The sequence below is a fragment of the Macaca nemestrina genome, chromosome 6 (genome assembly GCF_043159975.1).
Source record: "Macaca nemestrina isolate mMacNem1 chromosome 6, mMacNem.hap1, whole genome shotgun sequence".
Taxonomy (NCBI): domain Eukaryota; kingdom Metazoa; phylum Chordata; class Mammalia; order Primates; family Cercopithecidae; genus Macaca; species Macaca nemestrina.
Genome location: NC_092130.1, coordinates 160,239,066 through 160,294,697, shown reverse-complemented (window position 1 = coordinate 160,294,697; position 55,632 = coordinate 160,239,066). Strand labels below are relative to the sequence as shown.

At 36.3% G+C, this 55,632-nt stretch overlaps 1 long non-coding RNA gene across 1 annotated transcript; it reads right to left on the bottom strand.

Annotated features, from left to right (window-relative positions):
- Positions 1-33,076: 33,076 nt before the first annotated feature.
- LOC112425088 (uncharacterized) lies at positions 33,077-35,894 on the bottom strand. Its single transcript, XR_003016089.2, has 3 exons — positions 35,878-35,894; positions 35,337-35,416; positions 33,077-33,675 (listed from the first exon to the last, which is right to left on the bottom strand). It is a non-coding gene; the product is annotated as an uncharacterized lncRNA (long non-coding RNA).
- Positions 35,895-55,632: the final 19,738 nt, after the last annotated feature.

The window sequence follows — 55,632 nt, the reverse complement described above, 5'->3', positions numbered from 1 at the left end:
TACAAGTAGGATTTTTTTTCTGTGTTCAAGTTGTCAAATCGAGTACAAAAATTATATATTTTTAATTATGTATAATGTACACAAATATAATTATTAATATGAGTAAGTTCTGCAATAAGCTTAGAGCACTAAGAATCATGGAAATGGAAAAGTCAGAAACATATTGAAAGATGAGCATACTGGTGTGATGAACATACTGAAAATTTGTGTATAAGAAGATTTCACAATAGAGGAAAAAATAAAATAAAGTAAAATAAAATAAAAAGGAAGAGAGTATTTGAGTTTAGCTTTGGGTTCACAGGCTATTTAAGATAGAACATAGGGCACTGAAGTAGGCCTAGTAGGTGATTTTGCATTCCACATTAAGAAGAGATCAGAACATGAGGAAACAATGAAATCAGGGCCTGTGTTTGTTTCTAATATCATACATTTTCCCTAAAATTTTGTGGAAAAAAATCAAAGAAATAAAACCATGATAATGATATAATTATACTTTAGAAAGAATATTTGTGGACAGAATAATGCTTTAGAAATAATATTATGCAGCCATACTAAAGGATGAGTTCATGTTCTTTGCAGGGCCATGGATGAAGCTGGAAACCATCATTCTCAGCAAACTAACACAGAGACAGAAATCCAAACACCACATGTTCTTACTCATAAGTGCGAATTGAACAATGAGAACACATGGATACAGGGAGGAGATATCACACACCAGGGCCTGTTGGGGGCTGGGTGGGCAAGGGAAAGGAGAGCATTAGGACAAATACCTATTGCACGCGGGGCTTAAAACCTAGATGATGGGTTGATGGGTGCAGCAAACCACCATGGCACATGTATACCTATGTAACAAACCTGCACGTTCTGCACATGTATCCCAGAACTCAAAGTAAAATTTAAAAAATAAATGAAAAAGAAAAAAGAAATAATATCATTGAGAATAATAATAATAGTAATGCTTTAGAAAGAATAATCTTTGGCAACAGGAGATAGTGGGAGATTTTTACAAAGGCATTAGCTGTGGGAATGGAGATGAGAAAAAATGAGCAGTTTTTAGATAAAATGTACAAGATTTGACAAATGATTGAATGTTGAGTAAATGTGAAGACAGAGAATAATTATAAGTTTATCTTGATGCTGAGTAATGATGGAGACAAAAAAGTATATTATGGTTTGGGAAATGATGTTGGATTTCTGATGGACATACAGATGTAGATTCTCATAATTGTTCACTAAGTGGTTTTCTGGTACTTATGACAGTTGTTTATACTGAAGATATGAATTTAGGAAATAATTTATGATAGTCAAAAGAATCCAAAAAGAACAAGAATAATAAAAAAAAGGACCAAAAGCAGAAACATAGAAGACACTGACATTTTAAAGCTGATCCACAAAGGTAAGATAATGAATGAGACTAACAGAATGAGAAATCCAGAAGATAGAAGCCTACAAAGCTATAGTGGAAAATGTATCAGGCATTCGCTGGTGCTTTAAAGGGAGAAGTTTTATGTTTTCTATTGCGGCCCTTCAGGATCAATTATAGTGGTAGTGACAATCAGTGAATAAAAAGACACAAATGAATCAACTACATGCTCTTCTCCCTTTCTCAACAACTGGTTATTTTCTCCCATGCATTTATTACTCTCAGACACTTTTGAGTAACTCTATATGCAAATCTCGATAAAAATACAATGGAGAAAAAAGGTGAACTGAACAATATCCTAAAGTTGAAAGAGCAAACACTACAATGTGAAAATCAGATAAGCATTTCGTATATGAGACAGAATTCTGTATAAATTCATAAACTAAGCAATTACAATGTTAAAAGGATTCACAGTCTGTATTAATTATTGAATCCAGTAACTTTTTAATAATTAATATACAAGTAAAGAGAAATATGAATTAAAACCCTTGAATTTTAGTTGTTGACACTTCATGTTAATAGCCTTCATCATCAGAATACTGACTAGACTTTGTCTTATTAAATAATATGCAAATTAAAGATACATTTAAGTGGAATTTATTCCAGGAGTTTATAATGCATTTAAATACTAAACATCAAAACATAATCAGATACAACTATTTTATTTTTGAAAATATTATCTCTCACTTTTGAAATTAACCAGGGAATATTATGATTTGTGCATATCAAGCCTTAATTTTATGAAGAAAGATTTGCTTCACTTGATGCTTTATTGGAGCATGTCTATAGGATGGAAGAGCAAGTTAATAAATATATATATTCCTCTGGTAATGATCAATCATCATGTTCACCTTCATATTTATATCTACATTTTATTAAACTCTAGTAGTACATAGTATCTGTGCTACTCTTATTATGTTGCATGTTACCTATTATTATACATTTATTTGTTCTCACGTGTATTTTAGTTATTTGGAGAGACTATTAAAAATTTTTGAGCACCAATTATATTTTACACTTTTTAAAATCTTCTATAATGAGCATTGTTATTACATTATTTATTAATTAATTTATTTATTTTTGAGACAGAGTCTTGCTGTGTTGCCTAGGCTGGAATGCAATGGCTCAATCTCCGCTCACTGACACCTCTGCCTCCCAGGTTCAAGCGATTCTCCCTGCCTCAGCCTCCCGAGTAGCTGGGATTACAGGTACCTGCTTCCACACTTGGCTAATTTTTGTATTTTTAATAGAGATGAGGTTTCACCAATTTGGTTAGGCTGGTCTCGAACTCCTGACCTCAGGTGATCCACCCACCTGGGCCTCCCAAAGTGCTGGGATTACAGCCATAAGCCCACGCCCCCAGCCTACATAATTTATTTTTTAATTATCGTTATCAAATCATTTTTACTTATGAGGCTTTATGTCTTTATTGGGGAGATATCAATACTTTAAGAGATGGATACAGAATTATTTCCAAGAGGGCTGTCCAGTTTGAGAATATATTTTGTTTTAAATGGGAGGTTTCTGAGTATACCTTGAATGAGCTAGGGTTATCTGAAGAGGTAGATAAACACCGATAAATAAGAAATGAGTGGGAATTCGTGGGTGTGTCGGTGGAGAAACATGTCTTCGGAGACCAGCTGGGTTGAAGGAACTGGTGACAGCAGTAGTAGCTGAAGCAAAACATAATTTAATTACATAACTCCTCTCAAATATACCAAAATACTAGAAGAATATTTAAAATACATAAATGCAGGCATGATAGTGGTTGAGACTTTGATTCAATTCTGGATCAACTCAGAGATGCTGAATTCTCAGGATATAGGTTGAAATGAAGACCAGTTGCTTAATGGAAACAGTATATCATCAAACTAATGGGTGTCCAAGAGAATTTAAACCCCTAGGAATTCACAAAATGTGGAGAAGCCATTGAACTTCTGTAAGTTAGAGTGTATGAGATTCAAGCCAAATGTACTCAAAATTCCAAGTACAGTGACAACAACTGACATAGAGATTAATGTGGAAGTCATAATCATCACTGTTTTCAAACTACTTCTACATGTCTTTCTATATTACAGAATCTTGAAACCTAAACTGTGCATTTCTCAGGCTCGCTTTCAGCTAAATTGTTTTGTGTTTTTGCATCTGCCAATCAAATGCGTCTTTATGACACTCAGAAGTGGAAATGAGACAGTTATTGACACAGGAGACCGTTTCTGCTAGCAAGTCTGAGAGTGAACATATCTGGTTTGAGGGGAAAGCAGAAGCAGGGTTCTTGGGTTTATTCCCTATTACTTTAGGTGACAGTGGGAATAGAGAAGTCTTTCCACTAGAATAGTGTCTGCATATAATTGTTCATAAATGTTTCTGATTTCTTTTGTTTGTGTGTAGTTCCTGAATATGTAGAATCTCTGCCTAGTTCTCTCCTCTACTGCTGAGTGTGTAACAAAATTAATATCTTTAGTAAATCCCCAGCTTCTAGAAATGAGTGGGTTCAACTATCTACAGGCAATAATCCTGGAGGAATAAATATTAATGAAAATGTATAATGATAAACCATTGTATAATTGGCTTGTGGGATATTTTGAGATAACAAACAAATATTGTGCTCGGAATGCCAAGAATCCTGGTATAATTTTAAAATGTCACTTAATAAATAAACTACATACTCCCTGAGTTACTTCCCCCACTAAACAGAGGCAAAGTCAAAGGTCGCCTGACATAAGTTAATAAGAAAAACATCTAAAGCCTCTGTAATAGGCTACAGCATTTATAGCACAGTTTCTGAGACTTTTTACTACATCAAAATTAAAATGAAAAACAAAAGTGATTTTCTGGTTCCCAAGGCTTTCTTTCTATAGAAAGCAGTTGAAAAAGTAAAATAAATAACATGAATACAAAAAGATTTGTTAAATGTTTAAGTCTATGGAAACCAATGACAATTTTCCCAAAATATAATTTTTAAGATTTGGTTATAGGAACAAGAAAAGTTGGCCATACAGCCCCTTTTGCTAGGCCCATGTGAGCTCCTGACTATTCTAGGTGTAAATGGAGACCTGAAATTGACCATGGAATCAGACAGTGAGTCCTCTACTTTGCAGAAGAATATGAGCCAAGTGTTCCTTCCAGGCAATGGCCTGGTCTCTGCTTAGACCTTCTCTCTTCATAGCTAGAGTCCAGTTATCAGATGGATGTGAATGAAAACTAATAGAAAAAGTACAAACAATTGAGAATTCTTATGGTGCTAAGAAACGTAGTGCAGTTAGACCAGATTACTCCAGAGAGGAGCATTATATAAATGCTGCAGCTAGAATGAGCTCTCAGTGCAGTGAACATCTGTTGTTGTTTTGCATATGTTTTGTTGTAAGGTCTGTGACCTGCTCTTGTTCAAATGCATTTCTTCTTCTGCAGTCTGTATTTTCCTTGAATTACTTCAACACGTACTTACCTTCCTGCTCTGATCTTTTTCTTTCCTGGAAAAAAAAAAAAATCTTGAAGTTGAAAAGAATTGATTTCTAAGCATTCTACACAAGTAGTAGAAACATCACAGGCTTCAGTGAGACTGTTAACTATCCATGGGATGCTTATTGACTATGTCACTTTATGAAAAGGAGAGTTCATGTTTTCTTACAGAAAAGTGGGTAATCTTTCCTCCAAAAGATGTGTTTTACTCAGATGTTTTACTTTAGTTTGCTTTCTGGAGAAGATTACGGTAATTTGGCAGTGAGAAGGTTTTTCTACCACAGGAAATGTCCTGCATTGGATTAAATGATGATTACTTGCTATCATATCTAATCAACAGTTATGATGTTTTATACAACTTAGAGCTGATACCACCTTTACTATCACATTGATTTTATTAAGAATCTTTTTGGATACATTTTGAGAGTTCACTCTATAATGACATTTTCTCTTGAATTGTATGTCTGGAAGGGAAAAACCACAAGTGCTCAAGATTATAAAAAATAAAAAAGAAAAAGTAAGACTCTAACTTAAAGCGGTATTTGGGAGCTGGGATTGAAAAGAAAGAAGAAAAAAGAAAATTCAATAGTATCACAGGAAAGTATCAATTATATAAAAACATTGTCTATCAAACTAGAAAGAGAATAAGAAACGAATGTGGATTTAGGGAATAAATATTTTCAAAATGGCAGGGAAAGGACCCAAGGAGAAAGATGTGCTTAGAAAATATCGAGGCAAGCCAGTCTTCCGTAGCCTCATACCGAGAAAACAGATAAACAAAATCACATAAAATGTGGAATTGCTATGATTTATTCTATTATACATACATACATATGTGTGTATATAGATGTGCATGTGTATATATACATACATGCGTATATAGATTTTCATATATACATATATACATATATGTATACACACATGTATGAATGCACCTAGGTTTGTGTATATATACACACACACACACACACACACACGTGTGAACACACAGACACAAAATAGTGTGAATCAAGATGTTGTTAGTACTTTATTCAAAGGGGGAAAATGAGAATACAATTAAAAATAGAAATTATCACTGTTAACAGTTTTAAAACTACAGAAGCTGCTGTTAAAACCTATGAATGGTAGAAGGAGAGAATGGTGGATTATACGCCAGCATGAAACCAACACTTATATCATGAAGATAACTTTATGGAGAAAAAGTGACTAGTTTGTGAATTGATTTATAGAAAAGGTAAAAACTTACTGTCACTTTACTTTGGATTTAAAGATCACAAGCTAAAAATTTTGAATGATGATGGATGCTTTTTCTATCAGAGACTCTGGATAACTGTTAAGCAGTTACAACAACTTTAAAATTAAGGAAATAGAGAAATAAAATTGAGCTGAGTCTGAGGAATGAAATCAGCCAGCCAACAAACCAACCAACAAATAGACAAAACAAACTACATCAATACGTGGAGATGTGTTTACCGGTTGGACGATGGTACCCGGAAAGTTTTGTCTGCTTGAAGATTAGGAATACTTACGGTTAAGAGTTATTTTTTAAATAAGAGGAGTTATAGAAATTGTGCATATGTGAAATTGCCCGCTAAAAACTAAAGTCACATTTGTCAAAAAAGTGTTGCTTTTATAATTCTGATTAGAAGAGAAAGTGAAGACTTACGGTTCATGAAAAATACAGTAAATTAAAGATACTTTCACATCGCTCTCTCTATTCTTCAATTATTTTACTTCTAAGAAGTTGGAATAATTAATAACAACAGGTACAAGGAGATATTTATATTGAGTTTGGAATATAGTAAGATTTTTACACTCAATTTAGTTAAGACATTTATTAAGTGATTAAAATATTAATACCAAAATATTTATTGAAAATAAACATGATTTTAGATCATATAAAAACAGTCCAGGATTGTGTCCAGAAACAGTTTCAGTCACCAGAACTCCAAAATCTGGGCCTCTGGTAAGGTAGGGATCCTGGGTTACTTACATCTATTTCCAGTGTTCTCTCTGGCACATTGTAACAATTTAGTCATCTTTGTAACTATGTAAGTTATTCTCATATGACAACTTTTCTACTTCAATTAAAACAGCCTCAGTCCATAGAGTGCCCTTTCTATGATTACCTATCTACCAGCCGAAAGTTAGTTTCTGATTCCATCCTTAGGCATTCTATATTGTGAGGATAATCTTGAATTTTATGTAAAATTACTTTCAGGACGAGCTAAGAAAACTCCTGTGACCCAGTTCTATGCTCTTTCTATAAATGAGAAATTTTCTTAATTCACGAGTCTTTGTCCTGTCTTTCCTTGATAAAAAGTGTTACAGAAAAGAGCAGGAGTCATCTGGATCCACTTACCACACACCCACGGGGAGGAGCTCACACTGAGAACTCCAGGGCAAATCGAGGAGATTGAGCTGGCTCTGAGAGAGAGAGAGAGGCTTTTAAAATTATAAAAGAGAAATAGACATATATAAGGAGACTTGCATTATAAGAAATTCAAAGCGAAGTGAAAAGATTTGTCATAGTTGTTCATTTATTACACAATAATAAATTAACTTTCAGAAATTAGGGAGAATAAAAATGAGCCTGTGCTCAAAAGCAGTGGGAAACATCACCAGATAACAGAATAGGAAACATCTGTACCAGTTAGGGCTCTCCAGAGAAACATTTTATATATATATGTGTATTTATACACACTCACAACATACACACACACAGTATATATACACTCAATTTTGTGTATATTTCTCAATTTCCATCATTGTTCTTTTTTACATATAATATGCATTATATATATTATATATTACACACACAGTATATATACACTCAATTTTGTATATATTTCTCAATTTCTGTCATTGGTCTTATTTTGTATATAATATGCATTATATATATTATATATTACACACACAGGGTGTATACACTCAATTTTGTATATATTTCTCAATTTCTGTCATTGCTCTTATTTTGTATATAATATGCATTATATGTATTACATATTACACACACTATACACTCAATTTTGTATATATTTCTCAATTTCTGTCATTGTTTTTATTTTATATATAATATGTATTATATATATTATATATTACACACACAGTATATATACACTCAATTTTGTATCTATTTCTCAATTTCTGTCATTGCTCTTATTTTGTGTATATAATATGCATTATATATTATATATTACACACACAGTATGTACACACTCAATTTTGTATATATTTCTCAATTTCTGTCATTGTTCTTATTTTATATATAATATGCATTATATGTATTATATATTACACACACAATATATATACACTCAATTTTGTATATATTTCTCAATTTCCGTCATTGGTCTTATTTTACATATAATATGCATTATATATATTATATATTACCCACACAGTATATATACACTCAATTTTGTACATATTTCTCAGTTTCTGACATTCTTCTTATTTTGTATATAATATGCATTATATATATTATATATTACACACACACACACACACACACACACACTAAGGAATTGGCTCACATGATTATGGTAGACTGCAAACCCAAAATGCATAAGGCAGGCCAATAGGCTGGAAACTTAGGAAGGACCTGATAATGCTACAGTTTTGAGGCAGGGATTTTTCTCCCCAGGAAATCACATTTTCTGAGTGTGTGTGGGTGTGTGTGTGTGGTTTTGGGGATTTTTTTTTGAATTTTATTTTACTCTTAAGGCTTTTTAACTGATTTGATGAGGCCCAGCTGCATTACTGAGTGCAGTTTCTTTAATTAAAGTCAACTGATCAGTAACATGTGGATTAGTGTTTCCTTAACTATCTGAGTACTAAGGCCTAGTCACATGGACACCTACCGCTAAGAATTATAATAATCAAGCAGCCTCATGTTTAAAGAGCCCACCAGTACAGAATCTGTTAATGAATCCTCTAATATTTAATGGCACAATTCTGTGTCCCAATTATTACATATTCCCATACATATGTGCTGTATTAGAAATTCTATTGATGGAGGAAAATATGTTGAAATTTAAATTGTAGTCCAAGATCAAGGTGCATACGGTCCTTGCTCGTTTTTAGATGCCAGGAAAGAATCCATTCCAGGCCTGTCTTCTAGCTTCTCATAGTTCCTTGGCTTGTGGCAGCATAACCCAGTCTTTACATGCTATTATCCCTATCTGTCTGTGTCCAAATTTCTTCCTTTTATAAGGACATCAGTCATAATGAATTTTGGGGCCACTCTACACCTATATGACCTTATCTTAACTAATTATGTTTGCAATGACTCCATTATTTAAAAAGGTCATATTCTGAGGTACCAGGGCATATAAAGTTTTGAGAGACATTTCAACCGGTTACACACGATTTGGATTCAACAGATAAAAATAAATAAATAAACAAACAAATAGCATTTTCTTTTCTTTTTTAAATTTAATTTTATTTTAAGTTCCAGGATACATGTGCGGAATGTGCAGGTTTGTTACTTAGGTAAACGTGTGTGTGGTGGTTTGCTGCGTCCATGTGTTCTCATTGTTCAGTTCCCACTTTAAATGAGAATATGTGGTGTTTGCTTTTCTGTTCTTGTAAAAAACAGTATTTTCTATCTCTTTACGAGCACTGTGCTGTAAGTTTTCTACTTACTTCAATAGATGCAAGTTTTGTTCTTTGCTCTGCTCTCTGACTAGGACACTCATTAGGCTCCCATGCAATCTGGAATCCAGTAGGTTTTGATGAATGGGGAAACTTGCAAAGAAATTGGGAGTGGGTGAAAAGTAAGGGGAGAATGGAAATTGAGGCATGGGTATATCTACCCCTGGCTGCCTTTTTGAGTTGTCACCTTGAGCTAGTTGTAACTATCAATTATGTCACTTCTGCTCTTTGAAAATCTTATGGTGACTTTGGGTTCTCAGTAACCAATTACTCATCTCTTCCAGCAAAGTGCAGTAACATCATCCATATTTAGGTACCTGCTCTATCTCTTTTTGTTTTGTTGTTTTGTTGTTGGATGTAGGCAGAAATATTATAGGGTAAATATTAAGGGCAATAGAGGCTTCCTTAGTTAAGTCTGTTTACCTTACCTCCATTAACTAACCTTTAAGTCATATAGCTCTCTCATTAACTAAACTTTAAGTCATATAGCCCTCTCGGGGGAAGGTCGACCAGGGATATTGTCCCCTAATGATATTTACTTTAGACCTTGGTACCTGAGCTTTATTCATTCCTAGAACTACTCTCTTAACCATGTTAATTAGCCACAAATGTGTTGACTCAAAGCTTCTGTTGTTAAGTGTATACCAAATAAGTGCCTGGAGTGTGAGCTGCTCAGGGCCAGCTCCAGCGACAAACCTCTCTTGGTGTGCAGGCGGTTGGACACTCAGCTGGACTGGCAAAGCAGAATATATCTGTGTCAGTGCACGTTTTATTCATCCATCATTTAGGTAGGGGTCTGCAGGCAGCCCCCACAGCTAGTGCTCTCAAGTGTGAAGAGCAAAATGCTATGTAAGAAATGCTATTTCTTACATAGCATTTAACCTTTGTAGTCAGTACTTTTTGAAAACAAATATTTCTAATGTAACCATGCTTTCTGTTTACTGTTGGTACCATGACTGACACAAATGCTTTCCAAACATAAGACATACTATCTGTAGTGCATAAATACCTAAAAACTACAACCAGGTAATGCACTATCAGATTTTGTGAATATTCTGTTAATGAAAATTTATGTGAATTCTCTTTCCAAGCCACTCTTCATTTGGGGACATTTTTGAAGCTCTGTTGTTTGCTATCCTCTTGCTGGACCAAAATTCATTTCTCTTGATGAATTGGTCTACTTATCATTATGGAATGTGTTCCTTGTCCTATACTGTGTTTAATATAAATTGAAACATTCCAGCTGCCCTTTGACTAGCATTTGCACAGTGTATCTAATTTCATCTTTTAACTTGTGTCTTTAATATTTAAAATGTGTTTCCTGTAGAAAATCTACGGATGGATCTTTCATTTTTTATCCAATCTGACAATGTCTCCCTTGAAATGTAATATTATGGTTGAGTTTATACCTGCCGTCTCATATTTTTTACTATTTGTGGACTCTGTAATTTGGTCCTTTTACTTTTCTCCTATCTTCTTTTGGTTAATTGAATATATTTTTATAGATACATTTTTCTGCATTATTGGCTTATTACTTATGTTTTCTGTTTTATACTTCTGAAGGTACACATGTTGATAGAGTGGCATTGGTTCAAAGGAAGACCTACAACAGAATGGAGAGTCCATTCTGAAAAGGAAGAATAGTCTTTATCATAAATATTACTAGGCCAGCCGGGCGTGGTGGCTACACCTGTAATCCTAGCACTTTGGGAGGCCAAGGCAGGCAGATCACAAGGTCAGGAGATTGAGACCATCCTGGCTAACACAGTGAAACCCCATCTGTACTAAAAATGCAAAAAATTAACCAGGTATGGTAGCACACACCTGTAGTCCCAGCTATTCAGGAGGCTGAGGCAGGAGAATTGCTTGAACCTGGGAGATGGAGGTTGCAGTGAGCCGAGATCATGCCATTGCACTGCAGCCTGGGTGATGGAGTGAGACTCCATTTCAAAAAAAGGAAAAAAAAAAATATATATATATATATATATTTATAAAACTAGGCCATAAAAATCATTCAACTTGATACCTATATTGCACAGTACAGAGTAATTGTATTATAATAAATCATAAATATAAAGATAAAGATAAAATGATAATGCTTCTATATCAAAACATATGTGAATATCTTCATGATTTGGGGATAAAGAATTACATAATCCTGCAACAAAAACATTACTGTTTTTAAAGTGATAAATTAGACTTCCTTAAATTTAAGAACTTCTGTTCATCGAGTGATAATATTAAGAGAATGAAAATGTCAGCCAAGGCTGGTAAACAGTATTTCAAAATAAGTAAAAAACAGATACTAGTACATTCCACCAGAATGGCAGCAATTAATAAAAATATGACAATACCAAATGTTCATTGAAATATTGAATAAACAGAACTTCTCAAAATCTCTTGAAAGTGTGACTTGGCACTGGCATTTTGGAAACCGTTTTGGCAATATCTTCTAAAGTTAAGTACGCTTATGCCCTACGAAACAGGCAAAATAGATGAGTAAGTTTATGTCTACCAAAAGACATATTGAGAAAATATTGATAGCCGCATTATGTTTAAGAGCCCAAACTGGCAACAAATCAGATTATTCATCAACAGGTCAGTATGTTCTGATAAGTTCATACAGTGGAATACAAGATAGCAATGAAAATGACAAACCAAAACTACTCACCACAACGTGAATAATTCAAACAGACATAATGTTGAAGAGATAACCAATAAACAAAAGATTACAGGTATTACTAATCTATACTGTTAGCAATTAGAGTGATTATATTTGGAGTGGTAGATATCTGAGAAGGTCATGAGGAAGCTGAGGTCCTTGAACTGATTTTTATCTCCTCTTGAGGGATGAATATACATGTGTACACACAGGTAAAATTCCATCAAGGTGTAGACCCAAGGTTTGTGCCCTTTACTTTTTGTAACATGTCTTAATTAAAAATTTAACAAATTAAAAAAAAAAAAACACACACACACATATCATTTTGTAGAAGTTTCCTTAGAAGTGAAGTTAGTAAATAAATTGAAGAATGATTGTCCTCTGGTTTGTTCGAAGCTTTGCCAAGTATTATATACCAAAGTACTGCCAAAATATCAGAGCTTCCAATACAAAACAGTTGGACCAATGTTTGGCTATTGCAGTCTTGATTTTTTCATTAAGTGCAGGAATCCAGCTCTTTCATTATATATTATACCATACTATATGATATTGCATTATTTTATATGTTTATTGTAAGTCTACTGTGAAGTGGAATGTATTTACATATTAAAATATGTGCCTTTGTAATAATACATTCCTTTTATTTTTCTTTCATAATTTGAGCATCCTGTTGACTTTCTGAAATTGAGCATAGACATATATTTTATAGTACGATGGTTAGGGGCTCTTATGATTTGAATCTGTGTCTTCACCAAATTACATGTCAAATTGTAATTCCCAATGTTGGAGGTGGGCGTAATGGGAAGTAATTGAATTGCAAGGGCAGATTTCTCATGAATGGTTTAACATGATCCACTTGGTGCTATCATAGCGATAGTGAATGAGTTCTCATGATATCTGCTTGTTTAGAAGTGTGTAACCACTCCCTGCTCCTCTCTCTCTTGCTCTTGCTCCAGCCATGTGAGTACCTTGCTCCCCATTTGCCTTTTGCCATAATTGGAAGCTTCCTGAGGCCTCCCCAGAAGCAGAAGCTGCTATGCTTTCTGTACAGACTGCAGAACCCCGTAAGCCAATTCAACCTCTTTTCTTTTTCTTTTCTTTTTTTTTTTTTTTTTTTTTGTTTGAGAGGGAGTCTCACTCTGTCGCCCAGGCTGTAGGGCAGTGGTGCCATCTGGGCTCACTGCAAGCTCCGCCTCCCGGGTTCACACCTTTCTCTTGCGTCAGCTTCCCCAGTAGCGGGGACAACAGGCACCCGCCACCACGCCTGGCTAATTTTTTGTATTTTTAGTAAAGACGGGGTTTCACCGTGTTAGCCAAGATGGTCTGGATCTCCTGACCTCGTGATCCACCTGCCTCCACCTCCCAAAGTGTTGGGATTACAGACCTGAGCCACCGCGCCCGGCCCTCTTTTCTTTTTAAGAAACTGAGCAAACTGCCCTCTCAGGATGACTCTTGTGTCTGTCACCATGGCTTCCCAATCACTTGCTCTTCCAATCATCTGCCCACATCCGGAGAGCTGCTTCCTCTTTACCCCCAGCTGACCCTAAACATCAATCCTCCTAGGAGGTGATCTTTGTTCCCATAAGGAATGTCTTCCACGTTTGGGTACCCTTATTGGCCCCTTCTGCCATTTCCTTAAAGACCCTGCAAAGAATTAATTCCCATCTGATTGTGAGCTATCATGTTAGGAAAATCAGTGTTTTGAAAAAAAAAGCATAATGTGTAGCAGAATTAGAAATGAACTTCACGTCATCACTATGGCATGAGGTCAGGGACAGGCTTTATTGAGGAAATAAACCCAAGTCCAAGATCAACGAATCAAGAGAAATCATGGTTTCCCCATCCTCCCTTTATCCTACTGAGAGGCTGATGGAGGCCAGAGAGCTCTGTTCTGAAGGGTGACCCTCCCCCTTTTCATCCTTCTTTTTTAATCACTGAAGGAACATTTTAATGCAGGAACAAATAAACTGCTTCTTGGCAAGATGATCTAGGTTTGAGTCCAATTGTTTACATAAATTGCTTATGAATTCCTTCTGTCTAGAACCCTGGGGCCAATGGGAGGTCACAAGCCTTTCTGCCAGGGGAAAACACCCATGGATCCCTGGGATCTGAGTTTGGGTACAGTCCTTCCTGTAGAGGAGAAAAGCCTCGGCCCTTCTCCCCACGCTCACCCCCTCTATATTCTCATCTTGTTTGTCTTCTAACAACAAAGAAAGAACTCTGCAGATCAACTGTGAGTAATCCTGTTGCATCACTAAGAGGATTACAGATGTAGAGAAAGTCACATTGAAGTTTACTAAAACTGGTTAACAAATCTTATAATCTTATATACATTTTTTCCCAGAACAACATATATATTATAATGCTATGAAGGCAATTTCTGAAACACAGAAAAATTTAATAAACAAATTACATTTTAAAAAACATTGGACATGTAGAAATTGTACTGACTTCAATATAATGCTTATCTCTGAGAGAGAACTAGTAAAGTGGTATGAACAGAACTTTACTCTCTCTATGGTTCATTGCTAAAAATAAAGAAATAAAGTGTAACTAAAGCATTTTTTAACTTTTGTTTAACTATGGTGGAGGGTGTCTTTTATATCATTTTAAGAGCACATATTTTAGTATGTTGGGATATTTCTAGATAATAAGAAAATTCAAATAATGTAAGTTCAAGAGGTCTTGAGTGACATCCAAAACTTCAAATATATGTTAATCACATATGTGCCAGTTTTACTAATTTTCAGTGACTTCCTCAGATGAATTAAATATATCAGAAAATGCTTGCAAAATATGCAGTCCACAATTTTAAGCTGTTTCATCTTTGAGCATTTATTCCCAAGCAACCATAATGTCCATTTCAGTGTTTTTCTGCTTCACCTCACTATGGGATGAAATTCCTGCCACACAATTACAAAAATGCAAGGATTCCAGAGGAAAGTCCTTAGGAATTTAGGAGAATGTTTGGGTGTGGGAGGAATTAAACAGGAATATAGACTTATTCTCTAATCTAAATGTAATTTGACAAAGATAAGAAAGAAATTTGTTCTGACAAAAAAAAAGTGTGGTATTTGAAAGATTAATTTTTAGTTGAATATATGACTTTCAAACACCTATTCCCATATATTGCTTTCGTCAGGTAAAAATTTATGCCCATGGATCTAATTCGCAGATTCGCTTTCATTAAAAAAAAAAAAAAAGAATAATAATAAATTAAAAGTCAGTTTTATAGCAATGTCCAAGTCTTGGCATTGAAAACTCTTAAATATTATGCAAGATCTATAATTATGTCAAACTTCATTAGATCGAACTGCATTATAATGCTATCCATAGCATTGTATAGTTAATTTGTTTTATATACTAAATTTGTTTGTTCAATAGTTAAAATAGCAAACATTTTTTGAGTGCCTACTGTTTCCTAAGCACCAATGTAGGGACTAGTGATGATGCTATGACAAAACAAACAAACAAACAAAAACCCTGTCCTCGTGGAACTTACAGTCTATTGGGAAGAAATACAATTGAATAGGATTAAGATGGTGAACAGGAGGCTGAAATAGCTTGCAGCTCCCACTCAGATGGACAGACCAGCGTGTGGAGACTCACAGCGTGAACTTTTGCTCCAAGAATTACCACAGGAACATCCCAGGAAAGCTGAGAGAATCCAGACCCTTTTAAGGAGCTAGATCACCGCTGAGGGTCCCTGAGATGCCAGAAAACGTGAGTCTGCTTGCGTTCTCAATGGGGAGGCTCAGGGTCAGGGGCAAGTTCTCAGCCCCCCTCACCAGCTGCCTGGAAATAGACTCAGTGCTGTTGTGGGGGCATGGTTGAAGTAAGACTGGCCTTTTAAACTGTAGAGTGCATGGGAGCGGGGTAAGCCCTGTGACTGCTGGCTTTCCCCTACTTCCCTGATTATACATATGACTCAGCAGAGACAGCCACAATCCTCCTGGGAATACAACTCCATTGGATTGGGAACCACACTGCTATCCCCCACCGCAGCCACAGTAAGCCACGCCCAAAGAGAGGCTGAGCTCCAACAAGCTTATCCCTGCCTCCACCTGGCGGTCTTTCTCTAACTGCCCTAGTAGCTGAAAACAAAGGTCATAAGCTCTTGGGAGCTCTATGGCCCTGCCCACTGCCTGAGAAACCTGGATACTTAACAAGATGTCCCTAGGGCAAGTTTGCATCTTCCCTGTAGAACCACAGCTGAAGTGCTCTGGAAAACGCCACCTCCTGGCTGAAGGTTAACTAACACAAAACCAGCACACTAAGCAAAAACACAACCAAGGACTCTTACAGAGTTTATCTCATTCTCTTGCTACCTCCACTGGAGCAGGTGCTGGTATCCATAGCTGCAACAGCTGAAGATGGATCACATCATAGGACTCTTTGCAGAAATTCCCTAATACCAGCCCAGAGACCCGTAGCTATTCTGGGCGGCTAGACCCAGGAGAGCAAAAACAATCACTACACTTCAGCTTTCAGGAAGCCCTATTCCTAGAGGAAGAAGGAGGAAACCACATCAAGGGAGCATCGCTTGGGACAAAAGAATCTGAACAGCAGTGCTTGAATCCCAGATTTTCCCTCTGACATAATGTACCCAAATGAGAAGGAACCAGAAAAACAATTCTGGTAATATGACAAAACAAGGGTCTTTAATATCCCCCAAAGATCATATCAGTTCACCAGCACTGGATTCAAACCAAGAAGAAATCTCTGAATTCCAGAAAAAGAATTCAGAAGGCCAATTATTAAGCTAATCTAGGAGGCACAGGAGAAAAGTGAAGTCCAACTTAAAAAAATCAAAAACATGATACAAAATATGAAAGGAAAATTCTTCAGTGAAATAGATAGCATAAATAAAAAACAATCACAACTTCTGAAAATGAAGGGCACACTTAGGGAAATGCAAAATGCACTGGAAAGTCTCAGCAATATAATAAAACAAAGAGAAGAAAAAATTTCTGAGTATGAAGACAAGGCTTTCAAATTAACCCAGATCATCAAAAACAAAGAAAAAAGAATTTTAAAATTGAACGAATACTCCACGATGTTTGGAAATATGTTAAATGTCCAAACCTAAGAATAATTGGTATTTCCAAGGAAGAAGATAAATCTAAAAGTTTGGAAAACATATTTGAGTGACTAATCAAGGAAAACTTTTTCAGCCTTGCTGGAGATCTAGACATAAAAATACAAGAAGCTGAAAGAACACCTGGGAAATTCATGGTAAAAAGATCATCACCTGGACACAAATTCATCAGGTCATCTAAAGTCAAGACAAAGGAAAGAATCTTAAGAGCTGTGAGACAAAAGCATCAGGTAACCTATAAAGGAAACCCTATCAGATTAACAACATTCTTCTCAACAGAAACCCTTCAAGCTATAAGAGATTGGCGTCCTCTTTTTAGCCTCCTTAAACAAAACAATTATCAGCCAAGAATTTTGTATCCAACAAAACTAAGCTTCATAAATTAAGGAAAGATACAGTCTTTCCCAGAAAAACAAATGCTGAGAGAATTCATCACTACCAAGCCAGCACTTCAAGAACTGCTAAAAGGAGCTCTAAATCTTGAAACAAATTTTCAAAATACACCAAAATTAGAACCCTCTTAAGCATAAGTCTCACAGGACCTATAAAACAATAACACAATGAAAAAAAAAGGTATTCAGGTAACAAATAGCACAATAAATAGGCTAGTACCTCACATCTCAATACTAACATTGCATGTAACTGGCCTGAATGCTCCACTTAAAAGATACAGAATGGCAAAATGGATAAGAATTCACCAACCAAGTTTCTGCTGTGTTTAGGCATCTGGCTCAACACATAAAGACTCATGTAAACTTAAGGTAAAGAGGTGGAAAAAGATATTACCTTAAAATGGACACCAAAAATGAGCAGGAGTAGCTATTCATATATCACACAAAACAAACTTTAAAGCAACAGCAGTTAAAAAAGACAAAGAGGGACATTATATAATGATAAAAGGACTAGTCCAATGGGAAAATATCACAATTCTAAATACATATGCACCCAACACGGGAGCTCCAAAATTTATAAAACAATTACTACTACACCTAAGGAATGAGATAGATGGCAATACAATAATAGTGGGGGACTTTAATACTTCACTGACAGCACTAGACAAGTCATCAAGACAAAGTCAACAAAGATACAATGGACTTAAACTATACACCAATGACTGCAGAATATACATTAAACTATACCCAATGACTGCAGAATATACATTCTTTTCATCAGCACATGGAACATTCTCCAAGATAGATCATATGATAGGCCACAGAACAAGACTCAGGAAATTTAAGAAATTATATCAAGTACTTTCTCAGACTAATAACAAACAGCAAGACTGAAATGGTAATAAAAAATATTGCCACGCAAAACATCCAGGACCAGACAGACTCACAGCTAAATTCTGTCAAATATTCAAAGAAGAATTGGTACCAATGCTATTGACCATAATCCAAAAGATAGAGAAAGAGGGAATCCTCTCTACATCATTCTATGAAGCCAGTTATCACTCTAATACCAAAACCTGGGAAGGACATAACAAAAAAAGAAAACTAGAGACCAATAGCCCTGATAAGCATAAATGCAAAAATCCTCAACAAAGTACTAGCACACACAAATCCAAGAGCATACAAAAAAAATCCACCATGGTCAAGTGGGGTTCATACCAGGGATGCAGAGATGGTTTAACATATATAAATCAAAAATTGTGAGGCACCACAAAAACAGAATTAAAAACAAAAATCACATGATTATATCAATAGACACAGAAAAGAGCACTTGACAAAATCCAGTACCCCTTTATGATTAAAATCCTCAGCAAAATCAGCACAGAAGGTATATACATTAAGGTAATAAAAGCCATGTACAACGAATGCACAACCAACATTATATTGAACAGGGAAATGCTGAAAGTGTTCTGCCTCAGAACTGGAACAAGAAAAGGATGCCCACTTTCACCATTTCTGTTCAACATGGTTCTAGAAGTCTTAGCAAGAGCAATCAGAGAAGAGAAAGAAGTAAGTGGCATCAGAATTGCTAAAGAGGAAGTCCAACTGTTGCTGCTTGCTGAAGGTATGCCTGTATACCTAGAAAACCCTAAAGACTCATCCAAACAACATCTAGAACTGGTAAATGAATTCAACAAAGTTTTGGGAATACGAAATCAATGTTCACAAATCAGTAGCTCTGCTATACACCAACAGAAAGCAAGATGAGAATCAAATCAAGAACACAACCCCTTTCACAATAGCTGCAAAAATAATAATAATAATACTTGGGAATATACCTAACCAAGGATGTGAAAGGGCTCTACAATGAGAAATATAAAACACTGCTGAAAGAAAACATAGACAACTAAACAAATGGAAACACATCCCATGCTCATGGATGGGTAGAATCAATATTGTGAAAATGGCCATACTGCTATAAGCAATCTATTATACAAATTCAATGCAATTCCCATCAAAATACCACCATCGATTCAGAAAACTTGAAAAAACAATCCTGAAATTCATATGGAACCAATAAAGAGCCTACATAGTCAAAGCAAGACTAAGCAAAAAGAAGAAATCTGGGGACGTTACATTACCTGACTTCAAATTATACTACAAGACCATAGTCACCAAAACAGCATGGTACTGGTACAAAAATGGGCAAATAGATTAATGGACCAAAACAGAGAAACTATAAATAAAGCCACATACTAACAGCCAACTGACTTCAACAGAGCAAACCAAAATTAAAGCAGAGAAAAGGCACCCTATTCAATGAATTGTGCCGGTATAATTGGCAAGCCACATGTAGGAGAATGAAACTGGAACCTCATCTCTCACTTTATACAAAAATCAACTCAAGATGAATCAAAGACTTAAATCTAAGACCTGAAACCATGAAGATTCTAGAAGATAACATCAGAAAAACCCTTTTAGACGTTGACTTAGGCAAAAACTTAATGACCAAAACGCAAAGGAAATGCAACAAAAACAAAGATAAATAGATGGGACTTAAACTAAAAAGCTTCTGTATGCAAAAGAAATAATCAACAGAGTAAACAGACAACCCACAGAGTCAGTTCAGGATTATTATGCGTCAATGAAAAAAACAAAATAAAAAGAATTAAAGTTATAAATGCTTTCATGTGCAGACATTAAATAAGGAAAAACAAGACAATTATTTAAATCATAAAAATCTTTAGTTGTGTGTTAAAAGGATTTCTCTTAAAAGGAGCCAGAACGGACTTAATTTTGTAAGAATTAAATCCTGAAGCAACAGCCTGAGCTGTATATGGTCCCCTTTTAGTCACAGCTGAGATGCAGGGCACCAAGTCCTGAGACTGCACAAAGAAGTCAAGCTCTGGGCCCTGCCCATGAAACAATTTTTTTTTTCCTAGGCCTCTTGGACTGTGATGGGAGGAGCTACTGTGAAGGCCTCTGACATGCCGTGGAGACATTTTCTCCGTTGTCTCGGCTATTCACTTTTGGCTCCTTGTTACTTATGCAAATGTTTGCAGCCAGCGTGAATTTCTCCTCAGAAATTTTTTTTCTTTTCTATCACATTGTCAGGCTGCAAATTTTCTAAACTGTTATGCTCTGCTTCCCTTTTAAACATGAATTCTAATTTCAAGCCACCTGTTTGTGAATTCATAAAACGGAATGCTTTTAAGAGTACCCAGGTCACATCTTGTGTGCTTTACTGCTTAGAAATTTTTTCCATCTGATACCCTAAATCACCTCTCTAAAGTTCAAAGTTCTACAGCTCTCTAGGGCAAGGGCACAATGCTTACAGTCTCTTTGCTAAAACATAGCAAGAATCACCTTTATACCAGTTCCAAACAAGTTCCTCATCTCCATCTGAGAGCACCTCAGCCTGGATCTCATTGTCCATATAACTGCCAGCATTTGGGTCATAGCCATTCAACAAGTCTCTAGGAAGTTCCAAACTCCCACATCTTCCTGCTTTCTTCTAATTATAATACCAATAAGAGCCTTAAGATATTTTTAGAGAACATGAGTTGGTTGGTACCCAGAGTTTGCAACACTAGCAGCCTAGTGCAGAAAGTGTGAGATACTATGGGCATAGGGTAGACCAAGGCAGTACTTTTTAGCTTCTTTTTTTCCTCTTTACAGCACTGTTTTGGCAGAATATTTTTTACCTTCTCACTGTTGCAGGAAAGACATAAATTGAAAGCACAGAACAAATATAAAAACATGTCGGTTTCAGCCCAAAAGTTGAGGGTCAATTCATCATGACATTGGAGCATAACTGGAGAAGAAAACAGCTAACAGGAAGCACTGGTGAATGGGCCAGTCCGGGAGTTTTCCTCTCACCTGTCTGTGTTAGATGACTATGAAACTAAAAGAGGCAGCTCTTAGAATAGATCACCATATAGAGCAGGGTGATAAAAATTCCCCGAGGAGCATGGTCTCCTGGGTGGAGTTGGGAGCTGATCTGTCAATACACAAAGAAAACTGGAAGCTAGACCAGAAAATACACACCTTGAGGACTTTATCCTTCTTTTCTCATAATCTCATCCAGAGGAACATATATGAGGTACCAATTTTCAATACCACCTTGAGAATATTTCCATGCACAGAGATGACTAAAAAGGTAGATAAATAGATATCAGACTGTAGATAATAAGAGAAATATAATTATTCTAGAAAAAGACAAAAAATATCAAGAAGAGATGCAGAAATATAAAGATTGCTACAACATATAAATGGCAGAAAGGATACAGGTAGAAATGTCAATATTCATATAATAGGAATCCCATAGAAAGAAAAAAGCAAAGATAATAATATAATAACGGAACATTTTACATAATTAAAAATAAGGAAAGTCAAAACAATTTATAAGTACTTAAATATTATATGAAAGAAAAAGAATGCAGAAATCTAGGCATATTATAGGGAAATTTAAGAACATCAATAACAAAATAAATTTTAAAAGGACCCAAGAAAAAGAACTGATAATGTAAAAAAGAACAAAGGCCAGATGAATATTCAACATAAAGCTGTAAACCTAGATGCAGGAAGTCAAGTAACACACCAAAAAAGTAACAAAATGACTTCATAATGAAAATATTACATTTTAAGTTCAAAGATGAATTAAAGATAAATATACACATACAATTCATCAGAAGATGATACACACAAAATCGGGTTTTTGTGGATGAGAATATTTGTGGAAGCAGTCCAGTGCTGAAATAGTACTTTATCATGTTGCAGGATACCCATTCATTGCTCTATGAGGAGTCAAGTGATCTGAATTGTCTCCTTCAATCTCTAAGTATGATGAATTCTGTAAATGGGTTCCTACTACTGAACTACACTTTGCAGTTTTGGAATACGGCCTACTGATTCCAGGAGGAAGCACTGAAAGATATTAAATAATCTCTATAAACAACAGCAACATCTGCAAAAGAATAAACACCAGTGAGAAAAGATATTCATAGCAGTTCAAAACTAAACTCAAATGACAGAATCATGGTGGAGTTAACACAAGAGAACAAAGTGAGGTGAATAAGAACTAAGGAATCTGTGTTTTGAAACCAATAAGCAAAGCAGCAACAGTAATAAATTAAAGCGCAACTTTCAAACAAGCAATAAACAAATTTAAAAGTCACAAGGAAACCTAATGTATTTCCTAAAGGAATGGGATACAACCTTTAGTCATTCATCATTATGTAATGACATTAGAAATCAGTAATGAAAAACAGCAAACACACACCCCAACACGGAGGCACTTCCCATGTTCAGGATATAAACCAAAATACTCTAAGCAACCATTTAATTAAATAACTGTTAGAGAATTAGAAAGATTTTAGAGCTATAACTCAATATCAAATGTATGAGACCAGCTATAGTATTTGATGAAAATAAAATTAGGAGAATTTAAAACAAATGGGCACATTCCGTTAAATTCTTGAATATATTTTGCTATAAGCACTTTCTCCTAATTCTCCTCAAAATTTAGCTTTGAATAAAATAAAACTACATTAACTGATAAGTACAATGTGCATAGGAGAGCAGATAGCACAAGACAAGAGTTTGAGAATCTGGAGAAGAGAAAATTAGAATTAAATAATTTGGCAGAGCAGATAAAGCTAATTCTCTCTTTTCTCTCTCTCTGAGTTTATGTGTGTGTGTGTGGGGGGGGTATGCATGTGTATGTCTGTGTGTCTGTGTGTGGTATGTGTGTGTTTACACTCAAAAAACTAATGCATGAAATCCTGAAAAGGCTCAGGGATTAAAAGTACTATGTATGCCTGAAGGCAGGATGCTTTTATGGCTGACAAGAGACTTTGTCGAAAATTTATCTATGGAGCAGCTAAACATTGCAATCTTTATTCCAATACTGAATAGCCAGATACTTCTCTTGAAGAAACACGGAAAACTGAAGTTAGGGAAATTGGAGCTGACATTACGTGAATTCAGAGATAACAGGCAAGGCCGGGCGCAGTGGCTCACGCCTGTAATCCAAACACTTTTGGGAGGCCGAGGCAGGCGCATCAGGAGGTCAGGAGATCGAGACCATCCTGGCTAACATGGTGAAACCCTGTCTCTACTAAAAATACAAAAGAGTAGCTGGGCGTGGTGGTGGGCACCTGTAGTCCCAGCTGCTCAGGAGGCTAAGGCAGGAGAATGGCGTGAACCCGGGAGGCAGTGCTTGCAGTGAACCAAGATTGTGCCACTGCACTCCAGCCTGGGAGACAGAGCGAGACTCCGTCTCAAAAAAAAAAAAAAAAAAAATTAAAATTAAAAAAAAGATAAAAAAAGAGATAACAGGCAAAACTGAATATAGTTTACAGAAGAAACTAAAAGTAAAGAGATTAGTTAAAATTCTGAAGTTCTTTCATTACTAAATCACCAAAATGTTGGCAGTCAGACTTATACAGGTAGAAGTCATGAAGTTCACTTGCTGGGGAAGCTAAACAACCTATGTAGAAGAAAGGACTTCCAATGATGCCCTCGCCCTCATACCTAGAACCTGTGAATAAGGAACTTTGCAGATGACATTAAGGTTATGAACCTTAAAAAGGGAGATTATTTTGGATCATACCGATGGACCCAATCAAATCATACAAGTCCTTAAAAGCAGAGAATGTTCTCTGGCAGAACCAAAAGAGGTAAGGCATAAAATAAAATCAGAATGATTTATAAAAACTTAATTTAAATTAAACCACGTTATTGGAAGTGATCCAATGAAAGCCAGGTAACAGAAGTATTATCTTACCGTGAGGCAGATTATGCAACAAGTTTTATCTGACATACAGTGCTTTAATCAATTATTTTATGTTGCTCTTTTGATTGTTAATGGGCAACAAAAAATGAAACATTTGAATGAATATTCTAAATAAAAGTCAGATAATAAAACTAGCAAATCTAAAATAAACAACTCAGAGGTACCAGAGAAGTTTTAAACAGAACAGGGAAAGAACTACAAAAAAAGTCTCTACAATTTTTTGACATGGAATTTCATCTCACAAACAAAATGAAGACAATAAAAATATTCACATAAAAATAAAAGTTCTAGGCAATTGAAAATATTATAGTATATATTAATAACAAATGAATAAATTATATTTTTAAATAAACAAACCAGTAACTAAGAGATAGTAAGAAAAATACCCCCAAGAAGGCCGGGCGCGGTGGCTCAAGCCTGTAATCCCAGCACTTTGGGAGGCCGAGACGGGCGGATCACAAGGTCAGGAGATCGAGACCATCCTGGCTAACACAGTGAAACCCCGTCTCTACTAAAAAATACAAAAAACTAGCCGGGCGAGGTGGCAGGCGCCTGTAGTCCCAGCTACTCGGGAGGCTGAGGCAGGAGAATGGCGTGAACCCGGGAGGCGGAGCTTGCAGTGAGCTGAGATCCGGCCACTGCACTCCAGCCTGGGCGACAGAGCAAGACTCCGTCTCAAAAAAAAAAAAAAAAAAAAAAAAAGAAAAATACCCCCAAGAACAAAAATGGAGAGATAGAAATTATCATAGAAACCCATACAAGCATGTTTAAGAAATGAAGAAATGATTTTTTAGATTGAAAGTCCTCACTGTAAGCATTACACAATCAGTGACAATACACTCACACAGCCTCCTGAAATGTTACAGGTGTTTTGAAGAGGAGACGTTCCACAAATCTTCCATGTTTGAAAGACGAAGACAGGACCCTAGTGATAGGCAGAATTCTAAGATGGCTCCCATGGTCTCCAATTCCTGGTGCCACACTCATGATTAAGTTACATTATGTGGGAAAGAGATGAGTGCCACTCCTTTGATTAGGTTATGTTATACCAACAATGTTAAAGAATTTTTCGGATGTAACTGATACCCTAAATTAATCCATTTTCAGTTAATCAAAAGGGTGATTATCAGAAGTTAGCCTGCCTTTATCAGATGGAATCACCCGCAAGTTTGGAGGGTCTTCCCTGAATTCAGACGCTTTACTGCTGGCCTAGAACAGGAAGCTGCCATGAGTTCTACAGCCATGAGGAAATGGAGTCTACCAACAACAGCCTTCGTGTGTTTGCAGCTGAATTCTGCTTCACATCTCCCAGTGAGAATGCAGCCAGACTGAGTCCTTGATTACATCCCTGTGAGATCCTAAGTAAAGAACCAGATGGCCGGGTGTGGTGGCTTATGCCTGTAATCCCAGCACTTTGGGAGGCCCAGGTGGGCAGATCACGAGATCAGGAGATCGAGACCATCCTGGCTAACAGGGTGAAAACCCAACTCTACTAAAAATACAAAAAATTAGCCAGGCATGGTGGTGGGCGCTTGTAGTCCCAGCTACTCGGGAGGCTGAGGCAGGAGAATGGCGTGAACCCGGGTGGTGGAGCTTGCAGTGAGCTGAGATGGCGCCACTGCACTCCAACCTGGGCAACAGCGCAAGACTCCATCTCAAAAAAAAAAAAAAAAGAACCAGATGGACTATGCCTGGGCTTCTGACCCTGGGAAACTGAAGTGGTAAATGTACTTTGTTTTTAAGTCAAGTTAAAAATTTGACTTAAGAACTAATACAATCATGAATCAGAATAGCACTGAGTATGTCAACATAAACATGTGAAGCTACAAGAAAATAAAAAAAAATGGTATTGGTGTTAATGTTTACATAAGCATTTCAATATTTTATAGGGAGCTACTAGGAGCAGTATTGGGGGATTGAAACTGTAGTGTATTTTTAAACAGAGCAACTTTTTTGGCTAAACTACCTAGAGGTGTTTGACTTAGACCATAGATAATTTTTTACCCTGTCATCTAAATATTTAATAGAATAAGGCTACAGAAATGAAGTTGATAAATCACTTGCAACTGTGATGGTAGGACCACCTGATCTGTGGGAGATAGATAGCATGAAGATGATTTGGATAATAATACTGGACTCAGTGTGAGAGAGAAATGTTTAAGAATGAATGTTGCCACCCAAAATCAGATCTGAGAGGTTATTGATGCTGACTGAAGCCTACCTAAGAAAGGTCATACATGTCTATGGAAATGAGTACCATGGAAAATTTTAGTGCATTTCATCCCCTGGCTCTCCTCTCTTTTCATGAATCTTGGAGTATTATACCTTCCTGCTCCCATTGCCAACAGTTAAGGATTGCGTAATTCTCGCAAATGGATATCTGAGCTGAAGCATTTAATGGACGCTGTGAGATCCTCCTGCTCAAACTTCCTGTTGTGTTATAACTGAGGAAGCCATGTGCTCCAAAATGTGTAGCTGTGGAATAATGGAACTTCATCAGCCGGGAAAACTGTCATCACATACATTACTTGGGACCTGGAATGTTGCTGTGAGCTTCAGGAATTTTTACAAGAGAGGAATAAACCTTTGCTGTGTTAAATCATTGGAATCTTGGGATTGTTTTTACTGCAATAATTCTAACCTGTGTTTACAATATAATGAGAAATTCTGGGAGGTTATAGAGAGTTTAGAACATTCTTCACGAGATGGGAGTGGGATGGCTTTAAAAGTGGAATTGGTATGGACCTGATTCAGTAAAGTAAGCGGGGCAAGGCTGTGAGCTAAGGACTGCAGAAGGATGGTGAATTCAGGTCTGGAATAACATCTGCAGTGCTCAACAAGCACTCCATTCCATTATGCCAGGTTGTGATTTATTCATTATACACAAATAATAAAATAATGGACTGAATAGAGACTGTGGTGGCCTGAATAATGTTCTCCTCAAATCGTCCATAATTCTAATCTCCTAGAATTGTGAATGTTAGGTTACTTTAGGGGATTAAGATTACAGATCGTATTAGGTTGCAAATCAGCTGACTTCAAAATAGGTTTATCCCGGATTATCTCAGTGGGACTAGTGCCATCACAGGATCCTTAAAAGTGAAAGAGGGAGGCAGGAGAAAAGGTAGGAGTAATATGATGTGGGCAGGACTCCCCTTGACACTCATTGTTGGCTTTCAAAGATCGAAGAAGGAGAGCATGAGCCAAGGATTGCAGGTAGGTTCAAAAAGATGGAAAAGACAAGGAAACAGATGCTCTTTGGGAGCTGCTAGAGAAAATGTCAGCCTGACCAACATGTTGACTTTAGCCTGGTAATATCCATGTTGGACTCTTAACCAAGAGAACTGTAAAATAATATGTGTATTTTTTTAAACCATTACATTTGTGATGTTTGTTGTAGCAACAATAGGAAAAAGTACAAACAGTTTTACACGCTGAGAGAAAGAACAGTGGAAGTACCACCACATGTCACTAGATAGATACCTCTAGGACTTAAGGGTACCCACATCTCCACCCTAACTGACAGCCAGAAAGAAAACAGACACCTCAGTCTTAGAACCACAAGTAAATTCAAGTGGGCAAGAACTTGAATAGGCTTGGAAGCACATTCATCCCCAGGGCCTCCAGAAAGGTATGAAGCCCAGCCAATAGTTTGGTTTAGTCTTGAACCTGAAGGAGAGGGCCAGCTAAGCCCACTGGGTCTTCTGACCTGCCAAACTGTGAAATAATATATTATTATTTTTTGTCACTGTTTGTAGTACATTGTTATGGCAAAATAAGAAAAACCAAGACAACATGCATAGATGGAATTATTTTATACTTCACTATTCCTCAACTACCCTGTGTAGTCAAAAGTGTATGTCATTTAAACTAATATTCAGTATTTACATGATTATGCCAATGGAAATAGTTCATGAAAGGCCAAATATATAAAAAAATATTTTATATATATTTTTCTTGAGCTAATTGTCTTGTTTATTCTTTGTACACTTTACCATGCAAATATCACTTTCTTTCTTATGCTATCATTACTCTATAGTATTGACTATTCTATTCTCCATTGTCCCTTTACTTTGTGTCTTCTACTGTCTTGCCCCAAGTTAAATTGATTGTTTTGTAGGACATTTGTACACGTGTATTTTGGGGACTTGTGCTGGGTAGGGATCACTATATTTGGATAGTATATCCTCCTTCTTAGTTAAGTTTTCCTTTTGCTGGAAGATATCTTCTTAAGAAAGTTCTTGGAAATAATTTATTTCAGTCATTTTTTCACCAAATTATCTTTATAGCTTTTTGCCTTTGATTATTTTGCTGCAAACAGAATTCTATCTTGAACAGCATATTCTGAGAAAGTTGTGACGATGCTGTTCAATTTTCTATCATTCGGCAATGTTGTTGAAATGCTGAATTTCAATTCTGTGCTTATGTCTCTTGTTTAAACTGCTCCTCCCTCCCCCGCCACACACTATTAGGATTCTCTTTAGGAGGTTGAAACATGAAAATGAGTCTTGATGTGGACATTAAAAAAAAAAAAATCAAAAGTGTCATACCCTTTCTGTTTTATGGATGGAATTGATTTGCATGTTTCTGAAAACATGGTGATATTGTTATTTTGGTTTGTGTAGATTTCTCCTGCTGCTTTCATTATCTCTATTTCCTTTTGCTTGTGTTTATAGTTTTTATTTTATGTCTTTTTTTTCTTTTTCATGCTGAGTACTTTCTATTTCCTTGTGTATCCTGCTCCTTAGTGTTCTATTTATATTTTAAATTCTTTATGTAAGATCTTTCTCCCATTTTCTCTATAACCAACTACTTCCCTCTTACTTTTCTCTAGCCACAGGGAGCTACTTGTTTCTTTTCAAACATGGTAAGCATGCCGATCCTTGCATCCTTTGCACTGTCTATTCATTCTGTCTGGAATTCTCTTTCCTGAGATACCCAGAGGGCTAATTCCCTCAGCTCATTAAAATGAGACCTTCTTTGACCATTCTAGTAATAACTGCTTCCTGTACCCAGAACACCTGAACCTTCTTAAGCAGTTCCACTTTTTCTCTTTGTTCATATCACTTGCTACTGGGTAAGTTTTGCATCTGTATGTCTAATGTTTACTGTTGGTCATCCCATAACTAGGACATAAATACCTTAAGAGATGTGATCTTTCTCCATTACTCACTTATCCCAATCACTAAGAGCAGTCATTGGACCATGATATATGCATAATAGATATTCATTTAACTAATCAATGACTGAATGCATGAGTTAGATGTTAACCACTAACAATACCTAATGGAATATCTATATGTATGGGTGAGGCTTGTAACTTTGATGACTTTATGCAATGCTGACTGTGCAAGGGGAGACTCAAATGTCAATAGATGGAAACTTCTCCCCATGGTCTTTCAGGTTTTTCAGACAAGACTCCTCAGACTTCCCATTAGGCCTGAGAAAAGAGAAGTGATCTCATGACAAAAGCTGGCGACGCGATGTGGTTATGTCCAAATGTCCAATTGGTTGCTTAATATCACTCAGCCTCTTCCTGGTACCTGTTCAGCTTGCCAGTCCTTTTTTTAGGGGTCTTTGTCCAGAAGGGGATCCCTGGTGTTCAGGACACAAATCCTCTATTGACATTCTGAACATTTCACTCCTGCACGTGACCCTACCTGGCTCTTGAGCATCAGCCTCTTGAGATGTAGGTGACAATCACTGCCTTTATTTTCTGGTTTGACCTGGGCACACACGTTGGTTCACACTCACCTATTTGCCTTTTCACCTTTAGACCTCTCTCTTGTTTTTGTCTGCATAAATCTTTACTTTTACTCATATTTACTTTCACTGGTAAAGTATTAGTGGGAAGAAAAAATGTACCTGGGAATTAAATTCACTTGTCTAATTTGAATCTGGCTATTATTACATTTTCAGTAATTATCTTTTTTATCTCTAAGTTGTCTAGTGTATCTGAAAGCTATTTATTATTGTTATCTTTTTTCTGATTTATAACATTTTAACTGTATGAAATTTCATAGTATCTTTTACTTACAGAAGATTCTTACTTCCAACATCATCAAAACTCACGTTAAATGACATATTTGATTATCCATGTTTTTAAACTTAATGCTTTGAAGAAATCCTAATAAAAGTATTAAAAACAGATTTCCATTAAAAGTCACCTGAAATTAAATGTGCCTGGTTTAAAACATTAGCAAATACAGAAAACTTTTAGATCCAATTATATCTTTTTAAATAAAATTAAAAAGTAACTGAGAACTGACAGATTTATTTATTTTATTGTACTAATACATATTCTTGATTTTCACTAGACAAAAACTGAAATTGGGATATAGATTGTTTTCGAAGAAGGTATAGAACCAAAAAAAACTAAGACTATGAATATAGTCTAATGATGGTGTTTAAAATATACATAAATTTGCTTGAGGAAGTTAGGAAAAGTTATTTAGAGGTACTAGATGGACTAATTACTATTTTTTAAATAATCTCCCCAAAGGACGCAAAGTTTCAAAAAGACTTTGACTAGTTTTTGTAATGACGTGAAATAAGTAAGATGTTATTCCTTTTCATTATTGCTATTAATCCCTCTGAAGCTGTTGGTTCGAAGGCTCACAGACAGAATGGTATAGAAGCATCAGGCAATAATTATATCACTCTTAATTTTCAATAATTTGATATTACATAATGTGAAGCCTCCATTATTGAGTGTTCTTTAGGTTTTCTTTTAAAAAGAAAAAAATCACAAAGCTTGGTTTGTTTATGAAGATAATCCTTCACTTTTAACAACAATGGTTTTAATTTTAGGAATAGTAATTTTGGTAGAATCTAACAAAACAGAAATCACAAGAATTAAATAGGTTAGAAGTAGAACATATTTATTTTAACTGAATGAACGTATCCACTTCAGTTTCCGGCTGTGACTGTATCGAAGCCAACAGCACTCCGCTTCAGTTCCTCTTGACTTGCTGCAATGATTTATGTGTATGCTAACACTAATTCATGTCCCAAAGTGACAACTTGAAAGACTGCAAATGTTGCCCAGGTGGTTGATTATCAGAGAAGTTATTGAAATACAAGAAGTTAAGTATTCAGTGGGTGGTACCAGTAGGTCAAACACAATTCATCACGCCCGACAAAAATGCCCTTGGCTAGATCTGGTTGTATTTGTAACATTATCAAATGAATTACATATTCCAGTAAAAACAGATTGAAGGAGCTATTTCTCTGCTTTTGACCTTGACACTCTGCTGACTTGAATATCATTTGGTGGGATTACTGTACTCTCTTATTTCAGATAAAAAATGTTGCTTTGTGAAATGTTCAATACATTTCTTAAAATTTTTCATAATCATCAAAAAATTGTCAACCTCGAGGCGAACGTGTGAGGGAGGTTTGGGGATGAAATGATGAGGTGAAAATTCGTTGTAAATAGTTGTTCATTTTACTTTTGCAACTTTAACAGTGAAAAACTATTCTGGGTCATGGCTGTATGTTCATTAATTCATAAGAGGGGGTTATGCACACATCTTCATGAGAAACATGATATCAATATGTCCAGGCTGAATATTTAAATGCTTCATAAATCAAAAAAATTATCACTAGCAATTTTCAGAAATTATTCAACTCCTCTGTTTATAAGCCATAAAGAACCATTCTAGCAGTGATAGGCTTAATTCCATTCAAGTGTAAATGCTAATCAGTTTCCAGTTGGTTGTTGTGGACTGTGACAAGCAATTATTTTATTGGGACCAGGGAGAGACCATTTTCTGATTGCGGCTGAAACATGCAATTGGGGCAGTATGGCAAAGAGAATTTTAAGATAAACCTCAGCATCCTGTCCCTGGCATATACCCTACCTTTGGGTGTAAACGGGGACTGTGACTACGATGTGATAGTCATTCTCGTCATTGTTACCTAAGACATTAGCCCCGGCAACCACAGAGAGAGATTTTCCAGCTGGTTTTGAGGAAGTGAGCTGCCATGCACTAGGCCACGTGGGAAGAGCCTGGTTGGGGACCTCCAGGAGCTGAGAGCATCCTCTGGACAACATGGAAAAAGAAAATGGTGACCTCAGCCCTATAGTTAGAAGGAATTGAATCCTGTCAACAACGATGTGAGTCTGAAAGAAAACCCCAAACTCTAGAAGAAAAGATGGCCCAGTTGACATCTGAACTTTCACCTTGTGAGACCTTGAATGAAGGTGCTAAAATGTACTAGACTTCTGATGCATAGAAACTGTGAGATAATAAATGTATGGTTTTTGAAGCTGCAAAGTGTGATAATTTGTTATTCAACAATATAAAACTAGTACATCTTATCTAGTAACTGGAAAACATAGGTTTATAAGGAAAAACATTTTTTTCACAATGTTTTTATCTATTCAGTGACAAACAGTTTAAGACTAGACATCTTCTCAGATAAGTTGATAAATAAATGCATAATTCTATTAGAAAAACAGTTAAAGGAAAGATTGTATTTTAAAGTCTGCCATCATAAATGTGTGTTAGCATAATATATAGCACAGCAAAATTATTTTTACACATTTTAATACAATTTGTAAAGGCTCATTGACCAAAATATTTTAACTGGATGCTGCAATTAAAATAATTTGCAGATTTTGCTTGATTTAAAGCTACACTAATGCAAGGTCATTAATTCTTGTAATTATGCTCATGTCATTTTTTATTGCAAGAGAGAATACATATAGCACATGATTGTATGCAGTTATTATTTAAATTACTATAAAGGACATTTCACCAATGAAATACTGATGTTTTATATTTCTCATATGCAGAATAGGGTAACAAAAATAATTTGCAACATGAGATAAATCCAGAAGTTGTGAATATTAAATATTTGTGGATTTAAATTTTGTTTTCTATGTTGCCTTTTTTATATATAATGCTAGAAGGTACAGACATAGGTTTTATCAGTGATAATGTGTCTGGAATTGGTGCCTTCTGGTGGGTTCTTGGTCTCATTGACTTCAAGAATGAAGCCGCGGACCCTCGCAGTGAGTGTTACAGTTCTTAAAGATGGTGTGTCCGGAGTTTGTTCCTTCAGATGTTCAGACGTGTCCAGAGTTTCTTCCTTCCAGTGGGTTTGTGGTCTCGCTTAACTTCAGGAGTGAAGCTGCAGACCTGCACAGTGAATGTTACAGCTCATAAAGATAGTGCAGCCCTAAAGAGTGAGCAGCAGCAAGATTTATGGTGAAGAGCGAAAGAACATAGCTTCCATAGCATGGAAGGACACCCGAGCGGGTTGGCGCTGCTAGCTCAGGTGGCTGGCTTTTTTATTCCCTTATTTGGCCCCACCCACTTTCTGTTGTTTGATTCATTTTACAGAGAGCCAATTAGTCAATTTTACAGGGTGCTGATTGGTGCATTTACAAACCTTTAACTAGACACAGAGCACTGATTGACAGAGCACTGATTGGTGAGTTTTTACAGAGTGCTGATTGGTGCGTTTACAAACCTTTAGCTAGACACAGAGCACCAATTGGCGCATTTACAATGCTTTTGCTAGACAGAAAAGTTCTCCAAGTCCTCACCTGACCCAGAAGCCCAGCCAGATTCACCTCTCAATAACATTATTAAATTTATTACCTCAACTAGAAAGGAGGATGAGCATAGTCCAGCTGAAGAAAGAGCTAAAATACAGATTTAGAACTAGATAACCTACATATTTTGAGGAAAAAACATTTCATTCAATTTGCTGTTTATATCTAAGAACTAAGAGTGATGCTAATACATGCATGAAAATACTTCATTCTGAAATTATGAGCATTGTCTGGATAACTTCTGAAAGGGGTTCCCCGTTCCTCAGAAATATTTCCAAAAAGGAAAGATATAATAATACTTAGGCAAGTACTTTTTTCATTGTGTAAAAATTTCATGCAAAGCAACATTTGTAACAGAAGTGTAAAGTGTTAATACAACATATGAAATACCTTTGTCCACACTTTCTGTTTAATAAATATGCCATTCCTCAAAGCATGCTTCTAGCCATTCTCTTACTCACTATATGTAAAATTTGTGCTGCTTTTTTGTTTGTTTGTTTTTGAGATGTAGTCCCCTTTGTCACCCAGGCTGGAGTGTGTGGTGTGATCTCAGCTCACTGCAATCTACGCCTCCAGGTTCAAGTGATTCTTGTGCCTCAGCCTCCGGAGCAGCTGGGACTACAGGGGCCCACCACTACACCTGGATGAGTTTTGTATTTTTAGTAGAGATGGGGTTTCACCATTTGGCCAGGCTGATGTAGAACTCCTGGCCTCAAGTCATCTTCCTGCCTTGGCCTCCCAAATTTCTGTGATTAAGTGCGTGAGCCACCACACCCAGCCTGTGCTGCTTTTTTACAAAAAATAAATTTGCTATCTAAGGCTGTGTCCTTATGTAGTATCATGCTTACTTAGGCATATGCTTGAACTTAATATGAATGGGACAATAATACATTTTGTACAAAAATTTTTCACCAAAGTTGGTAAAATAACAAGGAACAAAAGCAAGCAGGAATTAGGTAAAATATTTAGCAAAATTTATGACTGACAAAGGATCCTTTCCACAGGAGCATTCTGCATGTCTTGGGGGCAATGAGGTCAGATCCTTGAAGCTCCACCTTTCTATTTTGGATACAGTAGTGCTATTCAGTCAAAGTTTGCCTCTCTCTCTGCTTCATGTGCTTTTCATTTATTTACAATTGACCAACTGTGGGAAATATTATTTCTTTATCAAGGGCAATAAAGTAAATTAGGTGACTGCCGAGCTTGTTTGGGTGATCCATTGCTATTTTGCTTTGAAGATAACTATTCATGATTTGATCTTGGGTTTTAATTTTCAGCTTACCTTTTAAAATGCAACCATATTTTCAAGTTCATTGAAGTAAGCGAGAGGAAAGATCATTGCAATGTCACCATCCATATAACCTATAAATACGTTAAAACTTTTATTAATTTCCTCTATAAGTATTATCTATGTGTAGACAATTGGCCAAATACTTACATTATATTGATAAAGTCATGATTCTTGTCCTTGAGACATAATATAAAGTATGAATTAGTAAAGTAGGGCCTCTGGGCCGAATCCAGCCCAGTGCCTGTTTTTATAAATAATGTTATTGGAACACATCCATGTTCAATCAGTGACACATAATCCATGGCTATTTTTATGCTACCATGACAAGTTCAGTGGCTAGGACAGAGATCACATGGCCTGAAAATCCTAAAACATTTACTAACCGACCCTTTACAGAAAAAGTTTTCTGACCCCTGATATAAAAGAAAGAAGGGTCAAATCAGCAATCAAAATTCAGATGATCTAATATCGTGTTTATATTTGTTGGGAGTCTAACTTCTCCACACAACTATTATGATTCCCTAAAAATTACCTTCCAATAAACCACTGATACTTGAATTCCCATCTCAAGGTTGATTTTGGGTAAATCAAAACAAAGACAAGGGGTGTTAGAAGTGAATCCCTAGAAGGCAGATTCTCATAATGGGTTTCCAGTACAGAATTGTACTCTGGCTATTTATGGTGATAAGTAAAGGAGTGAGAACTGTTAGCATAATAAAACATCCGAAGTCCTAAGACCCCCACGTGTTGTGAATTTGTTGGAGTAAAGATCCATACTGGGTTATACAAAGAGTGTAGTACTTGAACAGTACTGTAAAAATGGCAATTATAAATAATTATGAGTGTTGAGGAGGTAATATGAACACTGAAGTTCAAAGCAGTAAAATAAAAAGTAAAAAAACAGACTTAGGTAAGCCAACTATCAACTCAGAGAATGCTGATGCGTCGCTGAAAGAGAGCTTCTTCTTACAAATTAGCCACTTACAAAAGTAGGTAAATCCTCAGCCTTGAGGAATATATTGAAGCAGGAAATTCCCCTGACCCCTTGGTGGGTGGGAACTGCAGTGCGGGCACTGGAGCTAGCCAGCTGCTTCAGCATGGGCGGGGCAAACTCCACTCACTGGAACCTGTTGGCGCTCAACCCTTCCTGGGAAGGAGCACGCAGGTGAGCGCTTTTGGGTGTCAGCTGGAACAAAACTCTGTGTGAGCCCGGCGGAAGCATCTGGGGGGAGTACCCATAACCTCCAAAGTCCCAGACAGCATGTATTACAGTGGGAGGGACCTGGTGGGAGGTAATTGAATCATAGTGGCGGCTTGCTTTTTCCCGTGCAGTTCTCCAGATAGCGAGTAAGTCTCACGAGATCTGATGGTTTTATAAAGCGTAGTTTCCCTGTACGCGCTCTCGCCTGACGCCATGTAAACGTTCCTTGTTCCTGCTTCGTCTTCTGCAGTGATTGTGAGGCCTCCCCAGCCCTGTGGAACTGTGAGTCCATTAAATCTCTTTTTCTTTATAAATTACCCAGTTTCAGATATGTCTTTATTAGCGGCGTGAGAATGGACGAATACAATAACTTTCTCAGTGAGCATCTTATTCCAGTTACAAAACTACCTCCTGTTTTGAAGATACAAAGATAGGATAATATTAACTGTTTCTTTGCATAAGGGAAGTGAAAAAATACAGATGACCTGATATCTTCTATCTGCCTACTCTACCGTTTGAAAACTCTCTGTTGTTTTAATGGCACTGAATTGATACTCCATTATTTGTCTAGTCCTTTCCCAATACCGTTAAATTAAGTCTTACTTTTGACTTTTTCCAGTGCCATTTTTGTTTTGCCGAACCTTAGAAAAATTAATAGTTTACAGTAAATTAGGTGGAGATGCTAGAACATCTCAGGCAAAATATTGAAAATGGGTTTTAAAGGCTACATAAATATGATAAAATGGATTATGTAAGAACAGTTAATCTGCCATTTAACTATGTCCCGGCAGAGAACTTAGGAGAGATTCCCTTCACTAAAGTAATAAGATACATATCATGCCACTACCATCAAGATTTCAGATAAAGCAGGAGAGGTAAATCTCCCCCAAAACTCAGTCTACTGCCATCAAAGGTGCAGAAAATATATATTGTCTATGAAATACAATTGATTTCATCACATATAATCCTGATTTATTTTACCTTGCCTTTTGTGTATTCCAGTAGACTCTATTTAAATATTTCACAATGAGAGAAGCTATGAATAAAAACAAAATTAATTGTATTTTCCATATTTATATCCCATTTATTTCTAAATAGGATATTGCAACTTAATATAATTTTTTAAAGATGCAAACACAAACATCATTAAATTGTTAAAAAATTCAGGAAAAAATGAAAACACATGGAATGAAAAAGGCACCTATACGAGAGATAAAGATCCTACTTAAAATTAGTTGTGAGTACACTAGTGGACAACAAAAAAGAGATTACAATTGGATATGTTGCTCTTGTTATTCAAAGTAGGAAGCCCATTCTTTATGTGGATCAATGTCTTAGCTTCTATCACTGTTGTAGCAAATAGTCACAAATTTCGTTGTTTATAACAACACAACCATATTTTCTTAAAATTCTGTAGGCCAAAAGTCTTGGTAGGCTCAGTTGCTTCCCCTTTTCCAAATCTCACAGGACTAAAATCAAGGCATCAGTTAGCCTGGGCTCTTATTTCAAAGCTTTGAGATAGAATATTCTTCCAAAATCATTCGTGTTATGGCAAAATTCAGTTTCTTGCAAGCATTCTGGCAAAAGTTCCTGTGGTATCCTGGCAGGCTATTGGCTGGGATACCTAGCTGCTTTAGACCACCTGCATTCCTGATCGCTTCATCCTGTCATTCTTCAAATAAGCAACGTATTTTAAGTTCTTAAGCTTTAAGTCTCTCTGACATCTCATTTGCCAAATTTCTTCTGCTCCAGCTGGAGATAGCTCTCAGCTTTTAAAGGTTCCCGTGACTAGATTGGACTCACTCATATATTTCAAGTTTATCTTTTAATTTTAAGATCTTCAAACTTAATTACATCTGCAAAATTCCTTTGTTCAAAATTGCTTTGTTCAAGAAATACTATGTATTCACAGGTTCCAGAAATTAGGGAGTAGATATCTTTTAGGGGAAATTCTGCCTACCATTGGGAGAAACTTGGAATGTCAAGCTCTTCTAGTACCAAAATATTACCAAACACACAAGCACATCCTTTTTGAATATGACTTAAGTGGTGTCATAGTAATAAATGTAATATTATTAAGCAATAATGTCCTTAATACCTCTGAAATTATTTAGGCATACTTCATTTTCTTTGGAAGTTGTAAATTCCCAAGCAATCTGGTTTCATAATAACAAAATGTTTTACCCAGACAAGGTGGGTGTAGTTGCTCCTAGAAGTAAACTGTCTCAAGATGTGTTGATATTGTACTTTCTTCAGACAATGGTTCTGATGTAATATTTTCTGACTTTTGATAGAGGCTAAAATAAGGTAGTTTTTTCTAAAAGTATTTAGTTAGGGCTTGGGATTCTGGTAGTTTTATATTGTGAATTGAGAGATTTGTTCACTTTGCAATTAGATAAACAGAAGATGAGCTTGAGCACCAATTGCATTTTTCTGTTCCTCTGTCAATAGAGTTTGGTAGGTAAAATCCCTCAAATATCAGGTGAACTCAAAAGAATGGCTTTTATATTTAAATTGGTTGCATACATTCATGTATATCAGGTGCTTGAAAATTAGCTAATATTTTCTTTAATATGATGAAAATGCCTCATTTTCATTCTTTCTAAATGTACTTCAGTTGCTGAGAGAATTTCAGTATGCTGAGCGATAGTTCTGGCCTTTTGGCATATCAGGCATATCCTGAATGTAATGATAATCCCTACCCAGCAGGTATTTCTAACTGAATACAAACAAAATTAACTGTGTGCAAATGTTCATGTAATTATGGTTTGACAGGATGTGAGATAAGACACTTTATTTTCCTTATTGTCAATAGGCAGATTGCTGACTAATTTAGTGATTTCAAAGACATAAACAACTAATTTTTTAGGCATAAAGAACCTAAGTCAATGTTTGAGGCAACTGAATAACTAAATCAATATTTTGAGTTACACGTTTTAAAATTAAATATTTTTATATTCTTATTGTATGTAGTATTAACAGGCTTGGAAATGTTGTTTCCTTTTCTTAAATATACACAGTAATACATATTTTGGTAGTTTATTGATCTTAAAAATAATGAAACGATCCAGTATTTATTTTGAAGACATTGCATATGCATATGCAGTTATATAGATTCATATTCTTTTTCAATATTTTCCGATACTCCAAGTCTCATGACTTATATAATAAAATTGAAAATAAAAGCTGTTGACTAATATGATTTACTTCTATTTGCAAATTTGTAAATAGGAAAGCCTCTCAAATGCTTATCAGCTCCAAGAATAAATAAATACAGAATATCGAGCTCCTGTTGCTCCACATTCCAACCCCCTACAAGCTGCCATCTGTTACTCATAGGTAGAACTTTCTAACATTAGGTCTCTATGAACTGGATGCTTATGTTTTATAAAATAAATGGTGGAAAGAAACCAAAAATGGTTAGAGTCTCATCTCTACCACTGACAAATGGGCTTCATTTTTCCCTTTTCTTACAGCAAATAACAAAATATCCTCCAGAGAGTTGTGCTAAATGCTGCCTCTGGTTCATATGTTACTTGGTGTGTAGGGAGCAGCCGCAATGGAGCAAAAACATTATTTGCAGATGTTATTTTGTGTTCTAGAGTGTTCATTTCTTATTAATTTATGCTAAGTCAAATTTGCACGGAAATACTAAAATACTAAATACTGAATTTAGTATTTTAAGGAATACTGAGGAGTATAAGCAGGGCATATATCACAGTTGTTTTTATTTATTAATAAAATAATAGTGTTTATCTTAGTTCTCATAACTTTTTTAAAGTAATATGGAAGCATGCGTAAAGTTAAAACTTTGACCATTTTCAGAAATAAAACTATATTTAGGTACATGGAAACCAAAATTTAGACTTAAGTGAAAGATATGATTTGGATTATCTAGTTTCGATGTGAAGAAAGCAAGCTGATCCAGACTGCCATTTACTTGAACTACTCTTTGTAGGCCTCAGCCTCACATTCAAAAGTGTTCCACATAGCTACAGGGTACAATTGTCTCTATTTAACCATACATGAAGGCGGGTCATAAAAGCATGGGAATTAGTAGATCAGTATACTGAGTCATATGTTGTAATAAACTGCATATAATAAATTAGTTGAAATGTGCAATGCAGAGGTAGGGATATATATATATATATAAAATATACATAAAAACTATGTAATATATGCATACATACATATGGTATTACAGCAAAATTTGGGGCTATATTCCAATTGTTTTCCCCTTATCCATTTGAGGAACTCTTTGGCCAGTGTATGGCTTTCTCATAAGGTCTCCCTGCCTTTTCTTTACGTACAACCCTCCTTTGCATTCCCACCTGACCCAGTACCTGTGCTCATCCTGTAAGTAAGTAACTATTGCATTCATTCAATATTTATCCCACAGCTTTTTTTTTTTTTATTGTGCAGAGTTTTCACACTACCTACAATTTCTAGAATGTTCTATCTACAAAGCATGAAGGATTCATGTCTATTTATCTTGATCTAGCAGTTTCTTTTTCTATGGCACTGAATAAACATATAAAAATGCAGGATTTTAAAAATATGACTCAATTTTTCTAGAGATGGTGAAAGTGATATTTTCTTTAGCATTTTTTCATGATGGATATTATGTATAAATCTCTCTGATTTTACATGGCAAAAATAAGGTTAAGTTGAAAATTACCTGAGAGAATCCTTGAATTTATGACTTTTGGGCTTAAGTTTTATTGCAGTATCTCCACATTTCAATATTTAACTGTTTCTGGGCCACATAAAGCATGAGGACAGGTACTTCTGATATATTTGCTGTATTGTGGGGGAAAAACAAATCTCACCATTTAATTATAATTGCCGGAAAACTTTAGTTTAAGAAATATGTTTAATAAAAGTAGTCTCCTTCCCAGATTAGTAAATATATTCTAACTAAAGGGTTGTGTGTGTGTGTATGTGTATATGTATACACCTATATATATACACATATATACACACCCCATATATATACACATATATACACCCCTGTGTGTATATATGTATATATACCTATATATATACACACACCTTTAGTTAGACTGTGTGTGTGTGTGTATATATATATACACTTGTGTATGTGTATACAATTGTGTATGGATATATATATTACTAATCTGGTAAGAGTTACCAAGATTACTTACTCTACCTTTAGCTAGAATATACTTACTGATCTGGTTAAAAGTATATGTGTGTGTATACACACACACACACTATTATGTACTCGTTTTATATATATATATATAAACTCAAATCAAATGATTTATATATTATTTGATTTACATATTTATATACAATGATAAATTTATATATATTTTATATATAAATCAAATACGTATATAACTATATATATATGTTATAGTCAATTGAACTCAACAAATCAAATGATTGAATGTGCCCTATCTACCAGCTATTTGATAATGTAATTGGGAGTGAATACAAGGAAAAATAAACTCTACTTACTGTCTCAGAAAGTCCATTTTAGCTGGGAAGTAAAAATGTAGCCACATAAAAATGTTATATATTGATAGTTACATTATGGTGGTGTTTGCTAGGTGCTGCAGTTGTGGAATTAGCAGCTATTAATTTTATCCCAGGGGTTGAAGATACTATTAGTGCCAATTTTTGAAGAAGAACTAGGGAATTTCCAGCTGAATTTGATAAGGATATACAGTAATAGAAATAGTATTGTTAGAGAGCTTTACAATGCAAAGTTTCTGTGTTCCAGTAGTGTGTCTGTACAAGAACACAAAAACTATTGTGGATTCAAATTTGAAACTGTTTGTAAGCCTGAACAAATAATTTTAAGCAAAAGCATTCACAGTGTGATTTATTTAATAAAGAAGATTTGGGATCTTGAATTGCAGAATGGATAGTTTATATTAGAAAAGTATTTTAACAATTCAACATGGGGATAATTACGAATTGAATTAGAACAGAAATTGTGGGGGGAAGATAGATATGTGTGCACCTATATGTACAGACGTGCGTACCTCCTTATTTGGATGATGGGACACAACACATGGGCACTTGCATAGATGAAAAGCAAATTCTATGTTATTTTCAACCCCAAAGGAGAGAAGACTGCCTGGCAGGCTACACAAGGTGGCCCACAGAGACAGGGTAACTTCAGGATGGAGCTGTAAGAGATAGGTAATATAAGGCAAGTGGGGAGAGATGAGTGAGGTTTGGTATCTGGCTCTAGGAAAATTCAGGGAAGTGTTTGTGACTGAGCATGTGAGAGCATGATAAGGGAATTGGTTGAGGTGGGCCTCCAGCCAGTTGGAGATCTGTGTAGAACAAAAAGGCAGAGTAAGAAGGAATTCCTCTGGCTTGACTGCCTTGAACTGCGATGTAGGAATTCTCCAGCCTGCAGACTTGAATGGAAACATTGGCTCTTTTGGGTCGGAGCTTTCTAGTCTTTAGATTAGAGCTTTCTTCATCGTCCCTTCTGGGGCTCCAGCTTGCTGACTGCCCATCTTGGGACTTCTCTGTCTCCATCTCTCTTACAAGTATATATAAGATTTGTTATTAAATTTTACACACACACACACACACACACATGCACACACACACAATTGGAATCTGTTGGTTCTGTTTTTCTGAAGAATCCTATTACAGGTCCACATGGGGAAGTACTAGATTTTGGCAGAAGGAGATGTAAGGAAAAAGTACAGAAATAATATTTAGGAAGAACCGTTACTTAGTAAAAGATAACCATTCATTCAAATATTTTCTTTTGTTTCTGAATCCATCACTGTGGGAAATCTGGCATTCTGCATTTCACAAGACAATGAGCTTTTATTTGCCCTGGAGAAATATGTAACTTTTCACAGGCTTCATCTATTTTAACATATATAGAGATAGTTTTTGGAAATTTAAGAACAAGAGTGGACCTAAGTATGAAAAATACATACAACTTTTTCTTTAGTTACTCTTGATACCTTTCATTATTCAGGTTTTATGTATGGTAAAACCTTACTTTGTTTTCTTTCTTTTTAGTTTTCTCTCTTAGTCTTGCTATAGCACAGGATAAAGAACTTACAGAATATACATTGATTGGTTATATAATTTAATTAATTTTTCAGGAGTTATGATTATTATAATCATCAAAGCCTTGGGCTAAAAATAAAAATAATTATTTTAATTTTTAAATATACTTTTATTTTAAGGAATCAATGACTATGATTAATTTAATAGTACTCCTTCAATTATAATAGTGTTTTGTTACAAAGCTTACATGTCATTTCTTTGAGCCAGCTCTTTTTATGTTATAAATGTTAGAACATTTTAAGTCAATAATTTCATTTGCTAATATTGGTTTATTTCTAACAGCATCCATCATTGTTTAACAGTCTGTTGGAGTGTTGCAAATTTATGAATTTTTATTATGAGGGCTCCTTTTGGCAACAGATAATTTTTTGTTAACTATCATCAAAAAAGATACAGGCTTTCTTCTTTCAAGAACAATTTGCATTTGGATAAAAAACGTGTCATAATGGATTACATTTATTTTGTATAATGTTATAACTATTAGGGATGAGGTTTTTATAGAGATTATTATAATATGTTTGCTAGTCATTGATTTTTATACAGTAATATATGTTGTCTTGTGTGTTTGTGTGTATGTATTCATTCCCATAAATTCTTGTCCTATGGTTGTAAAAACATAAATGTCAAAATGCATGAGTTGAATTTAAGACATGGAGAGAGTGCAATTGTGGTAGCAATTAATTTTGTTCACTATGTATGTATTCAAATATGGTCAGCTCACTGAATTCTGAAAATATAATAGAATTACCCTTCCTGACTCTGATGTAAGTGACTGCAGTCATATGGTTAGTTCTGAAAAATTATAAGTGCATAAAACATCTCACTTATAGGAAAGACCATTTACTTAATAAGAAGAGCTTCAAGAACGTTCTTTACTTACGCCACAATATCTGGCAGAATTTGTGATATAGTTAGTAAACAAGCCCAGATACCTAAATGACTGCAGTGAGCAGAGGAGCCACCTCCTGTATACAAACTTACAACTGACATGTTCCTTGAGCAAGTAATAAACTTTTATTGTATCAAGACATTGTTATTTTATTTGGAGAATATTATAGAATAATCTCTGTTATCCTGATTTACATAACACAATTCACTGTTTTCATATGCAGATAAGAATACAGATCATTAACATGGTTATTTTCTATGAAAAGTATAGTTCAAGTTTTAATCTGATACTTGAAATAACAGTATGTCTTTGCCTAACTAAATATAACTTGCTTTTTTATTGTCAGTGAGGATAATGATTTTTATCACTATATTTCTCAAAATACAAAGCAAGAAAGAATTCACTGAGTCTGTCATTAGTTCAGGAAGTATGTTGAAGAAACATAAGGGGGCCAGGTGTAATGGCTCACACCTGTAATCCCAGCACTTTGGGAGGCTGTGACAGGTGGATCACTTGAACTCAGGAGTTTGAGACTAGCCTGATAAACATGGCAAAACCCCTTCTTTACACAAAAATGCAATAATAATAATAATTTGGGTGTGGTGGCATGCACTTGTAAGTCCCAGCTATGTGGAAGGCTGAAGTGGGAGAATCCAGGCTCAGGAGGTTTAGGATGGAGTAAGCCATATTCCTACTACTGCACTCCAGCCTAGGTGTCAAGAGTGAGGCCCTGTCTCAAAAAATAAAAAATAAAAAAATAAGAATTACTTGAAATAGGATACTGCTGTTATAAATGTAACACAAAATAAATCCAGATGAGATTATAATAATATGCTGATATTGATAATAACAATTATAATATCGGCAAAATTATATTTATTGAATATTTAAAATGTGCCTGTCACTATACTAAGTGATTTGCATGTTATATCCCATTTATTCTCGTAGCAATCTTGTCATATATGTAATAATATTATCTCTATTTTTTCAGCAAATAAAGCCAAACTAAGCTTTAGTGAGGTGTTTTGGGCTGAATTGTGTCACCCCAAAATTCAGAACCTCAGAATATAATGGTAGTTAGAGATAAGGTCTTTCAATAAATGATTATGTCAAAATGAGTCTGTTAGGGTAGGGTCTTAACCCATATGACAGGTGTCCTTATAAAAACAGGAGGAGGCACCAGGGATGACACACACAGAGGAAAAGTCATGTGGGGATACAGTAAAAAGGCAGCCATCTGAAAACCAACAAGAAAGACCTTATGGGAAACCAGCCCTGCCTGCACCTTGATCTTGGATTTCTAATTGCCATAAATATGAGAAAAATATTTCTGTCAAGTCACAGGTCTGTGGTATTTTGTTATGGCAATCATATGGTAGTTTATTCTTTAACTATAATGAGATAGAGGTAAAGATAACTTATGTGAAGTAACAAAAATAATAAGTGACAGAGAGCATTTACATCAGGGGTGTTTAACATTAGTTTACACTTGTATCCCAAGCACACATTACAGTTTGGATATTTCTTTGTGGCTGCAACCTTTTTTGCTTAGCCTTTTTGTTGCTACTATAACAATTCTTGTTCAACGATAAAATTGCCATAAGCCTATTTCACCATATTATAATTACAGTTTAGATCACAAATTCACTCCCAAACATCTGTTGAGAACACATTGGATGTCTGAATTAAAATGACTTAAGAAACACAGTTTTATGGTATGCGATCATCTGACTTAGTCTTCCAAATGGTTAAAAATTCCTTTAAAAAACAGGAAATATGCAGCTTATAAATCAACAAAACGTAGGTGAGGAATTTCCAAAGGTGATTAAATTTTTATGCGCATTTATATAATTTAGCACATTAGTATTCCTATTGCTGGGTAAAACTCTCTTCTGGGCTTTAAACTGCTTGGTTGACATAATCAAATTAAAGATGACCAAATTAGTACATATTAGCAGTTAGATTCTTATATTTAAGGTCAATGTCTTATTTCCTGTATAATGTTAACAAACTTACAATAATTTGTAAGTCTTTGCTTGCATAAAATGCCATTAATAGTAAAAAGTATTCTATAGCTCAAATGTTAATGAGAAATATTTTGGATTTATATTCCAATTTTATATTACCAAAAGCTAGATGGTATAGATTCCAGTTATGTCATGTATACATGGTTCATCATTATTAACTTAAAGTAGAGCTAAAGCAAAACAACGTTAAGAGAGGCACTATTTATAACAGTGAAAACATGGCCGGGCATGGTGGTTTATGCCTGTAATCCCAGCACTTTGGGAGGCTAAGGCAGGCAGATCATGAGGTCTAGAAATCGAGACCATCCTGGCCAACATGGTGAAACCCCATCTCCACTAAAATTACAAAGCTTAGCTGGGCATGGTGGCGTGTTCCTGTAGTCCCAGCTACTCAGGAGGCTGAGGCAGGAGAATTGCTTGAACCCGGGAGGTGGAGGTTGCATTGAGCCAAGATCGCACCACTGTACTCTCTGTAGCCTGGCGATAGAGCAAGACTCTGTCTACAAACAAACAAACAAACAAACAAAAAACAGTGAAAACATAACCTTTCCTTTATTACTGAAGATCTATCTAAACCAATTGTATATAATGCAAGCATCTATAGCAAAAGTTTACTTTTGTTTAGACATATCTAAACCAATCTAATAAATGCAACAATATTTTGTGATAGAGACAGATCACAAATTTAGATATTAGAAATTGTTGAGACTATTGGGTAATTAATTTAGGGACCCTAGCTATCTTATAAATCTTAAAATGTATTATGATTTATCAGTCATTTAAAAATGTTTATTTTTTGAACTCAAGATAATTTGTGAGCAGCATCAGAAAGGAGGAAACTTCTTTGTCCTCTTCCTTTATAATAATTCCTTCCATTTGGTTTCCTACCTGTATTTACAAAACATTTATAAATCATCCATTGCTTCCTAATGGCTTACAGAAGCAATGATGAAATTGTGACAGGATAAAATTAACAAGATTTTCTCATAAAACTAAGCTCCATTGTGTGCTAGATGTTTTTTGTCTCTTTGTTCTTGGCATTTTCTGTCTCTTCTAGAAGGGTTGTTTCTAGAACAACACTGTTGTGATTTAACGTAAATTTTAAACACAGAACACTATTTCAAGAATTTTTCTCATTCTGTAAACAAATTTGCAGAGGAATGTATTATTCCATTCTCATGCTGCTAATAAAGACATACCTGAGATTGAGTAATTTATTTAAAAAAATATTTAATGGACTCATAGTTCCCCATGGCTGGGAAGGCCTTACAATTATGACAGAAGTTGAAGGAGGAGCAGAGGCATGTCTTACATGGCTGCGGGCAAGAGAGTGTTGGTGGGGGAAACTGCCCTTTATAAAACCATCAGATCTCATGAGACTTACTCACTTTTATGAGAATATCATGGGAAAACCTGCCCCCATGATTCAATTACATCCCACCAGGTCCCTTCTATGATACAAGGGGATTATGGCAGCTACAATCAAGATGACATTTGGGTGAGGTCACAGCCAAACCATACCATTGTCCTCACATTTCAAAATACAATCATGCCTTCTCAACAGTCCCCCAAAGTCTCAACTCATTCCAGCATTAACTCAAAATTCCCAGTCCAAAATCTCATCTGAGAAAAGGCAAGTCCCTTCTGCCTGTAAAATCAAAAGCAAGTTAGTTACTTCCTAGATACAATGGGGGTACAAGCACTGGGTAAATATACCCATTTCAAATGTGAGAAATTGGTAAAAACCAAAGGGGTTATAGGCCCAGTGCAAGTCTGAAATCCAATAGGGCAATCACTAAACCTTAAACTTCCAAGATGATCTCCTTTGACTCCATGTCTCACATTCAGGTCATGCTGTTGCAAGAGGTGGTGTCCCATAGTCTTGAGCAACTCTGTCTTTGTGGCTTTGCATGGTACAGGACCCCTCCTCATTGCCTTCACAGGCTGGCGTTGTGTCTGCGACATTTCCTGGCACACGGTACAAGCTGCCGTTGGATCTACCATTCTGGGGTCTGGAACATGGTGGCCCTCTTCTTACCGCTCCACCAGGTAGTGCCCCAGGGGGGCTCCAACCTCACATTTCCCTTCCACACTGCCCTAGCAGAAGTTCTCCATGAGGGCTCTGCCCCTGTAGCAGACTTCTGCTTGGACACCCAGGTGTTCCCATACATCTTTTGAAATCCAGGCAGAGGTTCTCAAACCTCAGTTCTTGACTTCTGTGCATCCACAGGCTCAACACCACCTGGAAGCTGCCAAGGCAAGGGACTTGCACCCTCTGAAGCAATGACCTGAGCTGTATGTTGCCCACTTTTAGTCATGGCTGGAGCAGGTAGGACACAGGACACCAAGTCCCAAGACTGCATACACCAGGGAGACCCTGAACCTGGCTCAGGAAACTATTTTTCCCTCTTAGACCTCTGGACCTGCGATGGAAGGGGCTGCCTCAAATGTCTCTGACATGCTCTGGAGACATTTTCTCCATGGTCTTGGTGATTAACATTCGGCTCCTCATTAATTATGCAAATTTCTGCAGCCAACTTGAATTTCTCCTCAGAAAATGTGGTTTTCTTTTCTCTCAGATCATCAGACCATAGATTTTTCAAAGTTTTATGCTCTGCTTCGTGTTGAATGCTTTGCTGATTAGAAATTTCCTCCAGCAGATACTAAATCATCTCTCTCAAGTTCAAAGTTCCACAAATCTCTAGGGAAGGGGCAAAATGCCATCAGTCTCTTTGCATAGCAAGAGTGACCTTTATTTCAGTTTCCAACAAGTTCCTCATCTCCATCTGAGACCACTTCAGCCTAGACTTTATTGTCCATATCACTATCAGCCTTTTGGTCAAAGCCATTAAACAAGTCTCTAGGAAGTTCCAAACTTTCCCACATTTTTCTACCTTCTTTGGAGCCCTCCAAATGGTTCCAACCTCCACTTGTTACCCAGTTCCAAAGTCACTTCCATATTCTTGAGTATCTTTACAGCAGTGCTGCATTCTCTGTGCAACCAATTGACTGTATTAGTCTATTCTCGTGCTTCTAATAAAGACATACCTGAGACTGGGTGATTTATTGAGGAAAAAAAAAGGTTTAATGGACTCACAGTTCCACATACCTAGGGAGGCTTCACAATCATGGTGAAAGGTGAAGGAAGAGCAAAGACATATCTTACGTGGCAGAAGGCAAGAGAGCGTGTGCAGGGAAACTGCCCTTTATAAAACCATCAGTTCTCATCAGATTTATTCACTATCATAAGAACAGCATGGAAAAATCCCACCCATGATTCAGTTACCTCCCATCAGATCCCTCCCATGACACAGGGGATTACAGGTAGCTACAATTCAACATGAGATTTGGGTAGGGACACAGACAAACCTTATAAAGGAATTGAATACAACGATATAATATACTGGTTATCATACTTTTGTGTGTTTACATAGGCAATATGAATATTTTCTGTTTATCTTTTGCATTTAGGTGCTTATCTTTTTTTTTTTTACTAGTTTCTAAAAATTACATAGGTAATACACAAAAATCATCTCAAAATTATAAAATAGATTCAAATTGGTTGACATAGAAATGTGTGTTTTCAAAGGTCAGTTCACCACCTTTTTTTCATCTATAACACTCTCTTATCCCTAAATAAATGATAAGTTCTTGGTATACTTACATGGATCTCAAATGTGGACAATTTTTACCCCAGAATAATATTTGGCAATGTATAGAGACATTTTTGATTGCCTTATATAAACAGAGGGAGTGAAGAAAATCTCTATTGTGTATTAGCCAGAGATAATGCTCAATCATACAGTCTTCAGGACAGCCCCATTGCAAAGAATTATTAGTCCATATGCTGGTATATATCATACCAGTCTTTCTCTGGATCAACTGCATTTACACATATGCACATGGATGTTTTGTTGACTGTGGTATGTCAAAATTTAAAGATGTATCAGGCACACAGTAGATATAACTCTTCATGCTATATCCATATGAATGAAGGTCAATCATTCATATTGATAGAACTAATAAATTTCTTGACTAATAAAGCTCAGCTTTGCTACTCCTTCTGGACTAGTCTGTTTGCCAGTTCTGAGATTTCTCAAATTTATGAGTCACATTAGATAATTTCTGCTCTTTCAATTGTTCTAATTTGTTTTATTATATGATTCAAATGCCTGAATCTCAGTGAATTTATCATTATCTCTTTCTAAGAAACTCTTGTGAGAGAGATGACATACATATCATAAGATTGTTGTGTTGCACTGAACAAAGGCATGATACATGGTAAATAAATGAATGAAAAGAGAAGGAGCAGAGAGCTATTTTGGGTTCTCATTTATAATCCGCTTATATCACCTTTGATTTCTAATAACAAACTGATGAAACATACTTTAAGTAATTTTTAAATGTAAAATTCATTTTTTTATTTTACAATTTTAGCTGCAACACAGTAACTGTTATAATAGTAAACCTTTTTTTTTCACATTAGAACCTTACTTTTTTAACAATGAAAATAATTATAATTATGTCTTTTCATTTCTATCAGTATTTCATTGTGATATGTCCTGAATTTGACAGTTGAACAATTATCTCTTTTTTTATTAATGGACTTTGCAGGAAGCAAATTAAGGGCATTTGAGTAATTATAATAACTTGATACATTTTTAATTTGCTATAGAATGTAACTCATGACTTGTATCTGAAAAAAAAAGAAAGGAAGGAAGATAGACAAAAGATAAGAAGGGAGGGAGGGAGGAACGAAAGAAGGAAGGGAGGGAAAGAGAAAGGAAGGAAGGAAAGAGAAAGAGAAAAAGGAAGGAGGGAGGGAGGGAGGGAAATATCTAATGAGAAATGGGAAGCAATAGTATCATTAATTTTTTTTAAATTATACTTTAAGTTATCTGGTACATGTGTAGAATGTGCGGGTTTGTTACATAGGTAAACAGGTACCATGGTGGTTTGCTGCACCCATCAACCCGTCATCTACATTAGGTATTTTTCCTAATGCTATCCCTCCCCCAGTCCCCTAATCCCCAACAGGTCCCGGTGTCTGATGCCTGCCCCTCCTTGTCCATGTGTTCTCATTGTTCAACTCCCACTTCTGAGTGAGAACATGTGGTGTTTAGTTTTTTGTTCTTGTGTTAGTTTGCTGAGAATCACTGGTAATATTTAATAAGATGGGAGAGATGGATGTTACCTATTACGATGCATATTGTTTTCCTCGAGGAATATTACCTTTTGAGCATTTTGCACTGTGGTCCAAAAATGGCTCAAATTCAGCTGTTTCTTGCTGGATCTCAGCTTTGCATGTGTGTCACTAAATCCACGAGGCAGCAATTCAGTGCTAATGAACTCTTCTGGTGGTTACTAACTGTTCTATAAGCATTGCAGGTAGACTATAAATAAAATTTTACCAGTCAGTTATGAAGGGAGAAAAATGAGAACAAAATAGGGAGTTTTCAATGAAGCTAAAGTTAAAAGGAATGATCTTGATCTGCTCATATACATTTGCAATTTTACAATATTAAAATAGCTGTGTATCATTGATATTTTATTATTTTGCTGTCCTTACTTTTCACAACAATATATTGTAAACCTGTACTAGTTCTTACAAGTCTCTTGAAAAATTATGGTTTGTGATACTGTATTTAATAGCCTATCAGACCATGGTTTGCATTAATAAAATATGCTGGGGACCCAGGGACACTACACTGCACCTCCTTTTTGTCTCAATTACATACCGTGTGTAAGTCTTACTGCATTTATATAAGTTTATTTAACAATTTAAGTTCTAAAGATATTACACGATTTCATAGTGCTCAATTTTAATACATTTCAAATGAAAGCAAAATGGAAAAAATGAATCCTATTAGAATTTTATTCTGTTCATTTATGCATACTCACAATATAATTAATATTCTGAGCATTATTCATTAACTAGGTGGCCAATATATTATAGATTCAAATTTGATTTAAACTTTGAGGAGAAAAGAAAGTTTATAAGTAATGGCATTAAATAATGTTCATAGGAAATATAACTTTATTAAAGTGTTCATAAAATATAAATTGGACCTAAGACGTTTATTTCCTGTATAACTCTTATTACACTAATTTCTTACTTTCCTATTGATTTTTTAAGCTATGGTTAACACACATAGGGAAGGGCTTCAAGATGGCTGACTAAAAGCACCTAGCATTTGCCTGCTCTGTAAAAAAGGACCAAAACAGTGAGTAGATAATAACAAGTGAAATAGAGAGTATAACACGGATCACTAAAATTCAGCAGGGAAGTGTCAGGGAACCTCTTAGGCAGGGAAGCAAAAGGAAGTGAAGGATCCTCCCAGGCTGGGACCAGCTATGAACCAGGAGAAACCTTCCAGTGCAGAAAATATGTAAGTGACAGATCCCAGTAGTTCACATTCCCACTGCAGACTACTGCAGTACTAGCCACAGAGATCTCCTCAGCTATCATTGTCCCTGGGACCAGTTTAGGGAGCTGCCACACTCCCTAAGGAGAGTCCACACAATAACATGGTTCCAGACAAGGAATTTGTGCTGGGTCCCGCACACTTCCCTGAGACACAAACTGCAGCCTGGTGCCATTTATAGAGCCCAGCCCCCACCAGTCTACATCCTGCCCTGGGGCGCAAAAGGCCCCTGCATCTCCACATCCCTGGATCCTCATTGACGTCTCCCCATGTCTACCCAGAAAACAGCAGTGTCACTGCACTGGGTGGACCAGTGGTGCAGATGAATCTCCAGCAGTCTAGCCCATGCAGTTTCGTATAGCCAAGGGAATTTGTGGTGAAACTCAGTAAGAAGACTGTCCCTGGGACAAAGGGAGCTGAAGCACAGGCCTCCCAGAGCCTGAGGGCAACGTGCGCAGGAATACTGCCCCTGACAGCACCCCTGCCCCATCTCAGCAGTAGGGCTGCCACTTAGCTGTACAAGCTTTCATGGGACTTAGGTACCTGAAGCTCGGTTACTTTCTGTGGACCTAAGAACAGACTTGTCCCACCCACCATTGCTCCCACTGAATCTCACAATCCGGGGGCCTGGAAATCAATACCTCTTGCAAGCCACAGCTGGTGCTTGCTTGCATCATCAGTGAGCCAGAGGACAGGCCCACTCTGACCAGTGCTGCCCCTACCAGTGCCCACAAGTGTCGTCTAGGGGCAAGGAGATTGACTCATCCCATGTACCACAGACTGTACCAACATATACCATTGGTGGCCTAAGGCCCAGACCTTTTCACCACTGTGGATGTGAGGCCTAGATATCAACCTTCTCTGCCAATCACTGCTAATGCACAAAGGTGCACCATCAGGAGACCTGGAAACAGATCCAGCCTGCCCACTGCCAGCACCTGAGAACACTGGTAAAGGACAAGAGTACTGACCTGTCCTGCCTACCACCACCTGCGTCCTGACAAACTATCATGGGGATGGAGAAAAAGAACACTCCTCTTGACACCATTCTTGCTAGTGCCTGTGTGCATTGTCTGGGAGCTTGGGGTTGATCTGACTCCCCCTACTTCCAATAGTTCCCATGCATGCCTTCTGGAGGCCTGTGGACTGCCCCACCCAATCTGCTCATGCCTACACACGTAAGCCACGGGGCTAGGGATTGACCAAAAACATCTTACACAGTCTGTGTGCATTTTAAGGGGCCTGAGGACAGGCCCACCTCACCTGGAGCCAACCCTGCCAATACCAGCATGGGTCTTCTGGGGTCCTAGAGGTCGACCTGTCCACCACCACTGTCATCTGTGCACCCCTAACAAGAGCCTGGGGATGGACCTGCCAAGCTTGCTGCCACCACTGCTGCCGGCATGTTCCCCAACAAGCACTACCTGGACGCACCACTGTTATTTTGATCACAGATGCCGTATATGCTGCCTAGAGCTTGTCCAGCCTACTGGTGTCTAGAGGACCTCTCTAGCCTACTGGTGCCAATGCAAACACTGAAGAAAGCCACCTGGAGGCCCCCAAAATGGTCTATCTCTACCTGCTACCACCAGTACCCATGTATCCTGCATACACAAGGGCTGACATGCTTAGCCCACTACTGTCACCACAGGGGCCTGAGGACTGGCCCAGCTTGTGTCCCCATCCTCAGCAATGTCCCACAACAGGCTCCACTAACAACTGCAACTGAAGCCACTGAATAACTCACAGGAACCACTGATAGTAATTACAGTTAAAGAAATCATACAGAGACTGCACTACTGCTTGCACTGAAAATCAAAACCAAACATCCTATTCAATGAACATAATAGACACATCTCTAGAAAGCCTTTCCCTATGAAAGCCATTCCATAAATGGGAATAAGCAACTGTTTCTTCAGATGCAGATTTCAATGTAAGGACACAAGAAATAAGAAAAAGCAAGGAAACATGACACCTCCAAAGGAAAAAGAGCATCTATTCAGCAACAGATTTCTACAGAAAAAGAAGTCTATGAAATGCATAAATAATAATTCAAAATAATAACATTAAAGTAACTCAGTGAGATACAAGAGCACACAGATAAAAAATACAAATAAATCAGAAAAACAATTCATAATCTGAATAGAAAATTAAACAAAGAGGTATATATCATAGAAAACCAAAAAGAAATTCTGAACTTGAACAATTAAATAAATCAAACAAAAATACAAAAAGAGCTTCAATAAGACTAAATCAAGCAGAAGAAAAATTGTTGAACTTGAAAATAGGTATTTTTAAATAATCTAGTCAGACAAAAAAAAAAAAGAATAAAAAATATTGAAGAAAGCCTACATGACATATGAGACTTCACAGAGAGAACAAATGTTCAAGTTTGGGCGTTCCAGAGAAAGAAGAAACAAACTCATCGAAATCTACTTAATGAAATAATAGCCAAAAACTTCCAAAAAGAAATAAAAACATACAAATGCAGAAATTTCAAATAATTCTTAAAGAGAATCAACCCAAAAATGTCTTCTCCAATACACATTATATCAAACCATCAAAAGTCAAAAACAGACTTTTAAACACAGGAAGAGAAAAGCACTGTGTCACACTGAAGTGAACCCCCATCAGACTAACAGGGATTTTTAGCAGAAACCTTACAAGCCAG